The sequence below is a fragment of the Lathyrus oleraceus genome, chromosome 5 (genome assembly GCF_024323335.1).
Source record: "Lathyrus oleraceus cultivar Zhongwan6 chromosome 5, CAAS_Psat_ZW6_1.0, whole genome shotgun sequence".
In the NCBI taxonomy this organism is placed as follows: Eukaryota; Viridiplantae; Streptophyta; class Magnoliopsida; order Fabales; family Fabaceae; genus Lathyrus; species Lathyrus oleraceus.
Window position 1 is genome coordinate 499,297,913 of NC_066583.1, and position 72,089 is coordinate 499,370,001.

The 72,089-nt window shown below is 36.0% G+C and overlaps 4 protein-coding genes and 1 non-coding gene across 5 annotated transcripts; 4 read left to right on the forward strand and 1 right to left on the reverse strand.

Moving 5' to 3' along the window:
* Positions 1-914: 914 nt before the first annotated feature.
* LOC127088997 (small nucleolar RNA R71) lies at positions 915-1,021 on the reverse strand. Its single transcript, XR_007790779.1, has one exon. It is a non-coding gene; the product is annotated as a small nucleolar RNA R71 (small nucleolar RNA).
* A 17,136-nt stretch (positions 1,022-18,157) lies between these two features.
* LOC127081596 (uncharacterized) lies at positions 18,158-19,794 on the forward strand. The gene is made up of 3 exons (XM_051021839.1): positions 18,158-19,018; positions 19,220-19,369; positions 19,573-19,794. Exons 1-3 carry the CDS (start codon positions 18,158-18,160, stop codon positions 19,792-19,794), a joined length of 1,233 nt encoding a protein of 410 aa, XP_050877796.1.
* Positions 19,795-23,531: 3,737 nt separating this feature from the next.
* LOC127081597 (uncharacterized) lies at positions 23,532-25,167 on the forward strand. Its single transcript, XM_051021840.1, has 3 exons — positions 23,532-24,392; positions 24,593-24,742; positions 24,946-25,167. Exons 1-3 carry the CDS (start codon positions 23,532-23,534, stop codon positions 25,165-25,167), a joined length of 1,233 nt encoding a protein of 410 aa, XP_050877797.1.
* A 3,673-nt stretch (positions 25,168-28,840) lies between these two features.
* LOC127081598 (uncharacterized) lies at positions 28,841-30,476 on the forward strand. Its single transcript, XM_051021841.1, has 3 exons — positions 28,841-29,701; positions 29,902-30,051; positions 30,255-30,476. Exons 1-3 carry the CDS (start codon positions 28,841-28,843, stop codon positions 30,474-30,476), a joined length of 1,233 nt encoding a protein of 410 aa, XP_050877798.1.
* A 3,640-nt stretch (positions 30,477-34,116) lies between these two features.
* LOC127081599 (uncharacterized) lies at positions 34,117-35,751 on the forward strand. The gene is made up of 3 exons (XM_051021843.1): positions 34,117-34,977; positions 35,177-35,326; positions 35,530-35,751. The coding sequence occupies exons 1-3, from the start codon at positions 34,117-34,119 to the stop codon at positions 35,749-35,751; spliced, it is 1,233 nt and encodes a 410-aa protein (XP_050877800.1).
* Positions 35,752-72,089: the final 36,338 nt, after the last annotated feature.

The window sequence follows — 72,089 nt, forward strand, 5'->3', positions numbered from 1 at the left end:
AGTGACAATAAGAGGCCTTAATTTAAGGGTAAACTCGGTTCTGAATACGCGAAAGCGACAGTTCCTGTTAAATGGATTCTTTTCAAGAGTAGAAAATATTGCCTCATAAGTAGTTCTATTTAGACAATCGAAACATCACTTAACTAACGTGAATTACATTCAACATGTCTTTACCTGCATTTATTATTTACCGTTGTTTTGCAAACCCAATATCTCTTTTATACCGTCTTAGATAAACACCGTAGCGATAGTAATCAATAGATTGACGATTGGTCTTTGTGGGATCGATATTCTTTTATATTACTTTGACGTAATTCGTACACTTGCGAATCAACACGATCAAGTTTTTGGCGCCGTTGCCGGGGACCAACTTCGTCAAATTTTGTACCCTGTTGTTACACCGTCTAGACTAAGGCATTATTAGCCGGTAAATGCGAAGAACCCGTAGTATCGGAAATTTAGTAGATCCATTAGCGGAACCCGAACGTTATACTCGTACACGCCTCTTACTCATCCGAATTAAGAAAGCTATGGCCGAGAATCGCTATAGGAGACCTCTTAAGGAATTTGCCCAACCCTCTGACGAGGAACCTAGTTCGAGTATAGTAAACCCCCTTATTCCTGCTAACAATTTCAAACTAAAACCGTCTTTGTTGCAATTAGTGCAACAGAACCAATACGCGGGTCTCGCAACTGAGAACCCGAATCAACATTTAAAAGTTTTTATCCGACTAGCCGACACCTTTAAATCTAACGGTGCTTCACCCGATGCGATCCGTTTAAGATTATTTCCTTTCTCCCTTAGGGATAAAGCACGTTCATGGCTAGATTCACTTCCAGCTAATTCAATAACTACCTGGGAAGACCTTAGGAGAGTATTCCTTTCTAGATATTTCCCCCCTAGTAAAACTGATGTTCTTCGAAACCAAATAACTAGATTTGCTCAAAACCAAGGAGAACCGCTTTTCGAAGCTTGGGAGAGATATAAAGAGCTATTAAGAGTCTGTCCACACCATGGCCTAGAACAATGGCTGATCATTCATACCTTCTACAATGGACTCCATTATAACACCAAGATGAGCATCGACGCTGCCGCAGGTGGCACGCTGATGAACAAACCTTATCCAGAAGCTTGTGACCTAATTGAGGATATGGCCCAAAACCATTACCAATGGGGAACTGAATGAGCATCAATAGAGAAAAAGGAGACCCAAGGTGGAATACATGAGATAAGCTCTTTAGACATCATGCAGGCGAAAATGGACGCTTTAGCCCTTAAGATCGAACATATGTCTACAAACACTAACACCGTAGCAGTAGTCCACACAGAGTGCGAACTCTGCGAATCTAAAGGACACAAATCGGCGGAGTGTAACCTTTTGAACAACTGAGTACCGACCAAGTGAATTACGCCCAAGGTAACCCATTTTCAAACACTCACAACCCTGGATGGAAGAATCATCCAAATTTCTCCTATAAAAACCAGAACCCTATCCAAAATTATGCACCTCAGAGACCGCAAGGTTATCAAGCCCAAAAACCAAACCAACCTATGTGTAAGACCCTAATTTTTACCCTAAGATCCCTCATGGCATCATGTTATTGCACAAGTGCATTGCCTCAAGGATCATAGCATATTTGGCTCCTTAACCCTAGGGTTGGGACTTGTTTGAGTGTTTTGAGATCACCAAGCATGCTTGTATTGTATATTATTGCTTTTCTTATTTATTACTAACCAAAAGCACAAAAATATGTCACTAACTCTTTTTGTTTTGAGGCTCAAGTGATCATGTGCTCCACAATGCTCCTAGGAGGCTCCAAAGCCCAATGAAATGGCTAGATGAAGATGAGAAAAAGCATGACAATGGTCCACAAAGTTCCTAATCATCATATATGTCTCACAAGTATCTCAATTTGCCAATTTTATCAAGATAACCCCAAGGGCTTGAAGATTGTTTCCCAAGGAAACCCTAATTTCACGGTGCTTTGACTGTGCCTTGCCCATGAAGCAATCTCAACCTCTGATCAAATTTAATCAAGGGAAGTTATTTCATTCATCATTTTATGAATATATGAGCCTATTTGAGGCCCCTCAATCATTTACTCATCAAGATTGGAAGTTTGGCCTTGAAAAGTTGACCAATCAAGTCATCTGACTAAGTTGAGAATCAATGAGATATAACTTTTGATGTGTTTGTAAAATGAAGATGACCCCAAGAGTAACAATGCTTATAAGAACCATATGAACAACTTTCATGTTCATCAAAAATCCATTTGAAGCTTGGAAGGTCATCATTAATTTCTAAACATTATAGGTCGTTTTGATTGAAACCCTAATTTTGGGTCAACTTACCAAGGGCATAACTTCTTTAATTTTTATGATTTTGAGGTGATACCAAATGAATTGGAAAGCTTTAGATGTCTAATTCAAATATTATGTTGGAAAAAATTTCATAATCCTAAAATAAATACATGTGATAATGCAAAACATTATAGGTCATCTTGGACCTAATTCATTGAATTTGAAAAAGTACCCAACTTCAAATGCCCATAACTTTGTCATAGAAAATCCAAATGATTCAATCTTTAAGTCTAGATTGACTATATTGAAAGTATATATAACTTTGATGTTGGAGGTGTTTTCATTTGAAGCTTGTATCATGAGGACAAAGGGGTTTGATTAAGCTTGTTTTTGGTGAACTTTTTCAAAATGATTTGGACATGTTTTGTACTTGGATTTTCCCAGCCAGTTTTCATCAATTTGCACATGCCAAATGATTTTTTTCCCAACATGACTTTTGTTCCTTATTTCAAGGGCTTTCCAACCATTACTCACATTAGTCTTTTGGATTCACCATTTGGGAGATTCGAAATTCTTTTCATTTAGGTGCATTTTAGTATTTTATGGTGAAACTTAAATTGCAAGCTTGTTCAGTTCAATGTGCACGTCCAAGTTCATTTCACTTGAGCTCAGCAAGTTGTTTCACCCATCATTGGGCCTTCCACACGCCTACAAAGGCCCATGCAATTCAAATTCCATTTTGCCATGCACATGAGCAAAGTGTGATCAGCTGATGCATTCACCTATAAATAAAGGCGCCATGAGCTTCATTCAATAACCTTTTGGAGATCCCAAGTGCTGCAGAAGTGAAACCACACCCTTACCAGAGGAATCATTCCATTTTTCTCTAATTTTCGAGCTTGAAATTCAGCATCATTAGCTGAGTTTTAAAGCCAGATTCCTTAGCCAATCACTTCCATTACATTCATAGATCAAGAAGGAGCAAAGATCTTGAAGAATTTGTGGCCAGGAGTTCATCCATTTGAAGGTATCCATTCAAACTTTTTGGATTTGAATCTCCCAATTCAATGTAGTATCCTTGTGTTTCTGTGGTTTTTTGAAGTCCTCACACTTGAGGCAAGCTGTTGATGCTTTCAATTCTTCATTTCATGAGCAATCCGAGTGAACACCATGATTTTCTCCTTCACCTTTCTCTCAATATAGGAAGAGTGAGGGAGATCCATTGGTACAGTGATGATCTACATCACACGAGCTTCATTTCCATGGCCTTGTTTTTAATTTTCATTAAGATTCATTTCTCTATAAATTTGGTCGGATTCTGTTGCTTCGCCGAAGAAGACGGTGGTTTCCACCACCACCACCACGTGTCTTGCTCCTTGGCCATTGGATCTCCATTTCAGTGTCTAATCGTGTCCATCTATTTTGATTACTTCATTTAATCCTTTGTGTGGCGCGTTTGACTCATGAGTAGCGTGTTCCCTCAAATCCAAACCATTGCCTTGTGCCACGTCAATTAATGAAACGCATCTGATGGCTGTGCATTTTCCGTTTATTCCATTTTCTTTTTATTTTCTGTTAATTCCTTTTATTTTCAAAAATTCATTAAAAATTCATTTGAAGTCAGAAAAATATGAGACCAATTCCAAAAAATTTCTTGAAAAATCTAGTTTCATAGTATGATTTTTAATTATTTTTGTGACTTCACTTGATATTTTTTATGAATTACTTGGTTTTTAATGCTTTTAATTCATTTTAAAATACTTTTTGACTTTTAAAAAATCCAAAAATATTTTCATAGCATTTATGGATCATGATAAGTCAACGAAAAATAGTCTCAATAATTTCTTGATTGTTTTGAGATTATTTGAGATTTTAATTCATATTATGCTATTTTTAATTGTTTTTAATTGGTTTTAATTACTTTCTGATTTCAAAAATTTGTGAGAAAATTAGTCAAAGCTTGTTTGACTATGTTGAACCTATGAGAATTTAATTGGACTCTTTGAAGTTACTTTGAATTGAATTTGAGGTTCAACCTTATTTGTTTATTTTTTATTTTTATTTTATTTTAATTCAAAAAATACCAAAAAAAATATCATTGACTTCTTGACTTGTTATCTTCATTTCTCTTCTGTTTGGTGTTGATTGAGGTTGAATTGATTCAACTTTGATCAAATTCATTGAATCTTGTGGTTTGAATGTCCTTATGGATCATCACTTAGAAAGGTGAATGAATTTGATCAAGGATGAGTTATCCCTTGATCAATTGGGATTGTTTGTTGACTTCTTACCCCTTCCCTTTCATCTTCATCCCTTTCTTTCCATCAATGGCCAATGAGTTGAAGTCTTGAGGTTGGTATTGACAAATGAGAAGTTTAACCTTCTTTGATCCAAACCAAACTCAACTTGATCCATGATCAAGTGAGTTATTTTGTGTCAAAGATAGGTTGCTTCTTGGTCAAGCAAATAACCAAAAGTCAATACAACCCTTCCCCTTTTGTTTGGCATGGCAAGTTTATGGAGCTTGCCTTACTAGTCATGATCTCTAACTTGTGTTCTTTGCCTATATTCTTATTGACCGGCCTCAGATAGGTGTGACTACTACATTTGTCCATTTACGATTGCTTAACATAGCGCTACATTGTCTTATGACAAGCTAACATAACTTTACTAACTACTAACTTTAATTTGAGCTTTTATTTTTCTTGTCATTTACTTTTAATGCCATTTATTTCTTGCTCATTATTCATCTTGATTTTTATCTTTGCTCACTTGAGCACATATTTTATGTTTATGTCATTTTTATTTTGCTCATTTGAGCTTATTATTGTGTATAAATATATTTCTATTTTGTGTTTGTTTTGATGTGAACCAAATGCAAAAGGGGAAAGGACTTAGAATTAGGATTTACCCATGCTTAAAGGAGTTCAAGAGCAACTAGGCCTCATGCCTTTAGAATGCAAAATATGTTGAAGAGCAACTAGGACTCATGCCTTTAGAATGTTAAAATTCAAAGTTGACCTCAAAAGGACTTCTCCTCCAAACTTATTCTTTGTCCATTCCCTTTATTATGTTGTGAACTTTTGATGTTTGCTTTTGTGTGATAGGGATCCCACCTTGAGATTGTGAAAAGAGGACCATTTTCATGGGTAGCCAAGTTAAGATCCAAGCCAAAATGGAGATCCTAGGAGCTTGAATTCAATCTATTGATTGCTTGTTTTGTGTGCTAAGTCCAAAGGAAATGAGCATATTGAGTCATCTCTATGACTCCAAGAAAAGGAACTCCAAGGGTTTTTCTTTCCCCTCTTATCTTTGTATGCTTTAGGAATAACCCTTCTCTTCTTCTCCCCACTCTAACCAAGCCAAAAATTATTTTCAAAACTTTGACTTTATTTCAAATTAGAAACCTAGGCATTAAGCCTTTGACTTTTCAAAACCATTTTCATAAATACTCATTGTAAATAAACTTTAATCCAACTTTGACCCCATTTTTGTAAATAAATCTAACTTGTAAATATAACCCATTTCAAGTTGTTTTGTGGTTCCAATGACCATTTTGTTAAAACCTTTCAAAAACATTAGTCATAGGTTTGAGTTATCATAGTGGTTGATGTAAATCTCACCTTATCCTTAGTGTTGGATTATAAGCCTTCCATGCTTATTATAGGGTTAACCCCTCACTAGCATGTTAAAGCCTTCCTCACATGGTGGATTGTTGGTTTAGGTTTAGTTTTATCCCTCTGATAACAAAAGATCTTCAGGCTTTTGATTAAAATCAATTCACCAATCTTTGAGATTTTTACCCCGAACACCAAGGTTTTGATTCTCCTTTGTGATGGTACGTAGGCAATGGGTTCATCCATTCAAATAACAAAATTTATAAATATAACCTATTCTCTTCTCATCCCTCCAATCTTTTGCATAAATATTTTCACAAATACCAACCTACAACACATATTTACAAAAAGGGTTCCCTTAGAGTACTAAGGATATTTTGGGTGCGTAAAACCTTCCCATTTCATAACCAACCCCCTTACCTAGATCTCTGACATTTTTATTAGTTTTTTATTTGAAAAACTTCTTACTTGGCTTTTGTTCGCTTTTTAGCCTCTCCTTTGGACAAATAAAAGTGTGGTGGCGACTCGAATTGTATGTTAACTTTTGGTTTAGTCAATAAACCTAAAGGTAACGAAAACCCCGCTACACTATGCAAGTTGTGCCCCAGAAGTCTAACCTTGAGAAGATCATGGGAAGCTTTATATCGGGCCAGACTCAGCAAAATAAAGAATTCCTAAACCAGAACATTCACGTAAACGAACTTATAACGCAATTAGGAACCAAGGTTGATCATATAATCACTCATAACAAGATGCTTGAAACCCAGATCTCACAGGTAGCACAAAACCAAGCCCCAGAAACAACATCTGGAGGCCAATTCCCTAGACAACCTCAACCAAACCCTCGAGGGCAAGCTAACGTTATCTCGTTACGAAGTGGGACCGCTTACGAAGGGCCTCAGAACTCAGCAATGAGCGAGTCCAAAACTTCTATACCTGCCAACCAAGAAGAGGAACCGGAGGAACCCGAGAAACAAACCAACCAAGAAGGTGAAGCCAAGGGTAAAACTTACAAACCACCACCCCCGTACAAACCACCAATCCCATATCCGCAAAGACTTAAACAAACCAAAGTCAATAACCAATACCAAAAATTTATAAAATTAATAGAAAAGCTTCATGTAGAGATTCCTTTCACCGAAGCTATCACCCAAATTCCGTCTTACGCCAAATTTCTCAAAGACATCTTAACCAACAAGCGTAGGCTCGACGATCCAAAACCCTTGGAATGCAATTTTATTTCCGAGGATAAACTTGCTAAGAAGGAGAAAGACCCCGGTAGTTTTTCTATACCTTGCATTTTAGGGAGTCATGTGATCGACAAAGCTTTCCTAGACTTAGGCGCTAGTGTGAGTTTGATGCCCTCAGCTGTATGTAAAAAGTTAAACTTAGGAGAATTGCAACCAACTAAGATGTCCTCCAATTAGCCGATAGGTCTGTTAAGTATCCTGTAGGCATTTTAGAAGACATCCCAGTTAGGATCGGTCAACTTTATATCCCAACAGACTTTGTGGTCATGGATATCAAAGAAGACGAAGATATCCCTATCCTTTTAGGTAGACCATTCTTATCGACAGTCGGAGCTATAATAGATGTTAAAAGAGGGAAAATAACCTTCGAAGTAGGGGATGAAAAGATCGAGTTCATTCTTTCAAAATTCCTTATGGCATCAATTCTAGGAGACGCATGTTATGCGATCGATATCATAGATGAGTACATAAGAGAATTCGATCAAGGAGAACCTAAGATCGAACCATTTTCAAACCCGAATGAAAAGGGTGACGAGTTAGAGGAAACGGAACCTCACACTAACGAATGTCTGGATCATACTCCAGACCCTTCACCTAATTCTCAAAAACCAGCCCAAGAACTTAAGGAACTACCTAAGAACCTAAGATATGAGTTCTTGGATGAAGAAATGAATCGCCCAGTAATAGTTAGTGCCACCTTAAACCAAGACGAGACGAATCAACTCTTGAATGTTTTAAGAAGATACCCCTCTACCTTAGGGTACAACATCTCTGATTTAAAAGGTATTAGCCCATCCGTGTGTATGCACAGGATCTCACTAGAGGAGGATTCAAAACCTTCCAGAGAACATCAGAGAAGGATCAACCCTGTGATGAGCGAGGTGGTGAAGAAGGAAGTCCTCAAACTATTGGAAGCTGGTATAATCTATCATATTTCTGATAGTAAGTGGGTAAGTCCTATACATGTGGTACCCAAGAAGGGAGGCATCACAGTCGTGTAGAACGAAAAGGGAGAGCATGTCGTTAAACGCATATAAGGAGGATGGCGTATGTGCATAGATTATAGGAAGCTCAATAAGGCAACTAGGAAAGACCATTTCCCCCTTCCATTCATAGATCAAATGCTGGAGCGTCTTGCCAGGCACTCTTACTTTTGTTATCTTGATGGATATTCTAGATTTTTCCAAATACCCATTCACCCCGAGGATCAAGAGAAAACAACCTTTACCTATCCTTACGGAACGTCTGCTTACAGACGAATGCTGTTTGGACTCTGTAATGCGCCAGCTACTTTCCAACGTTGTATGATGTCAATCTTCGCAAATTATCTCAACGGAATCATGGAAGTATTCATGGACGACTTCTCGGTGTGTGGATTAGACTTTGAAGACTGCCTTATTAACCTTGAGAAAATCCTAGAGAGATGCGTAGAAGTTAACCTTGTGTTAAATTGGGAGAAGTGCCACTTTATGGTCAAAGAAGGCATAGTGTTAGGACATATAATATCTGAAAGAGGCATTGAGATCGATAAAGCAAAAATAGAAGTTATAGAAAACCTTAACCCTCCTAAGACAGTTAGAGAAGTCCGTAGTTTCCTTGGACACGCTGGTTTCTACCGACGCTTCATAAAAGACTTCTCTAAAATAACAAAACCCTTGACCGGCCTTCTGATGAAAGACATTGAATTCATTTTCGATGAAAAATGCATCAAAGCCTTTAATCAGTTAAAACAAGCATTAATTTCAGCACCCATTCTACAAACCCCGGATTGGACTAAACCCTTCGAAATGATGTGTGATGCTAGCGATTTCACTATAGGAGCTATTTTAGGGCAAAGAAAAGATAAGAAACTACACGTAATATATTATGCTAGTAGAACCCTAGATGTCGCTCAATTAAATTATACAACAACCGAGAAGGAACTTCTAGCTGTAGTTTTTGCAATCGATAAATTTAGGTCTTATCTTGTAGGATCTAAGATTATAGTCTATACAGACCATGCAGCTATCCGTTACCTTCTGAGCAAAAAGGATGCAAAACCGAGATTGCTCAGGTGAATCCTTTTGCTACAAGAATTCGACTTAGACATTAGAGACAAAAAAGGAACAGAAAACGTAGTTGCTGACCATCTTTCCAGATTAGAACAGTTAAAGCCAAATCATTTACCTATAAATGATGACTTCACCTATGACAGACTGACAGCTAAGATAGATACCGCTCCCCTTGAACCTAATAGAGACAACCTTGGGACGATTTCAGAAATTAGCAGAGTACCATGGTACGCTGATTTTGTGAACTATCTAGCCACTGATATCATACCACCTGACCTCAACTATCAACAGAAGAAAAAGTTCTTTAAATATATAAGACACTTCTATTGGGACGAACCACTCCTTTTCAAAAGAGGAACTGATAACATATTTCGACGTTGCGTCCCGGAAGAAGAAGTCAGAAACATCATAGAACATTGTCACTCTTCACCCTATGGTGGACATTCAAGCACATCCAAGACATACGCTAAGATCCTTCAAGCTGGTCTTTATTGGCCGACATTATGGCGTGATGTCCATGCTTATATTGTCCGATGTGACCGGTGCCAACACGCTGGAAACATCTCAAGACGTGACGAAATGCCTTTGAAGAGCATCCAAGAAGTATAATTATTTAACGTTTGGGGTATTGATTTCATGGGACCTTTTCCATCTTCATTGGGAAACAAATACATTTTGGTAGCAGTTGACTATGTGTCCAAGTGGATAGAAGCTATCGCCGCACCCACCAACGACACGAGAGTAGTCATTAAGATGTTCAAGAATAATATCTTTCCCCGATTTGGAGTACCACGTCTTATCCTAAGTGATGGTGGATCACATTTTATATTCAGGATATTTAACAAACTCTTAAGGAAATATGGAGTAAAACACATAGTAGCAACACCATATCACCCCAGACTAATGGTCACGTGGAAGTATCTAACAGAGAGATTAAGCAGATCTTGGAGAAAACTGTATCAATATCTAGAAAAGATTGGTCTGAAAAGCTAACAGAAGCATTGTGGGCTTATAGAACTGCTTACAAAACCCCTATTGGAACTACATCATACCAGTTGGTCTACGGGAAGTCATGCCACTTACCTTTTGAACTCAAGCACAAGGCATATTGAGCCATCAAGACTCTAAATTTGGATTACCTAGCATCTGAAAAGAAGTGAATCCTTGATATTCACAAATTGGAGGAACTCCGCCAGAACGCTTACGAGAATGCCGTTATATACAAAGAGAGAACCAAAGCTTGGCACGACAAAAGGATCGTGAAAAAGGGATTTAATATAGGAGACTTTGTTCTCCTCTTCAACTCGAGATTACGTCTTTTTCCAGGTAAGCTGCGTTTAAGATGGACAGGCCCCTTTGAGGTGTCCAAAATCCTAAAATCTGGAGCAGTTGAAATCCGGAACAACTCTTGTAATCCATTCGTGGTAAATGGACAAAGACTGAAGCAATACCAAGGAGGTGACATACCCACAGAAAGTCATGACCAAACTCTGGCCGACCCTCCAGTTCCTACCTCTAACATATAAAGTTCGAATCGTCAAGCTAACGACGTTAAACAAAGCGTTGCATGGGAGGCAACCCATGATTTCTTTTCCTTTACTTTTACTATTTTCAATTTATATTTCTATATGTTTTATATATATGTATATCTATGTGGAGACTAACAGTTATAATATTTGTGATTTCAAGTGTCCTCTGTTTCTAATCTAACTTTTCAGGAATGGAGAATATCGATACTATGCCAGTACTCTTTCATGACCCAGTTCAAGAGCAGTGCTACGACATGCTTTCACAGCGCCCAATGATTCCCACCAGATATCCCGACTCGAGTTGCATAGAGGCATTAGGCACTGAGCCTAGTGTAAAGAATTTATGCAATCAGTTGTAGTGGGATGAATATACCGATGCTATGCACGTGAGTTACAGGAACCTGACTTTGGAGTTCCTGAGCTCGCTTATCTACAGGCCCTATGTTGGTCACGCCAGTGACGGAGGATACATTAATTTCAGGTTGTTTGGGGCAGAATACACCTTCAACCACACGCGTTTCGGTGACTTGCTCGGTTTTCAGACTGCCTATGATGCTTCATCTGAGATCCCCATGAGCTACTTTCTGAGCTGAGACGTCGAGAAGTTTTGGAGCGATATTACGTGTGGAGGTAGTCCTGACCCTTCCACCCAAATCTCCAACAAGATTCACAACCCTGCTTTCCGATACTTCCATATGATCATTTCCCACACCTTCCTGGGAAAGAGTGACCCTGATACGCATGTGAGTGCTGAAGAGATCTTCTTCATGTATTGTACCACTCAGCCACGCCCGGTAGATTGTGGAGCTTTCTTGATCGAGAGTTTATACCTTAATGCTCGCTTTGCTGTGAGCCCTATACATGTTGGAAGCACGGTGACTCATATAGCCTCAGCCCTGGGACTTGATAGAAGACTATCTCACCTGACGTCTTATTGCAACTACACCTTGATGGATATTGATTTCTGTCTGGACCGTGGCCTCATGAGGAGATCTTCTTTCCAACCGAACCAATACAGGTTGTCAATTGAGGGTGAGACCATTTACTACTTCACTTTACCTGACCCTCAGGTGACTTGTGTGATTGATCAGGCCAACTGGGCCTACGCCATAGAAGGGCAGGGAGAAACGGTAGATGCACCGATCAGAATCAAAGTCCGTACCAACAATCTGAATCTCCAGAATCCGAGCATGCAGTCCGAATTGGTTAAGCTTCGCATGGAGATAGCTCAGCTTCGTCAGGAGCTTGCTGATGTTGCCTTACAGGTTGAAGTATCAGTTGCCTCACACGACACCGAGACTGATATGCTGCATGATGAGATCGTCGATCTCCGACGCCAAATCACAGAGCTTCGAGGATATGAAGACGAAGAGACTCCACCGTACCCCGAGCATTGATGCCATCATGAATCGAGAAATACCGTTTGAATTTCCCTATTTTTCCCGTTACTTATTATTCATGCCTATTTTTATTGTTTCCTCTGACATTATGCTTGCTTTATTTTTTCTAAGATCTCTGGACTCGTGAATTATTATTGATTCTTCATATACATATATATATATGCATTATTATTATTATTATTATTATTATTATTATTATTATTATTATTATTATTATTATTATTATTATTATTATTATTATTATTATTATGTTTTTATGTCCATTTTATTTTATTTTATTTATTTTACTTTGCTATTTTATTTTGTTTTATTTTGTTTTGTTTTGTTTTATTTTATTTTGTTTTACTTTATTTTGTTTTATTTTATTTCGTTTTATTTTGTTTTATCTAGCTTAAATTAAAAACAAAAAAACAGCATTCATGGATACCTATATGCAACCCCCTTTTTTTACAAAAAATGAAGACAAAGGGACAAAAGCCCAAGTAGCAATGAGCATAGCCGGCCCAACCGAATCCGAAGACATGGCGGGCGCCATGACGTAACGGTCAGATTTCCCTTTTTCACCATTTATACCTTCTTCAACCTCTCCAAACCCATTTTCTTCTTCTCCCAACTCCACCAAAGTTCATAAAAAATTCCCAAGCTTCTCATTTTCACTACAAACCATTACAATTTCCCAACTTCACTTCTCCATTTCTCCACCAAAAATCCATTAAACTCCATTTTTTCATTTCTTTTATATAAATTCTCATTTTTCTCTACAATCACCATTAATGGCCGGAATGGAGTTTAACAACATCATTCTTCTTGGAGGAAAGCCCGGTGAGCGACAAAACAAGATTTTGCAAAGATTGCAAACTTGGGAGATCCTCGCTACCAGGTATGTCGACGAAGACTGTTTGTACACTCTAGGCACATACCATAGTGTTTTCCATATGCTTGATAATTTATGATTACACGATATTTTTGCTAGTAAAGCACCCACCTACAATAGGCTCACTAGGGAATTTTTGAGTTCCCTAATTTACACTGGTTACCCCGGCACCGCTAGCACGGTAGGTACCGTCTGTTTTAGAATGTTTAATGTAGAATACGAGTACACTACCGATGCTTTAGCGGGTTTGCTCGGAATGCCTTATGGTGAAGGTGCCATCTGTGAGACGCCCTTGGATACTGAATGAGCACTTGAGGCATTTACTTTTTGGAACAGATTATCTAATGTGAATGTCACTTCCTTTGAAGGAATTTTGGCTTCTAATATCTATAACCCGGCCATACGTATTTTTAGATACCTTTTGGCATGTACCATATTTGGCCGGGAAAATTCTAACAAAGTAAATGCCCGAGAATTGCTGTTTTTATAGGGTTGCCTCACTAATCGCAGGATCAATCTTGTTCCTTTCATGTTGGCCCATATGTCTGCCATCCTTAAAAACGGAGGAACCATCTCTTTCGGTGGTTTGATTACCTCCATTGCTAGAGCGTTGAATCTACACGCTGAGTTATCCACCTTAGAACCACTCCCTCACCACACCATTAACTTGAAGTTTTTGAAAGATATGAAATTATGCAAGGTGCGGCGAGAATGTGGTTTCTACCTCATGATACATGGTGCAGCCGTACCCAGTGTTGTCCTACCTTGCTCTCAGCGTACAGATGTGCGACATGCGAGGAGCTGGACACACGATCTTGATGCTCCACCCTTTACCAGTCCTTTGCCACCTAACATTCCTATGGACGATGGGCAAGGGACCGATGATGAGTATGATCGACGCGATCATTCACCTGCTCATGATATTCCTGCTGCATCACCTTCTCATGTGCATACAGGTGTCATTAATGCAACATTATATGGACAGGTAATGTTCTCTCTATATAACATTATCATTTTCTTATTTCATTGTAATCTTTATCATTATGTTGGTACATATGTTTTAATAAACTATGAATACTTGACATGTTGCTTAAGTGATACGTTTTATTCTTTTTATATTGTTCTAAGTTGTATACTTTAAAACATCATAAAGCACCTCTAAATATTATAGCATTTTTATTAATTTAGGATGGAAGGACTTTGTATACTTCGAAACCAACATATGGAGATGGAAAGGAACCAGGTAATGAGAAATGTTATGTTGTGGGAATGTCAGGAAGTTATCCCAAACCGGGTTCAATCAAGATAAAAGATGGAGAAATTGTGACAGTAGAAACAAGATATAAAAGTGGCTTTCTTACTGGAGCTATGGGACATATGTATATCTATTTGGCTGATCGATTACCATAAATTATATATACACCTCAGGCAGAATTTTTTTTATATTGTATATGATATCAAGTGACTATGATATTAAAATAAATATTTTTTTAATACAAACAAAATTATTAATTGAAAAACTTATTCAAAAAATCTTTCCCCCACTAATCAAATATAATGTTATGGAAGAATGAAGCTACTAGATAACAGTTAATTATATTAGTTTGTTATAACTACTATACTATAATATAGTTTTCCAATACCACTCGCTTACATCCAACAATATATATAAACTCGTTTTTAAATACATCCGCTTACGACCAACATTAATCTATCTAAATCATTCTTATAAAAACAAAACTTTTAAACAAGAAATATTATTTTTATAAATTTATTTCAAACTTTATATTTTATTGAATGTGAGACTTCAGTTTATCAATAGCAAGTTAAGTTAATGACATACGGCCGACCTTCTAAATTTAAGCAAGAGTTTGTATGTCGACTAGACCACGTAATTTCCACTTTACCAATATATTTATAAGCAGAAACCACTGCTTTATTACAAACTAATTATTTGACTGATATAAATTATAAAATAATTTAATTCATAAATTTAATAATTAGTTTATGATACTTAGACTCAGAGAATACTTTATAGATGAGTTACTCTATTTAATAACTCATTATAAACAATGATTTTATTAAATTTAACCATTAAATAAGTAACTCTTATTGAGTAGATCAATTATATTCAATATGTAGGCCGTTGTTGATCTCTCTCTCTCTCTCTCTCTCTCTCTCTCTCTCTCTCTCTCTCTCTCTCTCTCTCTCTCTATCTCTCTCTCTCTCTTCCAGGTTACTCCTACCGTATCTCATATTGAAACATTGAGGACAATGTTCGATTTAAGTGTGGGAGGAGATTTTATCGCTTTTCATCTTTCCTTTATTTTTATTGCTTTTTATCGCTTTCCTTTACTTTTATCGCTTTTTACCGTTTTCCTTTAATTTTAGTATGTTTTATGTTTTAGTTGCTTGTTTTCCCCTTTCAATAAAATAACATGTGTCTGACGAGTCATCTGTGTAGTGTATCCTTATTTCCCCCATTTCTTTAACCTTACCAAAATAATTTAGCCAAGAAAATAGTACATCTTGAACATTTAGGCTATAAGACAGGTTTATAACAGGATGTAAAAGACTTGGGAAAAACTTTTTCTAAAAATCGGTATTGTCTTAACACCTTAGGCTTCATGATTATAAGAGTCGATCCCGATACCCCATATGTTGTAGCCCCAGCTTTTGTTCCAAATAAGCCCTTAAGTAGTTTATCCTAGCAGTCAGCTCCGACTTAAGCATGCTCTACGTAGGGGGCCGATGAAAATAAGTGAATGATCACAAAAATTCCTGCTTTGTTCTCAAATCGCATGAAAATACGGGCTAGGTGACTCTCACACGGTCATTTAACCCAGCAAAATAAAGACATATGTGGAACATGCAGATGAAAAATAAAAAAATAATAAGCCTATTTGTTTATTGGTTCAGAGGTATCTGGTGCTAAACTTGGTAGGGTAGATTACGATCCAATCCCCCACAACTACAAATTGGGTTAAATAAAGGGGTTACAGCAACTTATGTACCGGAGCCCCATGCTTAGAAAAATAAAAAAATAAGCCTATTTGCTTGTTGGTTCAGAGGTATCTGGTGCTGAACTTGGTAGGGTGGATTACGATCCAATCCCCCACAACTGCAAATTGGGATGAATAAAAGGGTTACACCAACTTATGTACCAGAGCCCCATGCTTAAGATCAAAATCACTAACCGGTCACTTTATTATGAGTATGTATGGATAACGGGCTTAATGTGATTGCACCTGAATGAAAAGGACTTTAAGAAAACAAAAAGAAGGCTTAGGTATGGTGGGGTAATGTGGATTGATTTGTATAGGAACGAAGCCTACGATCGCAATTGCGGGAAGTGTCACTACAATACCCTTAGTTCGATTCGTTAGTACCTATCGATACATTCCTTGAATGAACTCGTAAGTCTTTTTGCCTCGAATTAGATCTAGTTGATACAGATTTTCTTGCATAAACTATAAAGAGTTTTGCTTGAGGACAAGCAAAGGTTTAAGTGTGGGAGAATTTGATCACACTGAATTACACCGTGTTTTTGACTCGAATTTCACATGTTTATTAGGACTTTTTATCATTTTGTTTGTATTATGCTCTCTTTTCTCTTTTTTTCAGATATTTAGCACTTTCGGACTCTTTTGGAAGAAACGAAGCAAAAAGACCTAAAATTAGGGTTTTTCAGCAAAATTACACACATGGTGTTGCACATGGCTGCCGCCATAGGAGAAGCCATGAGTCATCAGCCCTCAACTAGGAGGTAACCTCCATATTCCTATGATCCACCCCATTTACACACATGGCGGGCGCCATGAAGGGATGGCGGGCGCCACCTTTGGAAGTCACGTTCCCACTAAGGGGAAGTTGGAGGGCACCATGGTCTTTGCAAACTGCTGAAATCCTCTATAAATAGTTTGTTCCATTTCGTTTTCTAATCATCCAACTTAGTTTTACAACACTAAGCATATATTTATCATTTGTAATAGTGGTAATCTGTCACATCGGGGGGTTATCGCACCTTAGTGAGATTGAGTTGGGTCACTTCGAGTTGTTGTCGTCTTTAGCTTCAGGAGTCGGAGGTTTATTCTTGTACCAGATTTAAAGCCCTCCATTTGGAGCAGGTTCTTATTTATCGCTTTATTTATTTATTTCCCGCATCGCTTTTATTTTATTTACTTTCTGTCTACGCTTTTATTTTATTTATTTTCCGCACTCGCTTTACTTTATTTATTTTTCGCACTCGCTTTACTTTATTTATTTTCCGCACTCGCTTTACTTTATTTATTTTCCGCACTCGCTTTACTTTATTTATTTTCCGCACTCGCTTTACTTTATTTATTTTACGTACTTTACTCGCTCTCCATGCCTCACATTCTAAAACAAACTTTTCATCATGATTAACGTCGTTGTGATTGTTTGTGTTACCATGTCTGGCTAAATCTTCTAAAGGTTAGAATGTAAGGATCGCGGTTAAAGTAATGTTTCACATATTGAATCTGTAGAAATACTTTAAAGGTTGTTTTGATTTTTAACTTGAGTTTTCTAAAACAAACTTGGTTAGTTTTAATTATTCGGGGAGTGCGAAAGTACCCTGGCTTAGTAACTGAGAATTTTTATCACTTTAAGGAAACATAACTCTCTCGCACCTTTTAGAATATATACTTATAGTTTTCTACACAATTATTTTTAATTACCTCATTAGCCCTAAACACTTTTAATTCATACTATCACCCCAAACTAACTTTTTAAAAATTGTGATAATGTTTTTTTTAAGATGTGATAATGTTTTTATACAAAAATAGGTGAGATAATGTTATTAATCCAAAAATAGGTATGTACAATACCATATATTTGCATACATTTTTCTGAACAGTTAACAATCGTGTAAAATAGGAGATATTACACTATACCATCTATAAATAGTTATATAATTGCCTGAAATGTACTTCATATAAACTAAAAAACCTCAAACTCAATACATATTAGTATTCAACTTTAATATTGATCAACTGGCGCCAAGTCATGCTAGATTAAGCATATTATTGAGAATTTCTATATTATAAAAGCATCAAAATCAACCTTCATATGCACAAAACTTCATCACCATAACCAATCAAACATCTCTACCATGAGGTTTATATGTCAAAGGGCGATATCTTTATCATTAGTGTTGGTGTTTCTATCAACCTCATCATGTGCAATTTATTCAGGGGATGAATTTGAAAATAAAAATATAAAATCAGCTACTTTTGTTTCTGAAATGTTTGAAATAGGTCCTGGAAAAGTTGCAGCTAAAACTTTTTTTGATGTTGAATTTCCAAAGGGCCATGTTGGAGTAAAGAGCTTTGATGCTGAATTAGTTGATGAAGAAGGAAATTCTGTCCCATTATATGAAGCATACCTACATCATTGGTTTGCGATTAAATATCATGCAAAAGATTGGAATATGTTAAAAATAATTCCTAAAAATCCCTTAGAAGGTGCTATTTATATTAGAAATGAAGGAACATGTAATAGTTACATTCTTCCTGCTTATTGGGGTTTGGGAGGTGAATCAAGAGGAACAAAATCGAATATACCAAATCCTTATGCTGTAGAACAAGGAAATCCTTCATATGTTCCAATTGGATATGAAGAAAAGTGGCTTCTCAATCTCATGGTTATTGACACACGTGGCACAAAACATAGAAAACATTGCACAGAATGTAGGTGTAACCGTTTTAATTTGCCAAAGAATTTTTATAATGTCACACTTGGCATCAATGGAAAACCGTTGAGCTCAAATTATAAAGGAGGAATTTTTTGTTGCCAAGATAATTTACAATGCAAATTGAAAAAGGATTTTGAGGCACCTACAAGAAAGCTTGCCCTAAGATACAAAATAACATGGGTTGAATGGAACCAACAACAAATTCCTGTTAGATTCTATATACTTGATTCAACCGACCGAGTTAGAACAAATGGTTCCCAAATAATTCATGATTGCCAGGTAAATAATTGTTTGTTATTTTATTTTTCATACTTTTGTCAGGTTTTCATTTGTAGTTTCATTATAGATTTTATATTTAAAAAAAAAACTCATACATCAAACAGAAAAACACTTTATAAATATATATTTTTATTTTCTAATAAATTATAAAAATAATATTTATATATCAGTATTAACTATTTTCATTCAATTGGATTACAGTCAGAGTTTACAATTCCGTCAAATAATGGTAAAAAACACTCCCCTCCTCATATTGAGAAAGCAAATATTCCAATTGAAAGAGGTGGTTATCTTATATATGGAACTTCTCATATGCATACAGGTGTCATTAATGCAACATTATATGGACAGGTAATGTTCTCTCTATATAATATTATCATTTTCTTATTTCATTGTAATCTTTATGATTATGTTGGTACATATGTTTTAATAAACTATGAATACTTGACATGTTGCTTAAGTGATACGTTTTATTCTTTTTATATTGTTCGAAGTTGTATACTTTAAAACATCATAAAGCACCTCTAAATATTATAGCATTTTTATTAATTTAGGATGGAAGGACTTTGTATACTTCGAAACCAACATATGGAGATGGAAAGGAACCAGGTAATGAGAAAGGTTATGTTGTGGGAATGTCAGGAAGTTATCCCAAACCGGGTTCAATCAAGATAAAAGATGGAGAAATTGTGACAGTAGAAACAAGATATAAAAGTGGCTTTCTTACTGGAGCTATGGGACATATGTATATCTATTTGGCTGATCGATTACCATAAATTATATATACACCTCAGGCAGATTTTTTTTTATATTGTATATGATATCAAGTGACTATGATATTAAAATAAATATTTTTTTAATACAAACAAAATTATTAATTGAAAAACTTATTCAAAAAATCTTTCCCCCACTAATCAAATATAATGTTATGGAAGAATGAAGCTACTAGATAACAGTTAATTATATTAGTTTGTTATAACTACTATACTATAATATAGTTTTCCAATACCACCCGCTTACATCCAACAATATATATAAACTCGTTTTTAAATACATCCGCTTACGACCAACATTAATCTATCTAAATCATTCTTATAAAAACAAAACTTTTAAACAAGAAATATTATTTTTATAAATTTATTTCAAACTTTATATTTTATTGAATGTGAGACTTCAGTTTATCAATAGCAAGTTAAGTTAATGACATACGGCCGACCTTCTAAATTTAAGCAAGAGTTTGTATGTCGACTAGACCACGTAATTTCCACTTTACCAATATATTTATAAGCAGAAACCACTGCTTTATTACAAACTAATTATTTGACTGATATAAATTATAAAATAATTTAATTCATAAATTTAATAATTAGTTTATGATAATTAGACTCAGAGAATACTTTATAGATGAGTTACTCTGTTTAATAACTCATTATAAACAATGATTTTATTAAATTTAACCATTAAATAAGTAACGCTTATTGACTAGATCAACTATATTCAATATGTAGGCCGTTGTTGATCTCTCTCTCTTTCTCTCTCTCTCTCTCTCTCTCTCTCTCTCTCTCTCTTCTCTCTCTCTCTCTCTCTCTCTCTCTCTCTTCCAGGTTACTCCTACCCTATCTCATATTGAAACATTGAGGACAATGTTCGATTTAAGTGTGGGAGGAGATTTTATCGCTTTTCATCTTTCCTTTATTTTTATTGCTTTTTATTGCTTTCCTTTACTTTTATCGCTTTTTACCGTTTTTCTTTAATTTTAGTATGTTCTATGTTTTAGTTACTTGTTTTCCCCTTTCAATAAAATAACATGTGTCTGACGAGTCATCTGTGTAGTGTATCCTTATTTCCCCCATTTCTTTAACCTTACCAAAAAAATTTATCCAAGAAAATAGTACATCTTGAACATTCAGGCTATAAGACAGGTTTATAACAGGATGTAAAAGACTTGGGAAAAACTTTTTCTAAAAATCGGTATTGTCTTAACACCTTAGGCTTCATGATTATAAGAGTCGATCCCGATACCCCATATGTTGTAGCCCCAGTTTTTGTTCCAAATAAGCCATTGAGTAGTTTATCCTAGCAGTCAGCTCCGGCTTAATCATGCTCTACGTAGGGGACCGATGAAAATAAGTGAATGATCACAAAAATTCCTGCTTTGTTCTCAAATCGCATGAAAATTCGGGCTAGGTGACTCTCACACGGTCATTTAACCCAGCAAAATAAAGACATATATGGAACATGCAGATGAAAAATAAAAAAATAATAAGCCTATTTGTTTGTTGGTTCAGAGGTATCTGGTGCTGAACTTGGTAGCGTGGATTACGATCCAATCCCCAACAACTACAAATTGGGTTAAATAAAGGGGTTACACCAACTTATGTACCGGAGCCCCATGCTTAGAAAAATAAAAAAATAAGCCTATTTGCTTGTTGGTTCAGAGGTATCTGGTGTGGAACTTGGTAGGGTGGATTACGATCCAATCCCCCACAACTGCAAATTGGGTTGAATAAAAGGGTTACACCAACTTATGTACCAGAGCCCCATGCTTAAGATCATAATCACTAACCGGTCACTTTATTATGAGTATGTATGGATAACGGGCTTAATGTGATTGCACCTGAATGAAAAGGACTTTAAGAAAACAAAAAGAAGGCTTAGGTATGGTGGGGTAATGTGGATTGATTTGTATAGGAACGAAGCCTACGACCGCAATTGCAGGAAGTGTCACTACAATACCTTTAGTTCGATTCGTTAGTACCTATCGATACATTCCTTGAATGAACTCGTAAATCATTTTTCCTCGAATTAACTCTAGTTGATACTGATTTTCTTGCATAAACTATAAAGAGTTTTGCTTGAGGACAAGCAAAGGTTTACGTGTGGGAGAATTTGATCACACTGAATTACACCGTGTTTTTGACTCGAATTTCACATGTTTATTAGGACTTTTTATCATTTTGTTTGTATTATGCTCTCTTTTCTCTTTTTTTCAGATATTTAGCACTTTCAGACTCTTTTGGAAGAAACGAAGCAAAAAGACCTAAAATTAGGGTTTTTCAGCAAAATTACACACATGGTGTTGCACATGGCGGCCGCTATAGGAGAAGCCATGAGTCATCAGCCCTCAACTAGGAGGTAACCGCCATGTTCCTATGATCCACCCCATTTACACACATGGCGGGCGCCATGAAAGGATGGCGGGCGCCACCTTTGGAAGTCACGTTCCCACTAAGGGGAAGTTGGAGGGCACCATGGTCTTTGCAAACTGCTGAAATCCTCTATAAATAGTTTGTTCTATTTCGTTTTCTAATCATCCAACTTAGTTTTACAACACTAAGCATATATTTATCATTTGTAATAGTGGTAATCTGTGACATCGGGGGGGGGGGGGGGGGTTATCGCACCTTAGTGAGATTGAGTTGGGTCACTTCGAGTTGTTGTCGTCTTTAGCTTCAGGAGTCGGAGGTTTATTCTTGTACCAGATTTAAAGCCCTCCATTTGGAGCAGGTTCTTATTTATCGCTTTATTTATTTATTTCCCGCATCGCTTTTATTTTATTTACTTTCTGCCTACGCTTTTATTTTATTTATTTTCCGCACTCGCTTTACTTTATTTATTTTTCGCACTCGCTTTACTTTATTTATTTTCCACACTCGCTTTACTTTATTTATTTTCCGCACTCGCTTTACTTTATTTATTTTCCGCACTCGCTTTACTTTATTTATTTTGCGTACTTTACTCGCTCTCCATGCCTCACATTCTAAAACAAACTTTTCATCATGATTAACGTCGTTGTGATTGTTTGTGTTACCATGTCTGGCTAAATCTTCTAAAGGTTAGAATGTAAGGATCGCGGTTAAAGTAATGTTTCACATATTGAATCTGTAGAAATACTTTAAAGGTTGTTTTGATTTTTAACTTGAGTTTTCTAAAACCAACTTGGTTAGTTTTAATTATTCGGAGAGTGCGAAAGTACCCTGGCTTAGTAACTGGGAATTTTTATCACTTTAAGGAAACATAACTCTCTCTCACCTTTTAGAATATATACTTATAGTTTTCTACACAATTATTTTTAATTACCTCATTAGCCCTAAACACTTTTAATTCATACTATCACCCCAAACTAACTTTTTAAAAATTGTGATAATGTTTTTTTAAGATGTGATAATGTTTTTATACAAAAATAGGTGAGATAATGTTATTAATCCAAAAATAGGTATGTACAATACCATATATTTGCATACATTTTTCTAAACAGTTAACAATCGTGTAAAATAGGAGATATTACACTATACCATCTATAAATAGTTATATAATTGTCTGAAATGTACTTCATATAAACTAAAAAACCTCAAACTCAATACATATTAGTATTCAACTTTAATATTGATCAACTGGCGCCAAGTCATGCTAGATTAAGCATATTATTGAGAATTCCTATATTATAAAAGCATCAAAATCAACCTTCATATGCACAAAACTTCATCACCATAACCAATCAAACATCTCTACCATGAGGTTTATATGTCAAAGGGCGATATCTTTATCATTAGTGTTGGTGTTTCTATCAACCTCATCATGTGCAATTTATTCAGGGGATGAATTTGAAAATAAAAATATAAAATCAGCTACTTTTGTTTCTAAAATGTTTGAAATAGGTCCTGGAAAAGTTGCAGCTAAAACTTTTTTTGATGTTGAATTTCCAAAGGGCCATGTTGGAGTAAAGAGCTTTGATGCTGAATTAGTTGATGAAGAAGGAAATTCTGTCCCATTATATGAAGCATACCTACATCATTGGTTTGCGATTAAATATCATGCAAAAGATTGGAATATGTTAAAAATAATTCCTAAAAATCCCTTAGAAGGTGCTATTTATATTAGAAATGAAGGAACATGTAATAGTTACATTCTTCCTGCTTATTGGGGTTTGGGAGGTGAATCAAGAGGAACAAAATCGAATATACCAAATCCTTATGCTGTAGAACAAGGAAATCCTTCATATGTTCCAATTGGATATGAAGAAAAGTGGCTTCTCAATCTCATGGTTATTGACACACGTGGCACAAAACATAGAAAACATTGCACAGAATGTAGGTGTAACCGTTTTAATTTGCCAAAGAATTTTTATAATGTCACACTTGGCATCGATGGAAAACCGTTGAGCTCAAATTATAAAGGAGGAATTTTTTGTTGCCAAGATAATTTACAATGCAAATTGAAAAAGGATTTTGAGGCACCTACAAGAAAGCTTGCCCTAAGATACAAAATAACATGGGTTGAATGGAACCAACAACAAATTCCTGTTAGATTCTATATACTTGATTCAACCGACCGAGTTAGAACAAATGGTTCCCAAATAATTCATGATTGCCAGGTAAATAATTGTTTGTTATTTTATTTTTCATACTTTTGTCAGGTCTTCATTTGTAGTTTCATTATAGATTTTATATTTAAAAAAAAACTCATACATCAAACAGAAAAACACTTTATAAATATATATTTTTATTTTCTAATAAATTATAAAAATAATATTTATATATCAGTATTAACTATTTTCACTCAATTGGATTACAGTCAGAGTTTACAATTCCGTCAAATAATGGTAAAAAACACTCCCCTCCTCATATTGAGAAAGCAAATATTCCAATTGAAAGAGGTGGTTATCTTATATATGGAACTTCTCATATGCATACAGGTGTCATTAATGCAACATTATATGGACAGGTAATGTTCTCTCTATATAATATTATCATTTTCTTATTTCATTGTAATCTTTATGATTATGTTGGTACATATGTTTTAATAAACTATGAATACTTGACATGTTGCTTAAGTGATACGTTTTATTCTTTTTATATTGTTCGAAGTTGTATACTTTAAAACATCATAAAGCACCTCTAAATATTATAGCATTTTTATTAATTTAGGATGGAAGGACTTTGTATACTTCGAAACCAACATATGGAGATGGAAAGGAACCAGGTAATGAGAAAGGTTATGTTGTGGGAATGTCAGGAAGTTATCCCAAACCGGGTTCAATCAAGATAAAAGATGGAGAAATTGTGACAGTAGAAACAAGATATAAAAGTGGCTTTCTTACTGGAGCTATGGGACATATGTATATCTATTTGGCTGATCGATTACCATAAATTATATATACACCTCAGGCAGATTTTTTTTTATATTGTATATGATATCAAGTGACTATGATATTAAAATAAATATTTTTTTAATACAAACAAAATTATTAATTGAAAAACTTATTCAAAAAATCTTTCCCCCACTAATCAAATATAATGTTATGGAAGAATGAAGCTACTAGATAACAGTTAATTATATTAGTTTGTTATAACTACTATACTATAATATAGTTTTCCAATACCACCCGCTTACATCCAACAATATATATAAACTCGTTTTTAAATACATCCGCTTACGACCAACATTAATCTATCTAAATCATTCTTATAAAAACAAAACTTTTAAACAAGAAATATTATTTTTATAAATTTATTTCAAACTTTATATTTTATTGAATGTGAGACTTCAGTTTATCAATAGCAAGTTAAGTTAATGACATACGGCCGACCTTCTAAATTTAAGCAAGAGTTTGTATGTCGACTAGACCACGTAATTTCCACTTTACCAATATATTTATAAGAAGAAACCACTGCTTTATTACAAACTAATTATTTGACTGATATAAATTATAAAATAATTTAATTCATAAATTTAATAATTAGTTTATGATACTTAGACTCAGAGAATACTTTATAGATGAGTTACTCTGTTTAATAACTCATTATAAACAATGATTTTATTAAATTTAACCATTAAATAAGTAACTCTTATTGAGTAGATCAATTATATTCAATATGTAGGTCATTGTTGATCTCTCTCTCTCTCTCTCTCTCTCTCTCTCTCTCTCTCTCTCTCTCTCTCTCTCTCTCTCTCTCTCTCTCTCTCTCTCTTCCAGGTTACTCCTACCCTATCTCATATTGAAACATTGAGGACAATGTTCGATTTAAGTGTGGGAGGAGATTTTATCGCTTTTCATCTTTCCTTTATATTTATTGCTTTTTATCGTTTTCCTTTACTTTTATCACTTTTTACCATTTTCCTTTAATTTTAGTATGTTTTATGTTTTAGTTGCTTGTGTTCCCCTTTCAATAAAATAACATGTGTCTGACGAGTCATCTGTGTAGTGTATCCTTATTTCCCCCATTTCTTTAACTTTACCAAAACAATTTAGCCAAGAAAATAGTACATCTTGAAAATTCAGGCTATAAGACAGGTGTATAACAGGATGTAAAAGACTTGGGAAAAACTTTTTCTAAAAATCGGTATTATCTTAACACCTTAGGCTTCATGATTATAAGAGTCGATCCCGATACCCCATATGTTGTAGCCCCAGCTTTTGTTCCAAATAAGCCCTTAAGTAGTTTATCCTAGCAGTCAGCTCCGACTTAAGCATGCTCTACGTAGGGGACCGATGAAAATAAGTGAATGATCACAAAAATTCCTGCTTTGTTCTCAAATCGCATGAAAATTCGGGCTAGGTGACTCTCACACGGTCATTTAACCCAGCAAAATAAAGACATATGTGGAACATGCAGATGAAAAATAAAAAAATAATAAGCCTATTTGTTTGTTGGTTCAGAGGTATTTGGTGTTGAACTTGGTAGGGTGGATTACGATCCAATCCCCCACAACTGCAAATTGGGTTAAATAAAGGGGTTACACCAACTTATGTACCGGAGCCCCATGCTTAGAAAAATAAAAAAATAAGCCTATTTGCTTGTTGGTTCAGAGGTATCTGGTGCTGAACTTGGTAGGTTGGAATACGATCCAATCCCCCACAACTGCAAATTGGGTTGAATAAAAGGGTTACACCAACTTATGTACCAGAGCCCCATGCTTAAGATCATAATCACTAACCGGTCACTTTATTACGAGTATGTACGGATAACGGGCTTAATGTGATTGCACCTGAATGAAAAGGACTTTAAGAAAACAAAAAGAAGGCTTAGGTATGGTGGGGTAATGCGGATTGATTTGTATAGGAACGAAGCCTACGACCGAAATTGCGGGAAGTGTCACTACAATACCCTTAGTTCGATTCGTTAGTACCTATCGATACATTCCTTGAATGAACTCGTAAGTCTTTTTGCCTCGAATTAACTCTAGTTGATACTGATTTTCTTGCATAAACTATAAAGAGTTTTGCTTGAGGACAAGCAAAGGTTTAAGTGTGGGAGAATTTGATCACACTGAATTACACCGTGTTTTTGACTCGGATTTCACATGTTTATTAGGACTTTTTATCATTTTGTTTGTATTATGCTCTCTTTTCTCTCTTTTTTTCAGATATTTAGCACTTTCGGACTCTTTTGGAAGAAATGAAGCAAAAAGACCTAAAATTAGGCTTTTTCAGCAAAATTACACACATGGTGTTGCACATGGCGGCCGCTATAGGAGAAGCCATGAGTCATCGGCCCTAAACTAGGAGGTAACCGCCATGTTCCCATGATCCACCCCATTTACACACATGGCGGGCGCCATGAAGGGATGGCGGGCGCCACCTTTGGAAGTCACATTCCCACTAAGGGGAAGTTGGAGGGCACCATGGTCTTTGCAAACTACTGAAATCCTCTATAAATAGTTTGTTCCATTTCGTTTTCTAATCATCCAACTTAGTTTTACAACACTAAGCATATATTTATCATTTGTAATAGTGGTAATCTGTCACATCGGGAGGTTATCGCACCTTAGTGAGATTGAGTTGGGTCACTTCGAGTTGCTGTCGTCTTTAGCTTCAGGAGTCGGAGGTTTATTCTTGTACCAGATTTAAAGCCCTCCATTTGGAGCAGGTTCTTATTTATCGCTTTATTTATTTATTTCCCACATCGCTTTTATTTTATTTACTTTCTGTCTACGCTTTTATTTTATTTATTTTCCGCACTCGCTTTACTTTATTTATTTTCCGCACTCGCTTTACTTTATTTATTTTCCGCACTCGCTTTACTTTATTTATTTTGCGTACTTTACTCGCTCTCCATGCCTCACATTCTAAAACAAACTTTTCATCATGATTAACGTCGTTGTGATTGTTTGTGTTACCATGTCTGGCTAAATCTTCTAAAGGTTAGAATGTAAGGATCGCGGTTAAAGTAATGTTTCACATATTGAATCTGTAGAAATACTTTAAAGGTTGTTTTGATTTTTAACTTGAGTTTTCTAAAACCAACTTGGTTAGTTTTAATTATTCGGGGAGTGCGAAAGTACCCTGGCTTAGTAACTGGGAATTTTTATCACTTTAAGGAAACATAACTCTCTCTCACCTTTTAGAATATATACTTATAGTTTTCTACACAATTATTTTTAATTACCTCATTAGCCCTAAACACTTTTAATTCATACTATCACCCCAAACTAACTTTTTAAAAATTGTGATAATGTTTTTTTAAGATGTGATAATGTTTTTATACAAAAATAGGTGAGATAATGTTATTAATCCAAAAATAGGTATGTACAATACCATATATTTGCATACATTTTTCTGAACAGTTAACAATCGTGTAAAATAGGAGATATTACACTATACCATCTATAAATAGTTATATAATTGTCTGAAATGTACTTCATATAAACTAAAAAACCTCAAACTCAATACATATTAGTATTCAACTTTAATATTGATCAACTGGCGCCAAGTCATGCTAGATTAAGCATATTATTGAGAATTTCTATATTATAAAAGCATCAAAATCAACCTTCATATGCACAAAACTTCATCACCATAACCAATCAAACATCTCTACCATGAGGTTTATATGTCAAAGGGCGATATCTTTATCATTAGTGTTGGTGTTTCTATCAACCTCATCATGTGCAATTTATTCAGGGGATGAATTTGAAAATAAAAATATAAAATCAGCTACTTTTGTTTCTGAAATGTTTGAAATAGGTCCTGGAAAAGTTGCAGCTAAAACTTTTTTTGATGTTGAATTTCCAAAGGGCCATGTTGGAGTAAAGAGCTTTGATGCTGAATTAGTTGATGAAGAAGGAAATTCTGTCCCATTATATGAAGCATACCTACATCATTGGTTTGCGATTAAATATCATGCAAAAGATTGGAATATGTTAAAAATAATTCCTAAAAATCCCTTAGAAGGTGCTATTTATATTAGAAATGAAGGAACATGTAATAGTTACATTCTTCCTGCTTATTGGGGTTTGGGAGGTGAATCAAGAGGAACAAAATCGAATATACCAAATCCTTATGCTGTAGAACAAGGAAATCCTTCATATGTTCCAATTGGATATGAAGAAAAGTGGCTTCTTAATCTCATGGTTATTGACACACGTGGCACAAAACATAGAAAACATTGCACAGAATGTAGGTGTAACCGTTTTAATTTGCCAAAGAATTTTTATAATGTCACACTTGGCATCGATGGAAAACCGTTGAGCTCAAATTATAAAGGAGGAATTTTTTGTTGCCAAGATAATTTACAATGCAAATTGAAAAAGGATTTTGAGGCACCTACAAGAAAGCTTGCCCTAAGATACAAAATAACATGGGTTGAATGGAACCAACAACAAATTCCTGTTAGATTCTATATACTTGATTCAACCGACCGAGTTAGAACAAATGGTTCCCAAATAATTCATGATTGCCAGGTAAATAATTGTTTGTTATTTTATTTTTCATACTTTTGTCAGGTCTTCATTTGTAGTTTCATTATAGATTTTATATTTAAAAAAAAACTCATACATCAAACAGAAAAACACTTTATAAATATATATTTTTATTTTCTAATAAATTATAAAAATAATATTTATATATCAGTATTAACTATTTTCATTCAATTGGATTACAGTCAGAGTTTACAATTCCGTCAAATAATGGTAAAAAACACTCCCCTCCTCATATTGAGAAAGCAAATATTCCAATTGAAAGAGGTGGTTATCTTATATATGGAACTTCTCATATGCATACAGGTGTCATTAATGCAACATTATATGGACAGGTAATGTTCTCTCTATATAATATTATCATTTTCTTATTTCATTGTAATCTTTATGATTATGTTGGTACATATGTTTTAATAAACTATGAATACTTGACATGTTGCTTAAGTGATACGTTTTATTCTTTTTATATTGTTCGAAGTTGTATACTTTAAAACATCATAAAGCACCTCTAAATATTATAGCATTTTTATTAATTTAGGATGGAAGGACTTTGTATACTTCGAAACCAACATATGGAGATGGAAAGGAACCAGGTAATGAGAAAGGTTATGTTGTGGGAATGTCAGGAAGTTATCCCAAACCGGGTTCAATCAAGATAAAAGATGGAGAAATTGTGACAGTAGAAACAAGATATAAAAGTGGCTTTCTTACTGGAGCTATGGGACATATGTATATCTATTTGGCTGATCGATTACCATAAATTATATATACACCTCAGGCAGATTTTTTTTTATATTGTATATGATATCAAGTGACTATGATATTAAAATAAATATTTTTTTAATACAAACAAAATTATTAATTGAAAAACTTATTCAAAAAATCTTTCCCCCACTAATCAAATATAATGTTATGGAAGAATGAAGCTACTAGATAACAGTTAATTATATTAGTTTGTTATAACTACTATACTATAATATAGTTTTCCAATACCACCCGCTTACATCCAACAATATATATAAACTCGTTTTTAAATACATCCGCTTACGACCAACATTAATCTATCTAAATCATTCTTATAAAAACAAAACTTTTAAACAAGAAATATTATTTTTATAAATTTATTTCAAACTTTATATTTTATTGAATGTGAGACTTCAGTTTATCAATAGCAAGTTAAGTTAATGACATACGGCCGACCTTCTAAATTTAAGCAAGAGTTTGTATGTCGACTAGACCACGTAATTTCCACTTTACCAATATATTTATAAGAAGAAACCACTGCTTTATTACAAACTAATTATTTGACTGATATAAATTATAAAATAATTTAATTCATAAATTTAATAATTAGTTTATGATACTTAGACTCAGAGAATACTTTATAGATGAGTTACTCTGTTTAATAACTCATTATAAACAATGATTTTATTAAATTTAACCATTAAATAAGTAACTCTTATTGAGTAGATCAATTATATTCAATATGTAGGTCATTGTTGATCTCTCTCTCTCTCTCTCTCTCTCTCTCTCTCTCTCTCTCTCTCTCTTCCAGGTTACTCCTACCCTATCTCATATTGAAACATTGAGGACAATGTTCGATTTAAGTGTGGGAGGAGATTTTATCGCTTTTCATCTTTCCTTTATATTTATTGCTTTTTATCGTTTTCCTTTACTTTTATCACTTTTTACCGTTTTCCTTTAATTTTAGTATGTTTTATGTTTTAGTTGCTTGTGTTCCCCTTTCAATAAAATAACATGTGTCTGACGAGTCATCTGTGTAGTGTATCCTTATTTCCCCCATTTCTTTAACTTTACCAAAACAATTTAGCCAAGAAAATAGTACATCTTGAAAATTCAGGCTATAAGACAGGTGTATAACAGGATGTAAAAGACTTGGGAAAAACTTTTTCTAAAAATCGGTATTATCTTAACACCTTAGGCTTCATGATTATAAGAGTCGATCCCGATACCCCATATGTTGTAGCCCCAGCTTTTGTTCCAAATAAGCCCTTAAGTAGTTTATCCTAGCAATCAGCTCCGACTTAAGCATGCTCTACGTAGGGGACCGATGAAAATAAGTGAATGATCACAAAAATTCCTGCTTTGTTCTCAAATCGCATGAAAATTCGGGCTAGGTGACTCTCACACGGTCATTTAACCCAGCAAAATAAAGACATATGTGGAACATGCAGATGAAAAATAAAAAAATAATAAGCCTATTTGTTTGTTGGTTCAGAGGTATCTGGTGTTGAACTTGGTAGGGTGGATTACGATCCAATCCCCCACAACTGCAAATTGGGTTAAATAAAGGGGTTACACCAACTTATGTACCGGAGCCCCATGCTTAGAAAAATAAAAAAATAAGCCTATTTGCTTGTTGGTTCAGAGGTATCTGGTGCTGAACTTGGTAGGTTGGATTACGATCCAATCCCCCACAACTGCAAATTGGGTTGAATAAAAGGGTTACACCAACTTATGTACCAGAGCCCCATGCTTAAGATCATAATCACTAACCGGTCACTTTATTACGAGTATGTACGGATAACGGGCTTAATGTGATTGCACCTGAATGAAAAGGACTTTAAGAAAACAAAAAGAAGGCTTAGGTATGGTGGGGTAATGCGGATTGATTTGTATAGGAACGAAGCCTACGACCGAAATTGCGGGAAGTGTCACTACAATACCCTTAGTTCGATTCGTTAGTACCTATCGATACATTCCTTGAATGAACTCGTAAGTCTTTTTGCCTCGAATTAACTCTAGTTGATACTGATTTTCTTGCATAAACTATAAAGAGTTTTGCTTGAGGACAAGCAAAGGTTTAAGTGTGGGAGAATTTGATCACACTGAATTACACCGTGTTTTTGACTCGGATTTCACATGTTTATTAGGACTTTTTATCATTTTGTTTGTATTATGCTCTCTTTTCTCTTTTTTTTCAGATATTTAGCACTTTCGGACTCTTTTGGAAGAAACGAAGCAAAAAGACCTAAAATTAGGCTTTTTCAGCAAAATTACATACATGGTGTTGCACATGGCGGCCGCTATAGGAGAAGCCATGAGTCATCGGCCCTAAACTAGGAGGTAACCGCCATGTTCCCATGATCCACCCCATTTACACACATGGCGGGCGCCATGAAGGGATGGCGGGCGCCACCTTTGGAAGTCACATTCCCACTAAGGGGAAGTTGGAGGGCACCATGGTCTTTGCAAACTACTGAAATCCTCTATAAATAGTTTGTTCCATTTCGTTTTCTAATCATCCAACTTAGTTTTACAACACTAAGCATATATTTATCATTTGTAATAGTGGTAATCTGTCACATCGGGAGGTTATCGCACCTTAGTGAGATTGAGTTGGGTCACTTCGAGTTGCTGTCGTCTTTAGCTTCAGGAGTCGGAGGTTTATTCTTGTACCAGATTTAAAGCCCTCCATTTGGAGCAGGTTCTTATTTATCGCTTTATTTATTTATTTCCCACATCGCTTTTATTTTATTTACTTTCTGTCTACGCTTTTATTTTATTTATTTTCCGCACTCGCTTTACTTTATTTATTTTCCGCACTCGCTTTACTTTATTTATTTTCCGCACTCGCTTTACTTTATTTATTTTGCGTACTTTACTCGCTCTCCATGCCTCACATTCTAAAACAAACTTTTCATCATGATTAACGTCGTTGTGATTGTTTGTGTTACCATGTCTGGCTAAATCTTCTAAAGGTTAGAATGTAAGGATCGCGGTTAAAGTAATGTTTGACATATTGAATCTGTAGAAATACTTTAAAGGTTGTTTTGATTTTTAACTTGAGTTTTCTAAAACCAACTTGGTTAGTTTTAATTATTCGGGGAGTGCGAAAGTACCCTGGCTTAGTAACTGGGAATTTTTATCACTTTAAGGAAACATAACTCTCTCTCACCTTTTAGAATATATACTTATAGTTTTCTACACAATTATTTTTAATTACCTCATTAGCCCTAAACACTTTTAATTCATACTATCACCCCAAACTAACTTTTTAAAAATTGTGATAATGTTTTTTTAAGATGTGATAATGTTTTTATACAAAAATAGGTGAGATAATGTTATTAATCCAAAAATAGGTATGTACAATACCATATATTTGCATACATTTTTCTGAACAGTTAACAATCGTGTAAAATAGGAGATATTACACTATACCATCTATAAATAGTTATATAATTGTCTGAAATGTACTTCATATAAACTAAAAAACCTCAAACTCAATACATATTAGTATTCAACTTTAATATTGATCAACTGGCGCCAAGTCATGCTAGATTAAGCATATTATTGAGAATTTCTATATTATAAAAGCATCAAAATCAACCTTCATATGCACAAAACTTCATCACCATAACCAATCAAACATCTCTACCATGAGGTTTATATGTCAAAGGGCGATATCTTTATCATTAGTGTTGGTGTTTCTATCAACCTCATCATGTGCAATTTATTCAGGGGATGAATTTGAAAATAAAAATATAAAATCAGCTACTTTTGTTTCTGAAATGTTTGAAATAGGTCCTGGAAAAGTTGCAGCTAAAACTTTTTTTGATGTTGAATTTCCAAAGGGCCATGTTGGAGTAAAGAGCTTTGATGCTGAATTAGTTGATGAAGAAGGAAATTCTGTCCCATTATATGAAGCATACCTACATCATTGGTTTGCGATTAAATATCATGCAAAAGATTGGAATATGTTAAAAATAATTCCTAAAAATCCCTTAGAAGGTGCTATTTATATTAGAAATGAAGGAACATGTAATAGTTACATTCTTCCTGCTTATTGGGGTTTGGGAGGTGAATCAAGAGGAACAAAATCGAATATACCAAATCCTTATGCTGTAGAACAAGGAAATCCTTCATATGTTCCAATTGGATATGAAGAAAAGTGGCTTCTCAATCTCATGGTTATTGACACACGTGGCACAAAACATAGAAAACATTGCACAGAATGTAGGTGTAACCGTTTTAATTTGCCAAAGAATTTTTATAATGTCACACTTGGCATCGATGGAAAACCGTTGAGCTCAAATTATAAAGGAGGAATTTTTTGTTGCCAAGATAATTTACAATGCAAATTGAAAAAGGATTTTGAGGCACCTACAAGAAAGCTTGCCCTAAGATACAAAATAACATGGGTTGAATGGAACCAACAACAAATTCCTGTTAGATTCTATATACTTGATTCAACCGACCGAGTTAGAACAAATGGTTCCCAAATAATTCATGATTGCCAGGTAAATAATTGTTTGTTATTTTATTTTTCATACTTTTGTCAGGTTTTCATTTGTAGTTTCATTATAGATTTTATATTTAAAAAAAACTCATACATCAAACAGAAAAACACTTTATAAATATATATTTTTATTTTCTAATAAATTATAAAAATAATATTTATATATCAGTATTAACTATTTTCATTCAATTGGATTACAGTCAGAGTTTACAATTCCGTCAAATAATGGTAAAAAACACTCCCCTCCTCATATTGAGAAAGCAAATATTCCAATTGAAAGAGGTGGTTATCTTATATATGGAACTTCTCATATGCATACAGGTGTCATTAATGCAACATTATATGGACAGGTAATGTTCTCTCTATATAATATTATCATTTTCTTATTTCATTGTAATCTTTATGATTATGTTGGTACATATGTTTTAATAAACTATGAATACTTGACATGTTGCTTAAGTGATACGTTTTATTCTTTTTATATTGTTCTAAGTTGTATACTTTAAAACATCATAAAGCACCTCTAAATATTATAGCATTTTTATTAATTTAGGATGGAAGGACTTTGTATACTTCGAAACCAACATATGGAGATGGAAAGGAACCAGGTAATGAGAAAGGTTATGTTGTGGGAATGTCAGGAAGTTATCCCAAACCGAGTTCAATCAAGATAAAAGATGGAGAAATTGTGACAGTAGAAACAAGATATAAAAGTGGCTTTCTTACTGGAGCTATGGGACATATGTATATCTATTTGGCTGATCGATTACCATAAATTATATATACAGCTCAGGCAGAATTTTTTTTATATTGTATATGATATCAAGTGACTATGATATTAAAATAAATATTTTTTTAATACAAACAAAATTATTAATTGAAAAACTTATTCAAAAAATCTTTCCCCCACTAATCAAATATAATGTTATGGAAGAATGAAGGTACTAGATAACAGTTAATTATATTAGTTTGTTATAACTACTATACTATAATATAGTTTTCCAATACCACCCGCTTACATCCAACAATATATATAAACTCGTTTTTAAATACATCCGCTTACGACCAACATTAATCTATCTAAATCATTCTTATAAAAACAAAACTTTTAAACAAGAAATATTATTTTTATAAATTTATTTCAAACTTTATATTTTATTGAATGTGAGACTTCAGTTTATCAATAGCAAGTTAAGTTAATGACATACGACCGACCTTCTAAATTTAACCAAGAGTTTGTATGTCGACTAGACCACGTAATTTCCACTTTACCAATATATTTATAAGAAGAAACCACTGCTTTATTACAAACTAATTATTTGACTCATATAAATTATAAAATAATTTAATTCATAAATTTAATAATTAGTTTATGATACTTATACTCAGAGAATACTTTATAGATGAGTTACTCTGTTTAATAACTCATTATAAACAATGATTTTATTAAATTTAACCATTAAATAAGTAACTCTTATTGAGTAGATCAACTATATTCAATATGTAGGTCGTTGTTGATCTCTCTCTCTCTCTCTCTCTCTCTCTCTCTCTCTCTCTCGCTCTCTCTCGCTCTCTCTCTCTCTCTCTCTCTCTCTCTCTCTCTCTCTCTCTCTCTCTCTCTCTCTCTCTCTCTCTCTCTCTCTCTCTCTCTCTCTCTCTCTCTCTCTCTCTCTCTCTCTCTCTCTCTCGCTCTCTCTCTCTCTCTTCCAGGTTACTCCTACCCTATCTCATATCGAAACATTGAGGACAATGTTCGATTTAAGTGTGGGAGGAGATTTTATCGCTTTTCATCTTTCCTTTATTTTTATTGCTTTTTATTGCTTTCATTTACTTTTATCGCTTTTTGCCGTTTTTCTTTAATTTTAGTATGTTTTATGTTTTAGTTTCTTGTTTTCCCCTTTCAATAAAATAACATGTGTCTGACGAGTCATCTGTGTAGTGTATCCTTATTTCCCCCATTTCTTTAACCTTACCAAAAAAATTTAGCCAAGAAAATAGTACATCTAGAACATTCAGGCTATAAGACAGGTTTATAACAGAATGTAAAAGACTTGGGAAAAACTTTTTCTAAAAATCGGTATTGTCTTAACACCTTAGGCTTCATGATTATAAGAGTCGATCACGATACCCCATATGTTGTAGCCCCAGTTTTTGTTCCAAATAAGCCCTTGAGTAGTTTATCCTAGCAGTCAGCTCCGGCTTAATCATGCTCTACGTAGGGGACCGATGAAAATAAGTGAATGATCACAAAAATTCCTGCTTTGTTCTCAAATCGCATGAAAATTCGGGCTAGGTGACTCTCACACGGTCATTTAACCCAGCAAAATAAAGACATATATGGAACATGCAGATGAAAAATAAAAAAATAATAAGCCTATTTGTTTGTTGGTTCAGAGGTATCTGGTGCTGAACTTGGTAGGGTGGATTACGATCCAATCCCCAACAACTGCAAATTGGGTTAAATAAAGGGGTTACACCAACTTATGTACCGGAGCCCCATGCTTAGAAAAATAAAAAAATAAGCCTATTTGCTTGTTGGTTCAGAGGTATCTGGTGTGGAAGTTGGTAGGGTGGATTACGATCCAATCCCCCACAACTGCAAATTGGGTTGAATAAAAGGGTTACACCAACTTATGTACCAGAGCCCCATGCTTAAGATCATAATCACTAACCGGTCACTTTATTATGAGTATGTACGGATAACGGGCTTAATGTGATTGCACCTGAATGAAAAGGACTTTAAGAAAACAAAAAGAAGGCTTAGGTATGGTGGGGTAATGTGGATTGATTTGTATAGGAACGAAGCCTACGACCGAAATTGCGGGAAGTGTCACTACAATACCCTTAGTTCGATTCGTTAGTACCTATCGATACATTCCTTGAATGAACTCGTAAGTCTTTTTGCCTCGAATTAACTCTAGTTGATACTGATTTTCTTGCATAAACTATAAAGAGTTTTGCTTGAGGACAAGCAAAGGTTTAAGTGTGGGAGAATTTGATCACACTGAATTACACCGTGTTTTTGACTCGGATTTCACATGTTTATTAGGACTTTTTATCATTTTGTTTGTATTATGCTCTCTTTTTCTTGTTTTCAGATATTTAGCACTTTCGGACTCTTTTGGAAGAAACGAAGCAAAAAGACTTAAAATTAGGGTTTTTCAGCGAAATTACACACATGGTGTTGCACATGGCGGCCGCTATAGGAGAAGCCATGAGTCATCAGCCCTCAACTAGGAGGTAACCGCCATGTTCCCATGATCCACCCCATTTACACACATGGCGGGCGCCATGAAGGGATGGCGGGCGTCACCTTTGGAAGTCACTTTCCCACTAAGGGGAAGTTGGAGGGCACCATGGTCTTTGCAAACTGTTGAAAACCTCTATAAATAGTTCGATCCATTTCGTTTTCTAATCATCCAACTTAGTTTTACAACACTAAGCATATATTTATCATTTGTAATAGTGGTAATCCGTCACATCGGGGGGTTATCGCACCTTAGTGAGATTGAGTTGGGTCACTTCGAGTTGCTGTCGTCTTTAGCTTCAGGAGTCGGAGGTTTATTCTTGTACCAGATTTAAAGCCCTCCATTTGGAGCAGGTTCTTATTTATCGCTTTATTTATTTATTTCCCGCATCGCTTTTATTTTATTTACTTTCTGTCTACGCTTTTATTTTATTTATTTTCCGCACTCGCTTTACTTTATTTATTTTCCGCACTCGCTTTACTTTATTTATTTTCCGCACTCACTTTAATTTATTTATTTTCCACACTCACTTTACTTTATTTATTTTACGTACTTTACTCGCTCTCCACGCCTCATATTCTAAAACAAACTTTTCATCATGATTAACATTGTTGTGTTTGTTTGTGTTACCATGTCTGGCTAAATCTTCTAAAGGTTAGAATGTAAGGATCGCGGTTAAAGTAATGTTTCACATATTGAATCTGTAGAATTACTTTAAAGGCTGTTTTGATTTTTAACTTGAGTTTTCTAAAACAAACTTGGTTAGTTTTAATTATTCGTGGAGTGCAAAAGCACCCTCGCTTAGTAACTAGGAATTTTTTATCACTTTAAGGAAAAACTATTTTTGAAACTGTTTTCGGACGCGTTGATAGATTTAAAATCAGGAAACTCCTTGGGTAAACTTTCCAAATCAAAATCACTTTTCAACTAAGTTTACGAGTCTCATTTCTTAAAAATAAGTTTACTACTTTAGCGTTCTGCACACCTTTTATAAGTGACAATAAGAGGCCTTAATTTAAGGGTAAACTCGATTCTGAATACACGAAAGCGACAATTCCCGTTAAATGGATTCTTTTCAAGAGTAGAAAATATTGCCTCATAAGTAGTTCTATTTAGACAATCGAAACATCACTTAACTAATGTGAATTACATTCAACCTGTCTTTACCTGCATTTATTATTTACCGTTGTTTTGCAAACCCAATATCTCTTTTATACCGTCTTAGATAAACACCGTAACGATAATAATCGATAGATTGACGATTGGTCTCTGTGGGATCGATATTCTTTTATATTACTTTGACGTAATTCGTGCACTTGCGAATCAACACGATCATTCGTTTCGACCATGTTTAGTGATGGTTCGACTAAAGTGTGATCTACAATAAAGTCTACCAATATATGGCCTTTCATAGCCCTCAAAGGCCTATATGTTAAAGAAAATTGTGTTAATGCTAGTGCCTGTTTCCCAATTCGACTATGTATAATGGGTTTAGACAACATATGTTTAATAACATCACAATGAGATGAAACATAAACATCAACTTGTTTTATATATTGCTTTAATTTCATACATGAGAAGTACAAGCATAGGCCAGTTTTTCAATCATATTGTACCTAGTTTCAGCATCTATCAAAATTCGACTGAGGTAATAGATGGGTCTTTCGACATCACTGTCATCCTCTTGAGCTAACATACTTCATATGGTCGTATTTGATGCATCAATATACAACCTCATATTCTTATTCCTACTAGGTAGAAATAAAATGGGAGGCTTTGTGAGGTACTCTTTGATGGTGTCGAAAGCCTCTTGCCGCTCTCGTCCCCAGTGAAAGTCACTTTCCTTCTTGATCTTGTGGCGAAAGAACCTTCATCTTGCCACTTAGATTTGATATAAATATTCTCAAGAAGTTTATCTTCCCCAACAAAGACTAGAGTTGTTTCTTTGTCAATGGAGGCTTGAGATTCAAAATTGCTTTTGTTTTGTTTTGGTTGATCTCGATGCCTTTCTTGTGTACCACGAAACCTAAAAAGTCTCCTGCATGTACACCAAAAGCACATTTTAATGGATTCATTTTCAATCCATATTTTCTCATCCTCTCAAATGAGCATCGAAGATGATCCAAATGATCATTTTCAGATGAAGATTTTATCATAATATCATCAATGTATACCTGCATAAATTTTTCAATAAAATCATGGAATATGGCATTCATGGCTCTTTGATAGGTTGCTCTGGAATTTTTTAAACAAAACAGCATCACAACCCATTCATATGTTCCCAAAGCTCTAGAACATTGAAATGCCGTCTTAGGAACATCATCTTCCGTTATGAGAATTTGATTATAGCCAGAATAATCATCAAGCATACTCAAGTATTTGAAGCCTGCGGTTGAATCGACTAGCATTTCTGCCACAGGCATCAAATACTCATCTTTTGGAGTAACCTTATTTAAGTCTCTAAAATCTATACATACTCTAAGAGTTCTATTCTTCTTAATAACAGGTACTATGTTAGCTAACCATTTGACATACCTTGCAGTTCTGAAAAATCGACTTTTGAGCAGTCTTTCGATCTCCTACTTAATCTTCATTATGATTTATGGAGCAACCCTTCGAGGATGTTGCTTCGCTATCCATTTTCCTGGTTGAATAGGCAATCGATGCTCCACCATACTTTGATTCAGGCCAGGCATTTCTCCATAGTCCCAGGATAAATAGTCTTTGTATTCTTTCAATTTTGCGATCAGTTTAACCTTCATCTTCGACCCAACTTTAATGCTTATATATGTTGGTCTTTTTGTGACTCTATCTCCTAGATCTGTCTCTTCGAGTGGGTCTTACGCTTGCATTCTCTGCAACTCATTTAATGGGTTTTTCTCAAACCCCAAAGGCTCATTATCATAAATGCAATCAAGCCTCTAGCTTTATGAAGCTATTGTTTGGCCTTGTCGGCCATCTTCACATTCTTCAACTTTGTCTTCAATTGCCAAATTTTGTAGTTTCTCAACTTCTAGAGCCGACTTTCTTTTGTTCTAAGCCAAATAGGTCAAAATTCAAACCAAACTTTCTGACTCAACAGTCATCTCCATCGACTACAGGCCACCCCGTAGGTGGAATTATCATTTCAGGCTCAATTCCCTCTTCAGCATTCCAAATGAATCTCTAGTCGGGATCGAGATTCAGAATATGACTTGTGTTGACCAATGTGTAGGATCCTGATTCGTCATCATAAGGCGCGATGTTTGCCAAATGCTGGTCAAAAGTTTTCTTCGTGCCCTTGGCCTCATCGATCTTGTAATAACTCTGGTCAACTTCGATGTTCTCAATAATGCCATCATTTCTCCAGATAATTAAATCTTTGGTGTATAGTCGATGGCACTGCTCTTATTCCATGGATCCATTCCCGTCCTAGAAGTAGGTTGAAATTTGCTCTGGAGTTTATTACCATGAAGAGTGTTGATCGCGTGGTTGTACCAACGGCTAGATCGACTTGGATAACCCTAAGTATGTTACTGGTTTTCCCATCATAGTTGGATAAAACTATATTGTGTCGTCGAAGATCATCATCGCATTTCCCCATTTTCTTAAACAAAGTATAGGGCATCAAGTTGACAGCTGCTCCTCCATCTATGGACATTTTGTTCACTGCTACTCCGTCGACCTTTGCTCTTATGAACAATGGTTTCAAATGGTACATCATTCCTGGGTTAGGCCTTTCGAACATGGATTTTTGTTCCTCCACCATGCCACTGTTCATAATGTAATAGCATAGTGGTTTGCCTTCCGTAGTTTCGTCTGGTATGAAGTCCTCATCTGCTTCAGAGGCTTCCAACACTATATCATATTCTGTAGGCAACACTAAAACGATGCCGCAGTTAACAACAAAATCTTCACCATAAGTGTCGTCATTAGTATCGTCATTAGTATCGTCATACATATCATCATCAAACTCTTCATCAGACTGGGGAGAATACTCAGGTTCCTCCTCATCCGACTGAGGAGAATATTCAGGCTCCTCCTCATTCGACTGAAGTGTGTTCTCAAGTTCTTTCTTATTCTCGACCTGAGATAAGCATTTCATGCTTTGAGATGATATTATCCCTTTTCTTCCTGCAGGGCCCAAAGTCATGGCCATTGTCTGGTTTGCCACAATTTTCCCGTTCTCCATCCACACTTCTTTGTGGAGTTGCCTTTTTTTTTCCAGAGGTTTCAACGTGCTTTAACTACGAAGTTGGAGCCACTTTCCCAGCTTTCTTTTTTCGCTGGTAACGCTTCCATTGCGTTCTGGTCATGGGGTTTTTTCCTTTATAATTGGGATAAACCACATAACCTCTTGGTTTGACCTTTTGCTATGGAATCTTTGCTTCTTTTTCCAAATCGAGCACTCTCCACTTTGGCCTCTTGCCCCCCTTCTGATTCACCGGTTCCACCCACTTCTCTTGTGGGATATCCGATGGAGGAAGAAAAGTCTTTGGTCGAGGCTGTTGGAATTTCCTCCTATACTCTTCATTTTGGCGCGGTGCTCCATGTTTGTTGAACAAAAATCTGGGGATAATAGGCTTCTCTTCTTTCTGTGTCTTCTTTTTGTCAGCTTCAAACCTTTCAGTAGCTTTCTCATCGAACACAACATTACACCTTGGGCATAGTACCGCTTTTGACCCACTCACTCTGCATTTCTCCTAGAAATCTATTAGGTCTTCACCAGCTTGAGGATAAACCACCTCTAAATCATCTTTAGTTCTCTTGTCGAAACCATTCGTAGTTTAAACCATCATACACTCAAAAGATTCAGCTAAAAACTCAACAGCCAGAGGCTCCATGGGACAATCAATAGTCTTCACCATCATACATTCAAAAGGTTCAGAGTATAAGGCTTCTTCAACCTTTAGAGGATTTGAGTCCACTTGCATCTTTGGCTTTTCTCCAAATTAGAGTTTGCCTTCTTTCAAAGCTTTTTGCACCAAATCCCTGAAAAGAACACATTGAGATGTTTTATGACCAAGAAAGTTATGAAACTTACAAAATCCCCTTTTCTTTTTATGTTCTAAAGTGGGTTCCTTTAAACCCTGAGAGATAATAATTTGACCATCTTTAACTAACAAGTCAGATATTTCGTCACGTTTAGACACATCGAAGGTGTAAGTTTTAGCAACGCATTTATCTATTTTTCTACTTCGATGGGACTTTTCCCGTTCGATAGTTTTAATACTTTACACGTGTAAGGAGGTCCAGGATTGAGTTCAGCCACGTTGACCTCGCTTTCATTGACAAGATCTTCATCGTCATAAGACTATTCATCAACTACTATATAAGACACTTTCTCTTTCTTATGGTATCCACCTGTTTTGATCTGTCAAACCCTATAATCCAATTGCAACATATCCCTCAGATATTGTGTATCTAACTTCTTCCTGATAGAATAGTCTAGCCACCTGCGGCAATTTCTACTAATCCGTGCTCAGGGACTTGAGTAAAGCATCTAATCTTCAAGAGTCTAAACCTGTTGATGTATTGATAGACTGACTCAACAGTCTTTCGCTTGACACTGGCTAGTTCTTTCAGACTTATTTTCGACTGTCCCATGTAAAAATATTCATGGAACAACCTCTCTAACTACATCCACGTATGGACGGATTGTGGAGGTAGCATTATAAACCAAGTGAACGCATTTTTTGTGAGAGAACTTGGGAAGTATTTCAACTTCAAAACCTCATTGTTTGCTATGTCGTTATCTTCAGTTTGATATCTGGAAACATGTTCGACGGTAGACTCTTTAGTGTCTCCGGCGAACTTGGTGAACTTTGGAACCTTCCACCCCATAGGCAATTCTGTTTGTAAAATAAAATCTGGTAATGGAGAAGAATATGTTGGCCTTTGTAGGCCTGGGTTTATCTAGTTTTGAACTATGATCCATTTGACAATAGCCTCTAAGTTTTCTCCCCAGACATTGCTTCTTGTCAAACCTGCCTAACGACATGGTCGGGATTTTGATTTCTATTAACTAACACAACGGGAGGCCTTTGGGCCATCCTATGTATTAGTTCGACCTCCTGGTGTTCTTGTTCAATCGTTTCATTGACCATCTCCTCATGTCGGACTAGGGTTTCCGATCGAGGTGGAGGTGGAGGAGTCTGACGAACTTGCGCTCTAGGAGCCCCCTAGGAAATCCCATATTCGGGTCATTTGAGTTTCTAGTTGTTGGTAACTCTAAGTCGACTCTTGAACCAATGGTCTCAGTATGGTACCCATTTTGTGAGTCAGCATGTGGACCATTTCGTGATTGCATTCATCCATCTGATGTCACATGACTGTGACAGAACTTTAAGTGAAATTTGGGATTGACTGAGACGAAAAGCCTAAACTTGGGGGTCGACCAAATTGGTTTGCCAAAGGTCCTAAACCATGGTAGGGTGGGAATGACGACGATGGATTTTTGCCAAATGTCGAACTACTATTATGCATACTCGCCATAAAATCAGTCGGCATTCCTAAAGTTCTATACAAGGGTATTGTGAAACTTGGCATATATTGCCCTGAAGTCCCCATCGTCATTGGCCTTGGAGTTTCAGGTTGACGCGGTGTTAAAATTGGTCCACTATATGCGGTCGAAACCGCAGATATAGTCCCAGAACCAACATCACTTGCTTGCGACGTAACTGTATCTCCTCCCGATGATGGTTCTTCATTTGGATTTGGGCATGGTGATACCATTTTACCATTACATAGTTGCATATAATGAAAACAACATGTCCCACCGGGTGTGCCAATTTGTTCGCAGGTGGTTTTTCGCGGGAACAATCTCTAGCCTTCCAATCGAGGTTTACTTGTAGGACCGACTACAAAGTCCTACACTAAAAAGTGTTGAGTATATTGATGTGTTTTTCTGGTAAAGTGTTTGGATCAAGAAAATGACAAGTAAAATAGTTTGCAAGAAAGGGTGCAATGAAAATAAACGGATAAAAGCAACCTAAAGGCATGAATAAACAAAACAAATGAAATGACTTGATAAGTTAAATGGTTGGAAAATAAATATGGAAGCAAATGTACATTTTTGCAGGAAGTTAACTATTTTCTCTTAGGCGCTTGATACTTCAAGTGTTTTGCTTTTTTCAATGTTACAAATGCCACCTCTAAAACTAAAAATCACATCTACTTAAATAGTAATAAAAAATAACTGCCATATGGTTGTTGTCCCTTCACGACGCGCCACACATCAGAGCCTGTATACCCACGTCTTTAACAACTTCCCCCTACGTTCTATTTAAACAATTTGTATCAATCCTGACATGTTTCACTTCGACTTCGAAAAGCTCACCCCCCCCCCCCCCCCCCCCCCCCCCGGTCGCCTTTCTTTCGACCTGGCTTAGGCCCCTCCTGGCCGTCGAACCGCTTCGACTGCATTTCTCCTGTTTCGATTTCTCATCTTCGGCGTGGTTGAAATTTGTTGGCTAATAATATATAACATCAAGGCCTAAGAATTTGTTATCAAAGTCAAAAGTGAAAGAAACCTGCTGGTATTTTGAGTAAATAAATAAGGGATTAAGAGAGTTAGAAAAACTACACCAAATATTAGGTAGGGATTATTTCTTTGGTTAACAGAAAAACATTTCATTTTAAGCCTATCAATCCAATTTTTCTAGAAATACATTGTGGCTCATCCAGAGCTTAGACATTAAACAAAAGGCAGGCTCGTGATCAATTAGAGGCTTCCTAAAAGCTAACAAAGTAGAGGTGTTAGCCGACCCCCTGACATTCAAACAAATGGCCTTCATGGACAAGAGTTGGGATTTCCAACCTTGGACCTAAGGCCATGAGGCTTCTTATTGGATTTATGGTTTTTCTTTTTGTTTTCAGTAACCAGCTTAAAAGAATATTCCTCATGGTCAGTAAAGGACCCCATAAGAATCATGATCAACGACTCTATTTAACTCAGCCATATTAGCCCAAAAGTCTTTGAGAATTTTCTCATCTTCGGTAGGAGAGATTCCTGCTTGAGTTCCAGATGTTCTAACTACCACTAATTGGGTTTCGTAAACAAATTTAGTTCCATCATAGTTATCATTGTTTTGAGAAACGACAACCATACTTGAATCAAATTTTTCAATGTTCTTAGTAACGTTAACTATAATTGCATTAGGGATTACCTTATTGATGTTATTTTCATCAGCAATATGATAAATGTTGTTTGCGTAATTGTTAGATTGAGTAGCTACTTCTATTTGTATATCAGAGCCCCTCTTGTTGTCACGTGCAATCTCAAAGCATATTTTGTTGTCCTACATAGCATTCTTCTTGTTTCCAACATCAACTTGAAGTTGTTGTTATTTATTTTTCTTGCATGAGATCAAGTCGTGACCAACGCATTTTCAAAGTCTACATAACACAGACATATTTTCATAGTATACATCCACGAAAAAAGCCAAACCAAATCTTTTAATACAAAATATGTACACTAGCTCGTGTTTCAAGTTAACATCTACAATAACTTTAACAAAATCTCGATCAAACCTCAGTTTGTTTGTGGGTTCATCAATATCTAGTATTCTTGGGCTAAAGAATTTTTTTATCCAAAATTGGGTTGTAAAATGCTATTGCAGGTTCAGATTGAAATCCCTCGACCAAGCAAATAACTTTAGGGTACCTGGGGCCTTGTTTATATCACCTGCATCTCTGATTGTTTGCATCTTATATCGAAGAAAAGGAAAATTCATAATATCCCTTTACGAGAGAGGTGACATCCCATTTCACGATGTATTTCCAGATGGTGGAAATCTTGGCTCGCAAGGCATCAATTTTGAGTGGTGTGGTTTCTTCGGGATAGAGAATGCAACCGCAAAGGTTATTTTTGCAAGCTTAAAAATAGCTAAACACTCTTCCTCAGGAATTGTGACAATGATTTTATATCCTGTAATGCAAGGTTGAGGAAGCTGACTCAAGGGGATCTCACACACATTGGTTAATGCTTGAACAAATGATTTATGTTGAAGGTGGCAAGAAACACAAGAAATAAGGGGTTTGAATTGGGTTTCTAAAAATGAAATCTTACTAAAACCAACACAATCAAACAATGAACAAGAACAAGAAAAATAACACAATTATTTTTTATACTGGATCATAGTTAACTAAGCTACCTCCAGTACATCCGCCAAGGTCATTTTTCCTTCTCTATAAGGACTTAATCCACTATAATCGAAATTGATTACAGACACACAAAGACAACTAGGCTTTGTCTTCTTGAGTCTATTTGACTAAAACCCTAGTCACTCAAGGAATACACTCAAACAAATGAGATTTAAAAGAATGTGTTTATAAGATTGCTTCTAATAAAGAAGAATAACACAAGTTTAGAACAATGAAATTATCCCACAATAATAAACAAAATCGTTATGTAATAGTGTAGTGAATAGCAACGTGAATTAGAAACTTGTCCAATCTTCCAAATCTCCTTTATATAGGCAGTGAAAAGATCTATTGGAGGGTAAAATTGGAATATCAAGAATGAAATTATCTCCTTGTATAACGGTTTGCATATAGGAGGTAAAATTGTATAATATCATTGTCCTCAGCCTATAAAATTAGCGTAGTTGAGGGAAGGTTGATCTTGTACTGTGTACTATTTTCCTGATGCAAATCCTTTTGATCTTATCTTCTAATATTCATAGGCTTTTGAATAAATGGTGTTGAAGCATGATTAGAAGGATCGAGAGACTAGTTGAGATAATCTTCAGAACCTTGGTCTTCAGAGTCTTGACACGGTTCCTCAGAACCCGGTATTCAAAATCTTCAGATCTTGTTCTTCCAAGTCTTTAGAACTTGAGATCGCAAAATCTTGAAGGCTTAACACACCTTTAGAGGCTCTTCTATCAGAGTCACAGTTAGAAGCTTTAGCATAAACATTCATCAAAGCCATTGTCTAAGAGCTTTCTAGAACTTTACATCATCTTGTAAATCACTTTGTATCTCTTCAGAGCCAAACTATGTTGAGTCCAAAACTTGATAACGTCACACGTCAATTCTTCAGAGTCAAAACCTATTAGAAAAAGCTACATACTAGACAAAACCATTAGGGTACAAAGTTTTTCTCTAAAAAACAATGCATTATTATCATCAAAATGAAAGGCCAGATGTTGAACTAAATCTTGTTTTTACAATCTCCCCCTTTTTGATGATAACAAAACCATGTATTTTGATGAACAATTTTTATTTGGCTTAATAACATAAAAACACCAGAGTGAGGTTTGTAATCTCCCCCTGGATTTTATAGAATTAAAATTATTTTTCAGCTTAAGATTTCAGAGTTAGGTTTGCAAGCTCCCCTTGAACTTAACACTTAAAATGATCTTAACACATATAAAATATCTCAATCAGCATGAAAGAAATAACTTTCACAAAGGCAGAAGCCTAGTCACTGTGGATGTAGTAACTTCCCATAATGCAGAATCTTGGGTGCATAAGTATTTCATTTTAGAATTGGCTTAGCATGAGAGTCATAATGTTTGGTTATCAACCTCGTATCAGAGCATGATTTTTTAGATCTTTCATATGCTTGGTTGTATGTCTGGTTGTTATCAGAACTTATATACGCCTAGTTCATAATTTGTATACACACGGTTCAATGGTTCAGAACTTGTATACATTTGGTTTAATACACACCCGGTTCACTTGAGCTTAGTTCAGAACATGTATATGTCTGGTTAACCGCAAACTGTCTAGTTAACTATTTAGAACATATTCCTGATTAACTTAAACTCAAATCAGTTTGGTTAATGCATTAAAACCTGAGACACTTGGTTAACATGATGAACTTATTCAAAGTTCTTAGAGAAGTTACCAATGTCAGAAAATAATGTTAAAGATATGTTTGGATTTCAAAATTAGAATTATGTATATCAAAATCAATTATTCTTCCCCACTTTTCATCAATAAAAAAGAAATAAAGACAAAGTAAACCAAACAAATATTCATTTCATAAAAATGATCCAAGTACAGAAATGAAAAATACAAAGAAAAAAGACACAAAGTTTGAAAACATTAGGGTTTAAGGAGGGCTTGTCAGTCCTTATAAGAGGGCTCAAAGCATCCATTCAATATTTGTTGTCTTAACATCTTAAAGCTTGAACATCTCATCCTGTTTGTCCGGCCTACCTCTAACAACAGAATTCCCAACCGTTAAGTCTTCCAAAGTGTTCAGAATGGCTTCCTCAAAAACCAAATTCTTCTTAACCCCAGAAACACTTGCAGCTTCAGGATTCATCTCAGAAGTAGCCAAAGTTGTATGTTATGGTGAAGGATGAGGGATTACTTCTAGAGAAGGAAGAAGAAGCGTTAAAGGTGCCTTCTAAAGCAGATGTTCAACTATACCAAAGAGTATGGCATGGAAATTACTTTTAGCTTCCTTCAAGCACATAAAATCCAACTCTTTAGAGCTTACTTCAATCCAATTTATGAATTTGTTGGTCAGAGCACAAACTTTAGAAAAGTTTTCATTAGAAGTGAAAACCTCAGTGAGAGTGTCCAGTTTGGCAACAACATCACCTTTAAACAGCTGAAATAATTCATCCTAAGGTGTAGGGTGAATGTTGGTTTGAAATGGTATTTGGTCAGAGTAGGGTTACGGTGTTCTGTCTGGGAGGGCATTGAGCCCAACATTTGACTCAGTATCATAATCAATTTCTGATTCTATAATAGGAATGTCAGAATTAAAGGGTTCAGAGTGAGTAAGTTGGGATATAAAGGAAAGTGGAAAATGTGGTTGAGGTGTGGGTATGAGAATGGAAGTTGGGATTTTAGAGTGTGGTGGTATAGGTGGTGGAATGGTAAGATTTGGATTTGTAGTTTGGGGAGAAAAATGGGAGGAAGTGAACTTGTTCAAAAATATGTAAAGGTTCGAAGTGAACTGCTTTAGAAATAAGTGAGGATTGGAAGTGGACTTGCTCAGAAATATGTGGGATGGGAATATGTGACGTGAGGATGGTTAATGGTATAGATGAACTATTATCAACAAAAATAAAATGAGCTTCAGAAGGAATAGACTTACCAGGAGTAGTTCTAGCAGAAGAAGTAGCACTAAAAGCTCTGGGTTCTTCAGCAGAAGTGTCCAGAGTCTCCCTAGTAGCCTTAAAATTCTTGACCATCCTCTCAGAATGTTTCTTATCAATCTTCCTCTTCTTCTTACAAGTAGCTTCAGAAGCTGTAAGAATAACATATGCATGACAGTTCTCAAGAAACCATATCACAACATCTAGAGGATCTGGCTTTGAGAAGATTGGAAAGTCTTCCAGAGGGATCATTCTGTTGTAGATGTCTTCCTTGGGAATTTCAATAGGAGGGCTTATTAGTTCAAGAATAATACACATATTCTTCAGACCCTTGGCATTAAATATCTTCCCTGTGAAGACAAGCTTCCAACAAATTTTGATGAAGTCAATGGATTCAAGCTCAAATATTATTATCAAAGTAGAAGATGAAAAATTGCTTTTGATCAATCAAGGTATATGGAAATTCATATCATATGCAATCTTAGAGTGCTCAATTTTACTGATCATACATTTGAAAATATCCATGTCATAATTTTTTAAAATATTTTTTTTAAAATGTTTTAATTGCATTAGTTGAAAATAAATTTTGATGCAGCATAAAGTTGTAGACTTAGAAAAACTTTCAATTTAATTCAGCAAGCAATCGATTGACAGGATTGTGCAATCGATTGAATGGGACTTTGAAATTCAAAATTGTAATCCTTACACTCGATTAACATGTTGCTTCAATTGATTTCATCAGTTTAATTTTTCAAATTTTTTAGCCCTTGCAATCGATTGTAAGGAGTGTGCAATCGATTTCACCTGTACAAGTTTGGAAAAATATTGAATCGTGTTCACTACTTCACTCACTCCTTTTCATGGAATTTATTAATTATAATCTCACTATATTTCATAAATATTTTCCAACCATTGCCATGTTTCATCAAGGGATGCTTTCATCACTATAAATACATTTCAAATTTTCATTTTACATTCACCTCTTTCAAATTAATCATAAAATCACTCTGCATAATTTTCAACAGAACTTTTACACTAAGATAATTTTTGAAATACATTTTCATATCATATTCAACAAAGTATCTTTGAGCACTTAGAGAGAATTTGTTCTTGAATCTTCATATTTTGAAAGAGAAGAAGATTTTAATCATTTGATTAAATCTTATCCATTATACAAACTTACTTCTTATACAAATCATTGTTGTAATTCCTAAGTATCAACGATTGTTTGATATTAGGTGTGATCACTTATGATCCAGGATTGTTGGAGATAAGGTTCAAGAAAATGGAGGATTATTTTCTTTTCTTGTGAAACAAGTCTCAAGAGGATTGTTCTTGATAATTTGGTAAAAAGGCTTGTTTAGGAAGATCTAACTATAATAAAATCTCTTACACGTTATAAGGGGACTAGAGTACTCTCGAATTGTAAGGGGAACTAGGATATTTCCCGGTGTGCTTTATTTTCTGCACTTTTGATGTAGGGGGAATTATAAGGGAACTAGTGACATATTGTTGGTCACTGTTGATGTAGTAAGAAGAATTTGTTGATCTTCTATGATGAACACATCCTAGAATAATTTAATCCCAAGTCCTCAGATGAGGATGAAGATCCATGATCTTGCTTTAGTGTTTTCCAGAGATGAAAATTACTTTGGAATCTCAGTCAAGTTAGACTCTTTTTCCACCATCTAATCACATCTTATTCCAGACCCGTCATGTACAATGAGTTTGGCGATAAGTTTCTTAGAAATAACAATCTTCTTTCCCTTAACTAAATAAGTAACTTGGAAAAGTGAAGACTTGGCATGAATCTAGAATTCTATAACTAGATGATATAAGACTAGACCTCAAAGACGGTTGAAGTAATTTTCCCACCCTTGAAATTTAACAGCAGTTAAAATATCAATCCCACTGTCTTTCATGTTGTCAAACTCAACCAACAATTCACAAAGAACTTCTAGATTATCTGTAGGAGTAGTCAAAGTGAGTTCAGGAGTATCATACGCATCTTCAGTATGCACAAGTTGACCTGAAGCAGATTTTGATTAACAAACTTGAAAGAGATGAGGGATTTGTATTTGTTGTTGTGAAGATGAAGAAGAACCATGAGTTGTTCGTTGAGCAGTTACAACACTTTGTTACTGAGTTTGAACTTGTTGATCAGATTATTGTGAAGCAATCATTGATGAAGAACAAAGGGATTTAGGGTTGCAAAGAGTTTTGAGCTTAAAAAGAGAAAGTGCAAGCGAAAGTGTGTGAAGTGAGTGAAGTGGGTTTAAATAGAGGTTTTGAAATCATGAAAAAATCTTGAATAATGCAAAAATATGACAATGGGGTAAGGCGTGAAATTTTTACCTAATCCCAAGAGGTTTATTCACCCAACGTGTCATATCAGCAGATAAAAAACAGTTCAATTTTTAATACAGTTGTCTTTAAAATTGTTCCACTAATCGAGATTGATTGATAACTATTTAATGCAAAAACTGTTCAGTATCCCGAAGACAGATTTTTTTAACTAAACAAGTTCTGACTAGATACTTCTTAACTTATGAAACCTTCTCCCTTTAGAAGACTCATACGTTCAAAACCAAAAAAAAAATCTTAGAGTCTCATTAAACCATTATGAGAGATCAACCATTCTGAGGTAATCATCTTTTTCATTCTAGACATAAGTCCATTTTTAAATTTTTCAAAATGAAAAATAATCTATCTTTAGCAAGGGGTTTTGTAAATATATCATCCCATTGATGGTATGTATCAATAAATTTTAGATTTAAAATTCTCTTCTGAATATAGTCACGTATAAAGTGATGTTTTATCTCAATATGTTTTGCTCTAGACTGCAAAATGGGATTCTTAGGTAAACAAATAGAAGAAGTATTATCACAGAGAATAGGAATGTTACTCTCATATATCTGAAAATATTCTAGTCGACTTTTCATCCAGAGCATTTGAGTGATGCATCTAGAAACTGCAATGTATTAAGCTTCAACAGTTAACAATGCTATTGTTGATTGCCTATTCCTGACCATGAGATCATGTTGTCTCCCAGAAACTGACAACTTCCAGAAGTGATTTTCCTCTCAAGTCTGTCTCCAACATAATCAACACCACAATAACCCACTAGCTTGTAATCTTTATATTTTCTATAACACAAGCCAAGGTTAATTATACCTTTTAGATACCTAAAGATCCTCTTAACAACTGTTAAGCAGGATTCTCTAGGATCTTATTGAAAGCGAGCATACAAACAGACACTAAACAAAACTCCAAGTCTAGAAGCAGTCAAGTATAAGAGAGAGACAATTATACCAATGTATACCTTTAGCTATACCTTAGCATTGACCCCATCCTTCTATAGGATGCATATGAATCTTTGACATCTTGCATTCTGACATGTCAAATTTCTTCATAAGTTCTTTGGTGTACTTGCTCTGATGGATGTACGTTCCTTTTGGACTTTGATTAATCTGAATCCCCAGAAAGAACTTGAGTTATCCCATCAGACTCATCTCAAACTCTGTCTGTATAGACTTAGCAAATTCCTTGCACAAAGTAGCATTAGTAGATACAAATATGATATCATTAATGTAAATTTGAACAACAAGAATATCATTTTTGAATGACTTACATAATAAAGTTGCATCAACCTTCCCTCTGGTGAAATCATTTTCTAAAAGAAAATTTCTTAGTCTTTCATACCATGCTCTAGGAGGTTGTTTCAGACCATACAATGATTTCTTCAGTTTGAAAACAAAATTTGGATTTTTAGGATTTTCAAAACCAGGGGGTTGGTGTACATACACTTATTCAGTAATGTAACCATTCATAAATGCACTGTTAACATCCATCTGATACAATATGATGTTATAATTAACAACAAATGAAATTAAGAGACGATTAGACTCTAACTAGGCAACTAGTGCAAAGGTTTCTATATAGTCAATCCCTTTTTGCTGAATATAACCTTGTGAAACCAGTTGAGCCTTGCTTCTTACTACCTCTCCTTAGTCTTTCAACTTATTTCTGAAGATCCACTTTGTTCCAATAATGTGAGTTCCTTTGGATCTTAGGACAAGATCTCACATGTCATTTCCGGAGAATTGATTGAGTTCCTCTTGCATAGCCATAGTCCATTATGTGTCCAGAAGCACTTCATCAATTAATGTAGGCTCTATCAGGGAGACCAAACCTAGAAGCGTCTCTTTAGAAGGTTTGAATGAGGACCTGGTTCTGACTAGTTCAAATTTTTCACCCAAAATCAATTCTTTAGAATGTGAAGATCTTTGTTTGTGCTTCCTCAGAGAAGTATGAGCTTCAACAACTTCTAGTTGAGTAGCTTTAGAGTCTTTTGCCTCAACTTCTTTTGCTTCTGAAATTTTACCTTCAGAATATGAATAAGTAATTTCCAAATCTGCAAATTTTTAAACTAGCTTTGACTTATCATCGAATCTGACATGGATTGATTCTTCAACAATCTGTGTCTCAGTGTTATATACTCTATATCCTTTTGAGTGTTCAGAGTATCCTAACATGATGCACTTTTGTGTCTTAGAATCAAACTTATTTAGATTGTCCTTAGTGTTTAACATAAAACAAGAAAATCCAAAAGGATGAAATATGAAATGTTGGGCTTGAGATTCTTCCACAACCCATAGGGAGTCTTACCCAGAATAGGTCTTATAGTGATCCTGTTCTGAATGTAACACACTATGTTGATTGCCTCTACCCAGAAGTACTTAGCCACATTAGTCTCGTTGATCATGGTTCTGACCATCTTTTGCAAAGTCATATTCTTCCTCTTTACAACTCTATTTTTTGTGGAGTTCTAGGGCAGGAGAAATCATGGGAAATGCCATTTACATAAAAAAGATTTTCAAAATCTTTGTTTTCAAATTCTCCATCATGATCATTTTTGAATTTAACAATTCTGAGATTCTTCTCATTTTGCACTTAGGAGCAGAAAGTAGAAAACATAAAATGTGACTCATCCTCGTGTCTAAGAAATTTCACCCATGTCCATGTGTTATAGTCATCAACAATGACTAGTCCATACTTCTTACCATTGACAGAAGCAGTTTTCACTGGTCCAAATAAGTCAACCTGTAGAAATTCTAATGGTCTGAAGATGGAAACAACATTTTTATCTTTGAAAACAGTTTTAGAAAACTTGCCTTTCTGTCATGCTTCACAAAGAGCATCTAAAGCAAACTTTAGATTTGACAGGCCTCTGGCTAAATTAAGCTTATTTAGCTGAGAAATCCCTTGCATGCTAACATGGCCCAATCTTCTATGCCATGTCCACCGCTCTTCATTTACAGACATAAGACATTTTATATTTTGATTTTTTAAATCAAAAAGTCTTATCTTATAAATGTTGTTTTTCCTCTTTCCATTGAAAATAACAAATTCATCCTTTTAACTGACAGCTTTACAGGACTTTAGATTGAAAATAATGTCATAACCATCGTCACTTAATTGACTTATGGACATAAGGTTATGCATTAATCCTTCAACTAAAAGAACATTATTAATGGAGGGGAAAGAACTGCTACCTACTGTTCTAGAGCCAATAATCTTCTCTTTCTGATCACGTTTGAAACCAATGATGCCTCCAGGCTTAAATTCTAGGCCTTGGAATATATGCCTTCTTTCCATCATTTTTCATGAGCATCCAGAGTCCAGGTACCAAGATTGGTGTCTCAACTGCGTTGTTGAGGATGTCTGCAACATATATTATCTTATCCTTAGGTACCCATAACTTTATGGGTCCTTTTGGGTTAGTCTTCCCAGAGTTTTTAACAAACTTAGGTTTTTGTGCAGGATATTTATACATGTATGCATAGTTGAAACGAGATGAATACATGAATACACTCAAACAAATGAGATTTACAAGAATGTGTTTATAAGATTGCTTCTAATAAAGTAGAATAACACAAGTTTAGAGCAATGAAATTCTCACACAATAACGAATAAAAGTTCTATGTGTGTTTCAAAAATCTATTCACAATAATATATATTTCAGCAAAGGCATTATGTAATAGCATAGTGAATAGCAACATGAATTAACAACTTGTATAATCTTCCAAGTTTCCTTTATATAGGCAATGAAAATATCCGTTGGAGGATAGAATTGGAATATCAAGAATGTTATCTCCTTGTATAACAATTTGCATATAGAAGACAAAATGGTACAATAATATTGTCCTTATCCCACAAAATCTATGTAGTGGAGGGAAGGTTTATCTTGTATTGTATACTATTTTCCTAATGCAAAACTTTTTGATCTTATCTTCCAATCTTCATAGGCTTGTGAATAAATTATGTCGAAGCATGCATATAAGGATCAAGAGACTAGTTAAGGGAATCTTCAGAACCTTGGTCTTCAGAGTCTTGACACAATTCGTCAAAACCTGGTCTTCATAATCTTCAGATATTGTTCTTCAGAGTCTTTAGAACTTGAGAGCGCATAATCTTGAAGGCTTGACACACCTTATGAGGCTCTTCTATCAGAGTCACAGTCATAAGCTTTAGCATAAACGTTCATCAGAACCGTTGTATAAGAGCTTTCTAGAACTTGACATGATCTTGTAAAACACTTTGTATCTCTTTAGAGTCAGAGTGTGTTGAGTCCAGAATATGATGATGTCACACATCAATTCTTCAGAGCCAGGACCTGTTAGCAAAAGCTAGACACTAGACAAAATTATTAGGATACAAAATTGGTCTATAATAAACAATGCATTATTATCATAAAAACTAAAGGCCAGATGCAGAATCAAATCTTATTCTTACATATGTTTTTGGACTTCGGGCTATGGACCAGTTTGATCACTGACATTAGGGGAGAAGATGGAAGGATGCACTTCCAAGGTATGGTGAAAGGCTCCATTGAAGAAGGAAAGAGGAACTAGGTTTTGACGATTTCAAAAAGTAAAAGGGAACCAGAGAGCCTTTCTCCTCTCTCTAGAAGTCATATTAAATTGCATTAAATTTGATTGAATATTTTAACATATCATGAAACTGCAAGTAAATTTATCTTTAAATCAAATAAATTTTTGTCTCAAAATTTATCCAACCTACATTATGAAACATCCTTAAATCTACAAACAATTTTGCATAAATAGATTACGAGACTCTCTTAAAAAATGATAATGATCTATGTTTTATTATAATTTAAACAGTTTCATATGAAAAAACTTAAGGAACTAGTCTAATACTATAATTAAATGATACAAAGTTGGTTTAAGATTTTTTTTAAAATAACCAAGTTTTTCAAATATATTTTCAAAATAAAAATTGTTTCAAAATATTTACCAATATAATCACTTTTCTAAAAAAAATTAACAAAGGCGCCATTTGCATTGGCGCATGCAATAAAACTATTGTACATATGCATTATTTGTATTGGCGCATTGTAGCGGTAAATTCATGACCATTAAGCTATGGATAAACTTAACGTCAATAAAACCAGAGTCGCCACCGCGCTTTTATTGTTTCCAAAGAAAAAGGGAAAAGTACGAACAAAACCCAAAGATAAGAAGTTTTCAAATCAAAACTAATAAAATTCCAGATATTACAGGTAAGGGGGTTGGTTACATAGAGGGAAGGTGTTAGCACCCAGAGTGTCCTAGGTACTCCTAGGGATCCCTTTTTTATGTGTGTATGTGTTTTGGTATAAAATGATATTTGTGATAAATAGGGTGTAGGGATGAGAAAAGAATTCATTAATTATATTTTTGTGTTTGACAAGTGAAATTCTAGTTATCAGACTTTGGATGTCACACAGGTTGTTATGACATCCAATTCTGCACAGACAGGGATTATGCAGAACTTAATTATAAGTGCAGTAAATAACACAAGTAATTGTTCACCCAGTTCAGTCCAACATGACCTACATCTGGGGGCTACCAAGCCAGGGAGGAAATCCACTATTAGTAGTATCAATTCAAAGCTAAACTCACCCGTTTACAACTTATCACTTAATCCCTACCCAAGCAATTTCAATCTTAATCTAAGATCAGAGTTCCTACTCACTCCCCCTCAATCACCTCAGTGATATTAAAAACACTTTGAAGTCACACTTCAAAAACAACTCTTGGTTATGCTTCACAGCTTAAACCAAGATACACAGCACTCACGCTTAAAAGCTTTGAGTGACACAACACTTACAACTCAATGAACACCCTATGCCAAAGCAATCATCTATATGATAATGACTTGGCTTACAAGATACGTCTAATTCTAGACTCACAAAAATACAGCAGTGAAGTAAGATGGACACACTAAATCTTCACGCCTCAAAATCCCTGAAACTGAATGGAGGAATGCCTTCCTTTTTATATTGCAGCACCTGGGCTTTTGCACCTGTATTTTCCTGAATTTTAGGTCACATACGTTCCCTCAAATTCAATATTTAGGTTGCTAACAAATAGGCTATTTGTTAGGTTCATTGAATGTAGCTTGGTTGTTGATTTCCTGGATTTTCTCTAAGCTGTTGACTTCCTAAAGAATAGCCTGAGAAAGCTGTAACAGAAAACTGAACAACCTACAATTTAGCATATGCTGTCAGGCATGAATGTCACGACATTCAGCTTGACATCAAGGTCCATATGCTGAGTCTGTTTTCCCAGAAAACAGACTGTACAAATCTGCTGACCTGTACATGATCAATATGACCATACTACAGTACCAGCTTACATTAGTAAATGTCAAAGTGTCCAACTTAACATTTACACAATTGGCCTTAAGTTAGTTCTGCTATTCTCTTGAATAACAAACTAAGTAAAGTGCTGAAGTATAGCAGAACACCACTCTGCCCAATCTTCAGTAGCTGCTGTCAATGATGAATGTCACAACATCCAGTTTGACATTCAATCAGTAGGCCTTATGCCAGGTCTGGTTCTTCCTTGATAACCAGACTGCAAGTGAATACTAAGTTCTAACAGAGCTTCTGTTCCTTAGTATCTGTTGACAGGTATGAATGTCACAGCATTCAATAACCCTGTGTTAGCTAGTCCTGCAATAACTACAATGTAGTTACATATACATGTCATGACATCAGTCAAGACATTTGTGTTTTACCATACAATGCAGCCAATTAAACACCTACAAACTCCCCCTTTGGCAAATTTTTGGCTAAAACACTTTGATCCCCATAACAGAGTTCATGGCAGCGGAATAAAACTAGCTAATACACTCAGAGTGGCAGCACACTCACACACATGGAAGTTAAATAAAACTTCACATAGCAGCACACATATATTCGAAGTTGCACCTAAACTTCAACATCAGCTGCAAGGGGGGAATCTTCAGATCTGTCATGAGAGTCTGTTGTAGAGACCCACTCTGTTTGTCAGGGGTATTGGTGGTTATTACTCCCCCTTTTTGTCACAAATGTTGCCAAAGCCAACAACATAGTCAGAGCACAATGACAGAGTTCCAGACTTGGTTTTACTTCATAGTTTCAACCAAGTTCACATCCACTTGATCTTGCTTCACAGCTTCGATCAAGTGATCACCCACTTTTGCTTTACAGTAGGTACCACCATATCAGATGCCATGATGTTGTTTCTGACATCCAGAACCACTCCTGCATGAACAGCATCCTTGAACTCCTGCAGGTACAGAGGCCTTCTCTCTGTAGGGTGTCTCCTTACCCTCTTGTATTCACCCTTGATGCGCGCAGCATAGCTATGATATGTTGACCAATCATAGTCTTGTACAAATCGTTTAATAGGCAGAGATATTAAACAATTTATCCCAAACATCAGTGGTTGCTATAATGTCTCAGAGAGACATATTCCCAGTTTGCTCCTTAAGTTTTCAAACTGAGTAGCATCCAGAGCCTTTGTAAATATGTCAGCCAGTTGAAGATCCGTGGCTACATGTTCCAAAGTGATCACCTTGTCTTCCACCAGATCTCTGATGAAGTGGTGCCTAATGTCAATATGTTTGGTCCTGCTGTGTTGGATGGGATTCTTGGAGATGTTGATGGCACTGAGATTATCACAGAACAATGTCATGACATTTTGATTGACATTGTACTCAGTGAGCATTTGTTTCATCCAAACCAGTTGGGAGCAACTGCTTCCAGCCGCTATGTATTCAGCCTCTGCAGTGGACAGAGAGACACAGTTCTGCTTCTTGCTGAACCACGATATGAGGTTTTCTCCTAAGAAGAAACATCCACCTGATGTGCTTTTTCTGTCATCAGCACTTCCAGCCCAATCAGCATCACAGTACCCATATAGGACAGGCTCAGACCCATGTGAGTACAGCATCCCATAGTCACATGTCCCATTGATGTACTTGAGGATCCTTTTGACTTGATTCAAGTGACTCACCTTGGGCTCTGCTTGATATCTGGCACACACTCCAACTGCATAGGAAATGTCAGGTCTACTTGCAGTTAGATACAGCAGACTACCTATCATGCTTCTGTACAGGCATTGATCAACACTGGGTCCTCCATCATCTTTGGTTAATTTCAGATGAGTAGGAGCTGGAGTCCTCTTGTGCCTGGCATGATCCATACCAAACTTCTTAACTATGTTCTTGGCATACTTGCTTTGGGAGAGAAACATGGAGTCCTCCATTTGGTTTACTTGCATTCCAAGGAAATAGGTCAGTTCTCCCACTAGACTCATTTCAAACTCAGATTGCATCTGGTGAACAAATTTTTTAACCATTTGTTCTGACATTCCACCAAAGACTATATCATCCACATAGATTTGAGCTATCATGATTTTGCCTTCCTCATCCTTCACAAACAAGGTTTTATCTATGCCACCCTTTCTGTATCCATTTGTGGTCAGAAATTCGGTTAACCTTTCATACCAAGCTCTGGGTGCTTGCTTTAACCCATACAAGGCTTTCTTCAGCTTGTATACATGCTCAGGTTGGTTAGGATCACTAAACCCTTTGGGTTGTTCCACATAGACTTCTTCATTCAGGTAGCCATTCAAGAATGCACTCTTCACATCCATTTGAAATAGCTTAAACTTCAGGATACATGCTACCCCCAACAGCAATCTGATGGACTCAAGTCTAGCCACAGGAGCAAATGTCTCATCAAAGTCTACTCCTTCAACTTGAGTGTATCCTTGAGCTACTAGTCTTGCTTTATTTCTAGTAATTACTCCTTTCTCATCAGATTTGTTTTTGTAGATCCACTTGGTACCAATGATGTTGGACCCTTCAGGTCTTGGAACCAGCTCCCATACTTCATGCCTTGTGAACTGCTCGAGTTCCTCTTGCATGGCAATGATCCAGTATTCATCAGTCAGGGCTTCTTTCACATTCTTTGGTTCAACCTTGGAAACAAAGCAGGAATTTGAGTTTATTCCCCTTGACCTGGTAGTTACACCACTGGTGGGATCCCCTATGATAAGATCCTTAGGGTGGTCTTTCTGAATTCTGATAGATGGCACTTTGGCAGGTGCTTCTACTTCACATTCAGGAGGAGGTTCCTGTACTTCTTCAGGCTTGACTGGACTGTCAGTTGGACTATCAAGGAATGTTTCAACATCCTCCATGACATCGGTTCCTTCCTCTTTATCATCCACAATGACATTTATGGATTCCATCAGGACATTGGTCCTGTAGTTGAACACTCTATAGGCTCTGCTGTTCGTGGAGTATCCCAGAAATACGCCTTCATCACTTTTGGGATCTAGCTTCCTTCTCTGTTCACGATCTGTGAGAATGTAGCATTTACTTCCAAAAATATGAAAGTACTTCACAGTGGGTTTTCTACCCTTCCATATTTCATACAGAGTGGAGGAGGTTCCTTTTCTCAAGGTGACTCTGTTGTGAACATAGCACGCCGTATTCATTGCTTCAGCCCAAAAGTGCATAGGGAGCTTCTTTGCATGAATCATTGCTCTGGCAGATTCTTGAATAGTTCTATTTTTTCTTTCAACTATTCCATTCTGCTGAGGAGTTATAGGGGAGGAGAACTCATGGCTTATTCCTTCAGATGAGCAGAACTCATCAAACTTGGAATTCTTGAACTCAGTGCCATGATCACTTCTAATCCGGACCACACAGCTGTCCTTTTCTCTTTGAAGTCTTATGCACAGATCCTTGAAGACATCAAATGTATCTGACTTCTCTCTGATGAAGTTTATCCACGTGTATCTGGAATGGTCATCAACCACCACGTAGGCATACTTCTTCCCTCCAAGACTTTCCACCTGCATAGGTCCCATTAGGTCCATGTGCAGCAGTTCCAGAACTCTGGAGGTTGTGGAATGTCCCAGCTTTGGGTGTGACATCTTGGTTTGCTTGCCCACTTGGCATTCTCCACAGACTCTACCTTCATCAATCAGAAGCTTTGGCATTCCTCTGACTGCTTCCTTGGATATGATCTTCTTCATTCCACGTAAGTGGAGATGGCCAAGTCTTCTATGCCACAGCTTCACCTCCTGTTCTTCCTTGGCTGAGGAGCACGTTGTGGAAAAGTTAGAGAGGTCAGGTTCCCACAGATAGCAGTTGTCTTTGGACCTGGTTCCTCTCATAACTTCCTGATTGTCACCATTTGTCACAATGCACTGCTCCTTCGTAAACTGAACATGAAAACCTTGATCACACAGCTGACTTATACTGATGAGGTTTGCAGTGAGTCCTCTTACTAACAGCACATTGTTCAGTTTTGGCACTCCAGAACAGTCCAGTTTGCCCACACCTCTGATTTTTCCTTTGGCACCATCACCAAAAGTCACATAGCTGGTGGTGTGAGGTTGAATGTCTACCAGTAGATTTTCCATACCAGTCATATGTCTTGAGCATCCACTGTCAAAGTACCAGTCTTCTCTGGAAGAAGCCCTTAGGGCAGTGTGTGCTATCCTAGCATACCATTGTTGCTTCTTAATGGGAACACATCGCTTGCGTGTGTTATGCTTAGGTCTGACAGGTGAGGCTCTGTTAGGGAAGCCATGAATCCAGTAGCAGAAGGCTTTTATATGTCCAAGCCTGCCACAGTGGTGACACCGCAAATTCTGGAATATTCTCTTCTGATGATCATTCATCCTAGCTCCTCGATGTTGAGACATCGGTTGTGACATCTGCTTGAACTTCTGAACTTTAGCCTTTGGGCGTTTGTGTTCAGTTCTTTTTCTAAATCCTAGCCCAGATTTGGTTCCAGACTGCTGTCCCACCTTTAGGATTTCTTCCAAGGTGTCAGTTCCCTTATTCATCATTCTGATGGATTTGGTCATCTGGTTCAGCTTGGAGGTCAGCAGGGCTATCTCATCATTCAGCCCTTCTATGGCAGACAGTTGTTTCTGTCTCTCATCTTCCAGTTCCTTGATGAGTTTCTTCTGCTTTTCACCTTGTGCACGTACTTCTGAACTGGTGGTACACAGCTTCTTATATGCTGCAGCAAGTTCATCAAAGGTCAGCTCATCTGCACTTGTGTCATCTTCAGAGACACACACACTAGTTAGTGCAGTGACATGTTTGGCAGATTCTCCTTCAGATTCACTTTCAGAATCTCCTTCAGACCATGTGATAGCTAGCCCCTTATTTTGCAATTTGAGGTAAGTAGGACATTCAGCTCTGACGTGTCCATACCCTTCACAACCATGACACTGGATTCCTTTCCCATGGTTGAACTTTTCTTCAGAAGTTGATCTTTTCTTAATGTCAGACGGGATGTTCTTGACATTGGGTCTACCTCTTTGATCAATCTTCTTCATGAACTTGTTGAATTGCCTTCCAAGCATGGCTAAGGCTTCTGATATACTTTCATCACCTCCAGTATATCCTTCTTCTGCCTCCTCTTCAGCATTAGATACAAAGGCTATGCTTTTCTTCTTCTCAGCATACTCACCTAAGCCCATTTCAAAGGTTTGGAGAGAACCAATGAGTTCATCTACCTTCATATTGCTGATGTCCTGAGCCTCCTCTATAGCAGTGACCTTCATAGCAAACCTCTTAGGCAAGGACCTGAGAATCTTTCTTACAAGTTTCTCTTCGGTCATTTTCTCACCTAGTCCACCAGAGGTGTTTGCAATTTCAAGAATATTCATGTGGAAGTCATGAATAGTCTCATCCTCTTTCATCCTCAGATTTTCAAACTTGGTTGTCAGCATCTGAAGTTTTGACATCTTCACCTTGGAAGTACCTTCATGAGTTACCTTGAGGGTATCCCAAACTTCCTTAGCTAGTTCACAATGGTGCACCAGCCTGAAGATGTTCTTAGTGATTCCATTGAACAGTGCATTCAAGGCTTTGGAATTTCCAAGAGCTAATGCCTCTTGTTCCTTGTCCCAGTCTTCTTCAGGAATCTGCACACTGACTCCATCTTCACCTGTCCTCATTGGATGTTCCCATCCTTTGTTGACAGCTCTCCAGACTTTGCTGTCTAGAGACCTTAAGAAGGCTATCATACGAGGCTTCCAGTCATCATAATTAGAGCCATCCAACATGGGTGGTCTATTTGAGTGTCCTAAGTCCTTGTCCATGGTACTAGAAAGTAACTTCCCTAGATCTCACCCAGAACTTCACAGGCAGGGTGCCTGCTCTGATGCCAATTGAAATTCTAGTTATCAGACTTTGGATGTCACACAGGTTGTTATGACATCCAATTCTGCACAGACAGGGATTATGCAGAACTTAATTATAAGTGCAGTAAATAACACAAGTAATTGTTCACCCAGTTCAGTCCAACATGACCTACATCTGGGGGCTACCAAGCCAGGGAGGAAATCCACTATTAGTAGTATCAATTCAAAGCTAAACTCACCCGTTTACAACTTATCACTTAATCCCTACCCAATGCAATTTCAATCTTAATCTAAGATCAGAGTTCCTACTCACTCCCCCTCAATCACCTCAGTGATATTAAAAACACTTTGAAGTCACACTTCAAAAACAACTCTTGGTTATGCTTCACAGCTTAAACCAAGATACACAGCACTCACGCTTAAAAGCTTTGAGTGACACAACACTTACAACTCAATGAACACCCTATGCCAAAGCAATCATCTATATGATAATGACTTGGCTTACAAGATACGTCTAATTCTAGACTCACAAAAATACAGCAGTGAAGTAAGATGGACACACTAAATCTTCACGCCTCAAAATCCCTGAAACTGAATGGAGGAATGCCTTCCTTTTTATATTGCAGCACCTGGGCTTTTGCACCTGTATTTTCCTGAATTTTAGGTCACATACGTTCCCTCAAATTCAATATTTAGGTTGCTAACAAATAGGCTATTTGTTAGGTTCATTGAATGTAGCTTGGTTGTTGATTTCCTGGATTTTCTCTAAGCTGTTGACTTCCTAAAGAATAGCCTGAGAAAGCTGTAACAGAAAACTGAACAACCTACAATTTAGCATATGCTGTCAGGCATGAATGTCACGACATTCAGCTTGACATCAAGGTCCATATGCTGAGTCTGTTTTCCCAGAAAACAGACTGTACAAATCTGCTGACCTGTACATGATCAATATGACCATACTACAGTACCAGCTTACATTAGTAAATGTCAAAGTGTCCAACTTAACATTTACACAATTGGCCTTAAGTTAGTTCTGCTATTCTCTTGAATAACAAACTAAGTAAAGTGCTGAAGTATAGCAGAACACCACTCTGCCCAATCTTCAGTAGCTGCTGTCAATGATGAATGTCACAACATCCAGTTTGACATTCAATCAGTAGGCCTTATGCCAGGTCTGGTTCTTCCTTGATAACCAGACTGCAAGTGAATACTAAGTTCTAACAGAGCTTCTGTTCCTTAGTATCTGTTGACAGGTATGAATGTCACAGCATTCAATAACCCTGTGTTAGCTAGTCCTGCAATAACTACAATGTAGTTACATATACATGTCATGACATCAGTCAAGACATTTGTGTTTTACCATACAATGCAGCCAATTAAACACCTACAACAAGATCTTCGGACTTGTGCCTACGTACCAACATAAAATGAAGGATTAAAACCTCTTAGTTCGTGGTATCAATTTCAAAGTGAGGGAATTGCTTTTAACAAAAAAATAAGTTTTAAAAGAGGCACCAAGGAGCCTAAAAGAGTTTGAATGAGTGTTAGTTCTTTTTGTCTTTTGAAATTTTAAGTCAGTATGATTAAGTTCATTTACAAATTTGATTTAAGAAAAGAGTTTTAAAATGCAATGGCATAAGGTCAAAGTTTCTAATTTGCAATAAAGTCTAAGTTTGAAATCACAGGCAAAGAAGGTTTTTGAAAAGAGGGAGAGATTTGAAATTTAAGAAGTGGGAGGAGATGAAGAGACTAATACTAAGCAAACATTTAAAAGTTAAGAGTTGAAAAGATCTAACCAATGGGATGCAATCCAATAGACAAGAATGTCATATAGAAACCCATTTTTCCTTTGGACTTTAAATCAAGCAATAACAATAAGCAAGTGACAAAGTGAAGAGCAAGGCATCAAATAAAGATAGCCATATCCAAGCTAGAAACTTCATAGTCTTCTTCATAATCTTCCCATGTATCAGATGACATACTCCTTGAATGGCTCAAAATAAGGCATTAGACACAGGTTTAAAGTAACATTTGCATCAAGACCATGTAGCATATGAACTAAAGTGGATCTCAATACTTGCCTCAGATGAAATCTCAAATCATAATAACTTGGTTTTGGAAATGTTGGCATTGGCCAAGTCCTTTTGCATAGGGAATGTTGCCTAATTCTAAGTCCAAAGCTCAGATCATATCCAACTGTCCACACAAACACTTTTTATGGGGTTTTGTTGTTTATTATGTACTTTAAGGTCCTAAGACTATAAACACAAACAATATACACAAACATATACATAAAATCACAATATATGGCTCAAATGAGCAAAAGGGAAAATGGCATAAACATAAACAAGTTAAATGATATGTCAATGGAAAATGGTAAATGACTTGAACTTAAATGACATAAAGTAAATGACTTGAAATTAAAAGCAATAAGAATAAAAGTTAGTCAAATGTTAGTTGATTAAATGTTAGTGAAGTTTTGCTTTTCAATTGTTTAAGTCATTCTTTGGAGAACACTTAACCCTCTATTCTCAAGCATGTATCCTTGAACCAAGACATCTTCCAAAGGAAGGAAAAAAGACCAAGTTTCCATACAATACCATGAAAGGGGGAGACTTACAATCCCACTTACTAGAATGCTATGCCTTTTGAGTCTAAATTTAGCGCTATGTTAAGCAAGCGTAATTTGACTTATGTAGAAGTCACAACTATCTGAGGTTGGGCAATACAAATTTAGGTGCAAATGTATGTTAGAGATATGGTATAATGAACCATACTCCTAAAACATACCACACTCAAAAAGAAAATGATCCAAGGATGGACCTAATCTCATCCATACTTGTATTGGTTCATATAATATGAAGTTATTGATAACCCAATTAGCCTTAGGATATTGAGATGTCATTGGTCAATGAAATGGATGAGATAGAATGGGATTGAAGATGAAGAGGGAGGGGAGACGAGACAAACACAAATTGGTCATGGGAGGAGTTTTATCAAATTAAAATCATTCATTCATTTTGGGAGATGAAATGTACATTTCATCAATTCCCTAAATCCAATGATTTAAATCCAACAAAATTCAAATCAACCTTGACCAAAGCCCAAACATATAGTCAACCTTCATAAGCTAATAAAAAAATGGCTCAACATAATTTTCACACAATTAAACAATTAAAAATCAAATTAAAATGTATTAAATTGAATTATGTTTTATCAAAAACCTAAAACCTCTTCAAAACACCAAATAAATGGCCAAGAGATTTATCATAGGTCAAACAAGGTCAAAGGACCTTGGAGAAATTTTTTCATTATTTTTGAAAAGTCAGAAGTATTTTTAAACAATTAAAAATATGCATAAAAACAATTAAGTCATGAAAAATATCAATATTAATCCAAAGAATAATTTTAATTCATAAAATGAAAGAGGAAAATTGATGAGTCACCATTTACATTGAGTTTTCATCACTAATCCGACGCAAAACAAAGACATTTGACACACTGTACAAGCATTTATGGTACATTTCGAGTTAGTTTTACTTCCGTTATTTTATTTACGCGTTTTTAATCTTTATTATGTTTTACCTTTTATTATCTTGATTTTATGCGTGGGATAGCTGTGTTTTTGTCCGACAGATCCAGGCAGAAGAACCGGAGAACTCAGAACAAGACAGTGCAAGATTCCGACACGCAAAGGAGCAGAAAACCCTGATACAGGAAGCCTGACACGGCCACCCGTGTCAGGGCAATGGAAGCAAGTGAAGAAAACAATAGCCTGACACGGCCACCCGTGTTAGCTGACACGGACCGTGTCAAGCAGAAACCTCAACCGTGTCACCCCTGCCATGGGCGTCTCAGCTTAAACAGTAGGCTGACACGGCCACCCGTGTCAGCTGACACGGGGCGTGTCAGCCCAAGCCCAAAATTTTCAATCTTCTCGGGCTTTTCATTCTGCGGGCTTTTTAGAGACATCCTTGGACCTGTCCAACTGTTGTAGGGAACTTTCACTATAAAAAGAGGTCTTCTGTCAAAGGAAAAATCATCTTGGAATACGGCAAACCACAATATTGTGAAGCGATCAAGTATTACAGAGATCAAGGCATTTGGAGAGCTGAAGAGATTCATGAGCAGGAGCGATTGAAGATCAAAGTCATCCAATTACTTGTAATGTGTAATTTTTATCTTGAATTTGTTTTAAACAATATGAGTAGCTAAACCCCCCAATGCTAGGGGGTGTCCCTGATTTAGAATTGTAATGAATTTGAGTTTACATTTGCATTTATAATATTTTGTTTACAGTAACCTTTTGATGTGTTTATTGCTTTCTCTTTCGGACCAATTGAGATTGATTTGTGGTTATCAATTAGGCTGGACCGCCATTGATAAGGTTTTCATCAGGTTACTCTACAGTAGATATCACCTAGGACTAGGGATACCATGTATGAACCAGAGCATTCTTGATACTATACAGCTTAACTTCACCCTAATTGGCTATGGACATAGGAATTAGGGTAGATTGATTAAAGGTTTTCTCACCAAGGACTTGGGAGAAAACACCCTTGAGAACTGGTAGTGATTGATATTTGTTAATGCAATAGTAACTCAGAGTTGTTACAGGGATAAATCATACACCTTCCCTGACATTGTTCCTTTTTCTCTATAAACCCTTATTTTCATATTTCTTTACCTTTACTTTTATTATTATATTTTTACACTCAAAAACCAAATTAATACTTTTTGTTTAATTGAATGATAATTTAAACTCAATAATAACGTACAGTCTTTGAGATCGACATTCGGGGAATTTCCCCATTATTACTATAAAAAGCAAAATAGTACACTTGCTATTTTCCCGATCAAGTTTTTGGCGCCGTTGTCAGGGACTGCCAAAAATATAGAGTTTAATTTTAAGTTCAATTAAAATTTTGTTGCTCTGCAATAAAATTATTTTTCTGTCTTTTATATATTTTCATTCACTAATCTGTGTATGCGAGGAGAGCCCTCAGCAAAATTTATTTTTGACGCAGAGATCGAGAGAACCCTGCACCAAAGACGCAGAGAACAAAGAGTGGATTCTACAGAAGAAAGTACCTCTGATCACTCAGAAGTCAAGGAACCAATGGCTGAAGTTCCTCCAATTCCACCTCATCCACCTCCAGAAAGACTCCTGGGTGACTATGAAGGTGCAAACGCACCGGGTGGTCGACTGACCATTGTTAACCAACCGGTGAATGTGACAAATTTTCAACTACATCCTAGCACGATAAATCAATTGGAAAGAAAACCTTTCATCGGAAAGGTTAATGAAGATGCCAACAAACACCTGCAAAGATTTCTGACCATGAGCACCACCTTGAAAATTGATGGTCATACTGATGAAGCAAAAAAATTAAGAATGTTCCCGTTTACTTTAGCTGAAGACGCGGAAGAATGGTTCTATTCTCTTCCTGCCGATAGTATCATATCCTGGGATGAGATGGAAACTGCATTCTTAAATGAGTACTTCCCAGCATCAGTATTCCTGAGAAAAAGATATGAAATCCTTAATTTCAAACAAAAGGATGGTGAATCATTGGGAGACACTTACAAAATATTCAAAAGGATCTTAGTAGCGTGTCCAACTCATAATATGGATCAGACCGAACAAATGCAGATGTTCGTCAATGGGCTGAAAATAAAAACAAAGCAGTTGATTGATACAGCAGCCGGTGGCTCAACAAATTTCTCAACAGCCACTGGTATCAAGAGGATTATTGAAGCAATAGCTGCCAATGAGCATCTAGAGCTATACGACAGGTGTACCAGTCAGCCAGATGGGGTGATTGATCTAAAATTAGAGACAAATAAAATCCGTCTAGAAGATACAGTTGCTGCCGAAATAGACAAAAAGCTGAAAGCTATGAATATAGGTACTCAACAGATAGCGCAGGTTCAGCCAGCTCAGGCGAGCACTTGTGAAATCTGTAATGGACCTCATCACACGGTCTATTGCTTTGCAACTCCCTAACAAATTGAAGAGATCAAATTCTTGAAGCAGAATAATCCCTATTCTAACACTTACAATCCAGGTTGGAAGAATCATCCAAACATCTCCTGGAAAGATCAAAAAGGGAATGTTCCACAACAGGGTCAAGGTCAATATCAGACTCAATATCAATAACAACAAGCTCCAAGGAAAGCAGAATGGGAGATTTCCATTGAAAACATGGCAGCTCAAAATAGGCAATTTGAAGAAGAGACTAGAAACAATCAGAAAAACACCACCGCCTCCCTAAAGAATCTTGAAGTTCATCTGGGGCAGATAGCACAACAACTAGCAAGTTCTCGAACACCAGGTTCCTTACCAAGTGAAACAGTTCAAAATCCGAGAGGTCAGGAGAATGTTAATATTGTCACGACGACAGGGAAATAGGCTGCTAAAAAGAAAAAAAATTATATCACCGAGCGAGCCGACTAAAGAGGAAACTACAAAAGAAACTAAACCGGTGATTAAGTTGCCCTACCCTCAGAGAGTGACAAAGAAGGAACCTAGCGAGTCAGACTTGGATAAATTCATGACAATGTTTAAAAGGGTTGAGGGTCGTATGTCTTTGTTCGAAGCATTCGAAAGAATGCCCATGTACAAGAAATTCATGGAGGAGGTACTGGCTGAAAAGAAACCAACCACCGAAGAATAGGTAGCCTGGAAGGAACAGTATAGTGCAAACTCACTAGGGCAGAAAATTCCTAACAAACAAAAGGATCCGGGAACGGTAACAGTACCATGCACAATTAAAGAAAGAACCTTCAAAAAGGTACTAATAGATTCTGGAGCTAGTGTGAATCTGATGCCATTATCGATCTATCACAAGTTGGGTATTAAAAATATCAGTGGTATAAAGACCAATTTGAAGTTTGCGGATCACTCAAGAAAAGATGCATATGGTATGGCTGAAGATGTGTTGGTAACAATAGAGGACTTGATTTTTCCAGTTGATTTTGTAATCCTAGACATACCTGAAGATGATGAGGCACCCATCATTCTGGGTCGACCTTTCATGCAGACAAGTCGATGCAATCTCGACATGGATCAGGGCACGTTAACCTTGAAAGTTCACGACAAAGAGATAACATTGAATGCTATTGAAGACCGGGAGCTAGAGGAAGATACAAAATCTCACTATCAAGTGGGCGTAATCAAGACAGAGGCGAGAAGGCAAAGTAACATACCAACATCAGAGAAAGATACAGGAAGGCCCTCTCGACTCTCCTCGCTGCCATTAGCCACCCTGAATGGAAAGACTCCCGTTTCCATTCCAAAAACCAAGAGAAAGA

What these genes read in the sequence shown, in the direction of transcription:
- LOC127081596 (XM_051021839.1), top strand. Translation starts at nt 18,158, where the DNA reads ATGAGGTTTATATGTCAAAGGGCGATATCTTTATCATTAGTGTTGGTG. An exon ending in AAATAATTCATGATTGCCAG is followed by an intron (nt 19,019 to 19,219) that starts GTAAATAATTGT and finishes ATTGGATTACAG; the next exon opens with TCAGAGTTTACAATTCCGTC. An exon ending in ATGCAACATTATATGGACAG is followed by an intron (nt 19,370 to 19,572) that starts GTAATGTTCTCT and finishes TTATTAATTTAG; the next exon opens with GATGGAAGGACTTTGTATAC.
- LOC127081597 (XM_051021840.1), top strand. Translation starts at nt 23,532, where the DNA reads ATGAGGTTTATATGTCAAAGGGCGATATCTTTATCATTAGTGTTGGTG. An exon ending in AAATAATTCATGATTGCCAG is followed by an intron (nt 24,393 to 24,592) that starts GTAAATAATTGT and finishes ATTGGATTACAG; the next exon opens with TCAGAGTTTACAATTCCGTC. An exon ending in ATGCAACATTATATGGACAG is followed by an intron (nt 24,743 to 24,945) that starts GTAATGTTCTCT and finishes TTATTAATTTAG; the next exon opens with GATGGAAGGACTTTGTATAC.
- LOC127081598 (XM_051021841.1), top strand. Translation starts at nt 28,841, where the DNA reads ATGAGGTTTATATGTCAAAGGGCGATATCTTTATCATTAGTGTTGGTG. An exon ending in AAATAATTCATGATTGCCAG is followed by an intron (nt 29,702 to 29,901) that starts GTAAATAATTGT and finishes ATTGGATTACAG; the next exon opens with TCAGAGTTTACAATTCCGTC. An exon ending in ATGCAACATTATATGGACAG is followed by an intron (nt 30,052 to 30,254) that starts GTAATGTTCTCT and finishes TTATTAATTTAG; the next exon opens with GATGGAAGGACTTTGTATAC.
- LOC127081599 (XM_051021843.1), top strand. Translation starts at nt 34,117, where the DNA reads ATGAGGTTTATATGTCAAAGGGCGATATCTTTATCATTAGTGTTGGTG. An exon ending in AAATAATTCATGATTGCCAG is followed by an intron (nt 34,978 to 35,176) that starts GTAAATAATTGT and finishes ATTGGATTACAG; the next exon opens with TCAGAGTTTACAATTCCGTC. An exon ending in ATGCAACATTATATGGACAG is followed by an intron (nt 35,327 to 35,529) that starts GTAATGTTCTCT and finishes TTATTAATTTAG; the next exon opens with GATGGAAGGACTTTGTATAC.